The 72,089-nt window shown below is 36.0% G+C and overlaps 1 pseudogene; it reads left to right on the top strand.

The window, feature by feature from the left end:
* Positions 1-41,259: 41,259 nt before the first annotated feature.
* On the top strand, positions 41,260-46,187 carry LOC114683252 (annotated as a pseudogene).
* Positions 46,188-72,089: the final 25,902 nt, after the last annotated feature.

Below are 72,089 nucleotides of genomic sequence, written 5' to 3'. Positions count from 1 at the left end.
TTGACATGATGTTCTTTATGAAATTCTAAGGCCTCCAGCACATTTCCTATCAATGATTGATCAATCTCATCATTGCCATTTGCTAGAGAGCCTGGAAAACCCATATGGGGGACAGATGTGTGTTATATATAAGGGATGATTCCTATTCCTGATTATTTATTGTAACTGAATAAATAACAAAGTTAGTTCTGACTCATCAGGTAAAAATTCAGCAGTTTCAGTGTGTAAGACCACTCTTTCTGCATACTGAGATTCAGTAGCTATGTTGAGAGTTTCCAAAAAACCCATGAATAACATTAGAATGGCATATAATTCTAATTTGGGGGCAGAATTATAAAGATTTTGAACCACTTTACTTAAATTTTCTGATTTGTAACCTGCCTTTCCTTTTTGCTTTGCATCAGCATAAAATGTTGAGGCCCCAGATATGGGTGTTTCCCATATAATTTGAGGCAACATCTGCTGTGGAATAATGCTTTTGTACAGTGGTTTAATTAAACACTGATTGGCCAGTAGCCAGGCAGGAAGTATATGTGGAATAAGCAGGCAAGGAGAATTCTGGGAAGAGGAAGGTTGAATCAGGAGATGCCAGCCTGCCATCCAGAGAGCAGCATGGTAAAGCCTGGCTTTACACAGGTAAAGCCAGGAAAACCATGTGACATATCAATTAACATAAATGGGCTGAGTTTAAGTGTAAGAGCTAGTCAGTAGTTAGCTTGAGCTAATGACTAAGCAGTTTTAATTAATATAAGCCTCTGCATGTTGACTTGGGTCTGAGTGGCTGTGGACTGGGTGGGACATAGGAAAACTTTCAGCTACAAGTATCCAGTTAGTTCTCTTTATAAGTTCAATTCTATTGCTTTTGGGATTTTTATTGTTAATCTTTCCCAAAAAAATATAGCAAGACCTTTTCCAAGGTTCACTTTCTGCCCAAAATTTTTCAATTTCATAATTAGTTAAAGGTACTACAATTTCTGCTGGGTCTATTCCTATCAATTGACAAAAGTCTCAATTTTCCTTTTAAAATCAAGTCAGAGATGTTTTCCACATAAGTTTTTAATTTTTTACTCTATTATTATTATATCCATTCCAATACAACTTCTTTCCTCTGCATTAAAATTCCTGTAGGAGAATGCTTAGAGAGTAAAATAACCAAAACCCAATCAAGCTTGGATTCAAACAATTCACATATGCATCCTGTATTTTCTTTTCTACAAAAGCCAATTCTCTCTTAGCTTCAGCTGATAATTCTCTTGGACCATTTAAGTCCTTGTAACCCTCTAAGGTTTTGAACAAATTACTCAATTCATCATTTTTTACCCTGATAGTGGTCCATAGATTGGAAATGTTTCTTAATAATCTTTGAAAGTCATTAAGAGTCCATAATTATTCTCTTCTAATTTGTACCTTTTGAGGTCTAATTTTTTTCTAGACCTATTTTATATCCTAAATAATTAATAGAATCTCCTCTTTGTATCTTTTCAGGAGCAATTTGTAATCCCCAACACAGCAAATTTTTTTTTTTTTTTACTTTTTGAAGCATTCTTTCTGAAGTATCTACCTTTGAATTAGCTGGTAAAATCTCATCCATGTAATGGTAAACTATAGATCCATTCCTCCAAGGGTGCTGATCTTGCCTTTAACAGCCTAATTATCCTTTTGAATTGTGCTTTAGCATTCTCAAAAGCCAGAGATTCAATTATTATCTGTCTAGCTTCTGAATTTGGTATCATTATTTACTGCTGAAGTCAATCTTTGTAAGAAATCAGTGAAGGTTTCATTTGGGCACTGTATAATTTTTTATAAATTACTGAATTATTTTCATACTTCTTAAATTCTGTCCCAAGCACTCAAGGTTGTCATGCAGCATAAAGCCAGGGTGTGATCATCATATAAATGTTTTCTTCATATATCAGCATAATCACCTTCTCCAAAAAGGTGATCTTGGCAAATTTCAATATCTCTAGCCCTACTCCATTGTTCAATAGTCTTAGCCTCATATTTCCACCAGGTCCTCCATTGTAATTGGGGACCCAGTCTCTAAGACTGCTGTAACCAATTCTCTCCAGTCTTGAGGGATAATTCTATTACAATTTGATCGTGAGTTTAACATCTGCTCCACAAAAGATGAGTGGATGCCATATGAGACTATTGCTTCTTTGAATCTCCATAAACCTATCATTTGCATAGGAGTCCAGCCAGCTCTTACACTACCCTAAGGATATCTATCACTGGGTAGTTCCTGTAAGGTTACTGGATAGATTAAGTTTGGCTGTTTGAAAACCTTAGACTGTTACTCTCTAACCTTAAAATGCAATGTTAAGATTGATTCTCCTTTAAATTCTGTCTGGTTCTGAATATCTCTATGATCTGTTTTAACAAGTTTTTCTAAAACTTTTATCTTAGCATTCATATTAACTAACTTTTTAAATGATAAAACAACAAATGATCAAGCAAACATTTATAATTGACATTGCATCTATCCCATCAACATTAATTATCCTCTCATTTAATTGTTCTATTTTCAGACCATTTAATAGTCAGAGACCAAATGCCTTCTGTTTTTCATTTTTTAATGTGGGAAAAAAACTTTCTTTTAACTAATTCCTCCCTTTAAGAAATCCCAGTTGATTCACCAGATCTGCTGACAGTGATGATTCAGATGATGGTGTGGCAGCAGCCTTAGGAATGAGTCCAAAGAAAGCCAAAGGTGCTGTAGGAAGGTCTGTATGTCAAATGTGTTGCTCTCATTGGTCAATAAATAAAACACTGATTGCCCAGTGGCCAGGCAGGAAGTATTGGAAGGACTACCAGAGAGGAGAATTGAGAGAACAGGAAGGTAGAGGGAGACACTGCCAGCTGCCACCATGACAAGTAGCATGTGGAGATGCCGGTAAGCCACGAGCTACATGGCAAGGTATAGATTTATAGAAATGGGTGAATTTAAGATGTAAGAACTAGATAGCTAGAAGCCTGAGCCATTATGCCAAATAGTTTAAATAATATTAGCGTCTGTGTGTTTATTTTATAAGTGGGCTAAGGGACTGTTGGGGCTTGGTGGGACCCGGAGAGAAAACTCCAGCTACACAAAGGGAATAAACTAAATAGCCAATTGTCTGCATGGGGGGGACATGCAATAGCAGCTAATTTTGGCATTTTTGGAGCCTGGACCTGGGGAGTTTGCTGCAGAGAGGCTGAAGCAGAAATTTAGCCAGTGGAGTAGGGATTCCTGCCCAGGTGGGGTGGAGATTCCAGCTGCGTGCAGCTTGGGCCTGAGCCAGGGACTACAAAACCACAGGGAAGTGGCTTTTTCATGATTCGTGCCCCACAAGTTAGATGACAGATGTAACACAAATGTTAGAATGTCTTTTAATAAAAAACATGGAGCCTGATATTGGAGTAAATGCTGAGAGGTAAGAGAGACAAAGGAACAAGCCATAGTCACCACCTCTTTCCTCACCAACTCCTCTGCCTGAAAAGGCATTCTAGCCAAAAGGGGTTCCTCATCCCAAAGGGCTTTTAGTTCCTGTCTCCTCATGTCTTATATTCATTTCTCTGCCTACCATCATTTCCTGCTTTAAAGACATGTGTGCTTCAGTACTGGGATTAAAGGTATGTGCCATCATTGTCTGGCTCTGTTTTCTCTCCTAGACTGAGTCAATCTCATGTAGTCCAGGGTGGCTTTGAACTCACAGAGATCCAGGTGGATCTCTGCATCCTGAGTACTAGGATTAAAGGTGTGTGTCACCACTGCCTGACTTCTATATTTAATCTACTGGCTTGTTCTGTTCTCTGATCTTCAGGCAAATTTTATTTATTTTATTTTTTTTAAGTTTTTTTTATTATTTTATTTTATTTTACAATACTATTCAGTTCTACATAATAGCCACAGATTCCCTTGTTCTCCCCCTTCCTGCCCCCCCTTCCCCCAGCCCACCCCCCATTCCCACCTCCTCCAGGGCAAAGCCTTCCCCGAGGACTGAGATCGACCTGGTAGACTCAGTCCAGGCAAGTCCAGTCCCCTCCTCCCAGATTTGAGCCAAGTGTCCCTGCATAAGTCCCAGGTTTCAAACAGCTAACTCATGCAATGAGCACAGGACCTGGTACCACTGCCTAGATGCCTCCCAAACAGATCAAGCCAATCGACTGTCTCACCTATTCAGAGGGCCTGATCCAGTTGGGGGCCCCTCAGCCTTTGGTTCATAGTTCATGTGTTTCCATTTGTTTGGCTATTTGTCCTTGTGCTTTATCCAACCTTGGTTTCAACAATTCTTGCTCATATAAACCCTCCTCTTTCTCACTAATTAGACTCCCAGAGCTCCACCCAGGGCCTAGCCGTGGATGTCTGCATCCAGATTCCTCAGTCCTTGGATGGGGTTTCTGGCACAACTATTAGGGTATTTGGTCATCCCATTACCAGAGTAGGTCAGTCCCGGCTGTCTCTCGACCATTCAGGCAAATTTTATTAGGGTACACCATATAGCACCACACACAAGAGACATTTAGTAGTTACAGTATGTTAAGTTCACAATATATACTAACATTATATACTAAAATTGAATGTAACTATATTTTTTAATTTCATCATTAATCAAGTAAATGAAAGCACCACTTTGACTCTTTGTCATCTGTACTTTCACAATGTGGCCATTTATTCAAGTTGAAAAAAAACTGTTCCTATGCTAACAACATAAACTCCTATCAGTTCATTAAAGTATGGTAGACTTAAGGACTTGGCTTCTCATCAGGTCTTGGCTGGAGGCCTCCTTTATTTCTAGCCATGTGAGCATACTGATCATGTGTCTTAGGATTTTTATTGCTGTGAAGATACACCATGACAATGCCAATTCTTATAAAGAAAACATTTAATTAGGGGCATGCTCACTCACATTTTCAGAAGTTCATGCCCATTGTCATCATGACAGGAGCATGGCAGCATACAGGCCAATGTGGTGCTGGAGCCGAGAGTGCTATATCTTGCAGGAAAAAAAGGAAATCAATTAAGACACTGAGCAATATCCTGAGCATAGGAACCTTAAAGCTCACCCCCACAGCAGCATACTTCCTCCAACAAAGCCACACCTTCTGATAGTGCTACTCACTATGAGATTATGGGAGCCAATTACATTAAAATTACCACACTATGTGATAGCAGTATCCATTAGTGTAAGCAAGCAAGAGAGAAGTAGAGGAATAGACATTGCAAATCAGTTAAATTTTATACCTCAATCACAGATATAGTATATTATCGGTTATAATACCTGTTAGAAGTAAATTAATAGAACTGGCCAACACTTAATAAAAAGAATAGTGATTACACAAGAGTATGATGTCTAAGAACTGAGGTCAATATTAGAAATGTTCTACCATTTCCCTATTACTCAATATGATTTGGATCTATATTCTGGTTAGTCTAAGACCAGTCATAGAAATTCCTTATATTTGATATATAACCCTAAGTTAGTCAGTTACATACGAGGATTCCAACATAGAGGGCTCTGAAATATCTCTTTTTATGTTAGTTCACTATTATGTTAGGAAGTAGAAGCCGTTTATGAGCATGAAAAGGAGCTAGCATAAATTCAAAATCATGTGGAAAAGGAAAATTTATCAGAAGAGCTTTGTCTCATAATGATAGTGCTGAGGCATAGCCAACTTGTGATCTTTCTAATGTAGGACTTTGTCCATACTAAATATTTCTAGTTCCAATATGAAGCTGGCTCCTGGCCAATGTGGAAGATGAGGTGAAGGAGTTAAGCCAGAGGTAGACTGCAAGGCAGTTTTCCTTGAATGATGAGAATATCAATGTCCAATTTGGATATCACCTCAGGAAGTGCTGAAATGCACAGGTATTGGAACCATAACTCAAGAGTCATTTAACACTTTTCTCAGGACCAAAGACATTGGGGAATTGTTTACTATCTGCTAAAGCATCAAGGCAGAATGTTAGTGAAGTCATTGTAATACTGTGTATAGACTATTTTTCATTTCTGATGAGTGTGGATGACACATGAGTTCAAAGCAGATGAGATCAGTACAGCTGACAGTTTATTATATTTAAGCATCTCAGGCAACATCAAATAACTCATTAGAGGATTTTAGGATTCCTAGAACCTCATACAAATTGTGATCATCTTGTTATTGGCCTTCAGGTAACTCTTCTCTTACTCTCCTTTTGTCATCTCTACTCAGATGCTACTGCCTCCGTTCATCTCTTTGGTAGGTTTAAGTAGAAATGGAGGCAATGTTAACACCCAAATAAGTTTCAATCTCCATTAAGGAATTCTCAAAGCCCTTAAAAGGGAACTCTTCTTACTGCTCATGGGAGTGAAAAATAGTACATTATACCAGTGTGGCATGTTCTAAAAAATATATAACTTCCATAACACTCATTGTCTCCATGTCCCACAATAAAGATATTTATGCTTATTGCTATTTTATTCACAACACCAAAGAAATGGTACCAGCCTAGATACCCAATAACAAATAATTGGATATTGAAAATGTGATATATACACAATGGTATTTTACTCAGCTATAAAAAAATAAATTAATAATTTGCAGGAAAATGGATGGGATTGGAAAGTATGTTAAATGAAACTAAAGAAGACAAAATCCCATATATTCTCTCTCACTATGGATCATAGCTTATAATGTATGCAAGTGAAGGGAAGTAAATGTGAGTAAAGCAAATAAAAAGGATATTATAAAGGCTTAGTTTTCTTGCTTGTAATACCTTGAGTTTGAACCTCTCTGATAAAATATAAAAGTATTTATTTCTTAATTTTAAGCAATTTTCTAGTTGCCTCAAGGATGCTGATAGGAGAGGAAGACACAAGAGTAAGATAGAGAAGTAAAGATTCCAGTGGTATTTCTCCTCTTACATAATCCATGTACCTTGGTGATTCTCAACCTTCCTAATTCTACACTTCTTTAATACAGTTTCTCATGTTGTAGTGACTCCTGATCAAGAAATTATTTTCATTGTTTCTTCATAACTGTAATTTTGTTACTGGTATGAATCCCAATGTAAATATCTGACATGCAACCCCTGTGAAAGGAACATTTGATCCCCAAAGTTGTTGCAGCCCATAGGTTGAGAAACATTCGGAGCCAATGATACGCCACTTCTCTTTAAGTCAACTTATCTACATAATTTAGAACTACATTGATGGAGTCCACAGACCATTTTATTGGGCAACAAGATAACAGTGGGAATGGAACTTGGCCAAGCCATCAAGTGGCAAACCTAACACCTCAACTAGAATTCTGCCATATAAGTGGATCTCTATCACAAAAGATGGTTACTTCTATTGTTGTTAACTTAGGCCAAATCTTATGTCAAGTGTTGGCCACAGAAAGATGTTAGGTCTGACACCTATGTTTAAGGACCTGTGTTAGTCTAGGAGCAGACATAGTAGCATGTTTGTCATGGGGCCCTTAAAGAGGGTGGTCAATAAGGCTTTCTAATGATTCTAAAGATAATTTAGTATCTAGTTACTTAACAAACATTTAAATAAGTTGGGTAGGTAAGTGAAGGATAAAAGACATCCCAGGAAAAGAGAAGAGACAACCTCACATGTTTCCACTACCCAGAGGCAAGGCCCTGTTTGAGGTGCTGTCAAATAATCCTTCTCTATACTATGTGAATATTTGTCACTATGATTGGTTTAATAAACAATCTGATTGGCCAATAGCTGAACAGGATAGTGTTATGTGGGAAAGCCAAACTGAGAATGATGGGATGAGGAAGGGCAGAGTCAGTGGAGTCACAAGGAGAGAAGCAAGATGGGCATACCCTACTGAGAAAAGATATTGATCCATGTGGCAAAGCATAGGTAAGAAATATGGGCTAATTTAAATGCAAGTGTTAGTAACAAGCCTGAGCTATTGGCCAAGTATTTGTAATTAATATAAGCCTCAGAGTGATTATTTGAGAATGGCTGCCAGACAGGAAAACTCTGACTAGAGTGGGGCATGGTGAAGAGTAAAATAACAACCAAAGGTGTTTCAAGGAGTAAGATTTCTAAAAGTGCTTCATGTAGGTTGGACCTCCCACTCCTTTATATGTACCTGTGGTCATACCCTTTGATGTACATTAGTAATTCAGAAACATATGAAATGTGGAATGTTGTTCTGTATGCTGTGAATGTGTGTTGCTCTGATTGGTTGATAAATAAAATGCTGATTGGTCAGTAGCCAGGCAGGAAGTATAGGAGGGATAGGCATGCAAGCAGAATTCTGGGGAGAGGAAGGCTGAGTCAGAAGTCACCAGCCAGACACAGAAGAAACAAGATGACAAGGCAGAACTGAGAAAAGATATCAAGTCATGTGGCTAAACATAGATGAGAATTATGAGTTAAATTAAGTGTAAGAGCTAGTCAGTAATAAGCTTGAGGTAATGGCCAAGCAGTTGTAATTAATGTAAGCCTCTGTGTGCTTACTTGGTGGATGTGAATGAGAGAGATTTGTCCTGACCACCAGCCAGTGAGGACACAGGAAAGCTTCCAACTACAGAAGTTACCTTGCATTTGGTATAGAAAACAAAATTACATACAACCGTTATGAATGTGCTCAGTGCTCACAAGTAAAGAAGTCAAACCCTTGCAGGCTCAAACTTATTTTGGGCTTTCTGGAAAACGTCAGTCTTGGCTATGTCATTATCTGCCCTATCAACTGTATGCATGATCCCATATTTCATCACTGTATGGCTGTTATGTTAGTAATCTCAGCTTGCTTGGGCTGGTAATCTAGACATTCTTTGGCCAAACTCAGAGAGAACATTATTAGAAAAAGAAAAATAGGGACTAGGAACCACATTTTGACTCAGGGAAACTATAGACTGAAGTCAAATGTGCTAGAAATTTTCTTTACTCCCAGCTGGACACTAGATCATTCATAAGGAGAATGTCACCTGGATTCAATGAGCCAGGACTAATGTCTATCCTTTTAACAACTCTTCAAACACAAATGTGTAAGAAGAAGCATCAAGTCACATTGCTTTTTATCAGAATGCAAGATCGGAGATTTTGGTGAACTGTCACTTGCTGAGGAATGGATGTAAGAAGGGATGAGTGGGCAGTAATTGTCAAAACTGACCCTTGACATTGTAGAGGTCACTGTCTAGATAGGGAGAAGAAGGAGGACGAGGAGGAGAAGAAGGCCAGAGATACAATTTTATGGTAGAGGGCTTGCTCTTCAAGTAAGGTATAGTTTAAGAAAAAGGGAACTTGCTAAGCTTACATGAGGACCCAATTCAATTCCTAGTATTAGAAGAAAAAAAAAATGAAAGCATAGGCTTATGTTGTCATAAATAACAGAAGAGGAATGGTTGAATTTTATTAACTGATTTTCTCTTTATTGTGAGGTATATCATATATTGTAAATTTTTGTACATAAGAAATTTAAAGAATAATAAAATTATTTCTATTTACTAAAATGCTATCATAATGCATTTGGATCTGTTGCCTTTTCCCCAGTTGCAACCACTATCCTGGAATTTTTTATGTGTCCTTTGCTAGTTAGAGTTTTTATCATATATAGACTGGTCAATAAACAATATTATGAATGGTTTTGTGTAGTTTTACTGCATTTATTATGACTGTGGTTTATTTCATAGGATTAAGAAAATTGAGACCATTTTTGGCTGGTGGAGGAGGGGAAAAGGGACGAGAGATGGAAGGAGGGAGAGAAGGAGGGGAATGAGGGAGAGATTGTTTTTTCCTATTGTTCAGCCATTCTTAAGGGTATTTCCTTATTTGCATCTGAATACACCTTGATGAAACAGTTTGTTTGTTAGATTGATTGGTTTGTTGGGACAAGATCTCTCTAGCTGAGTAGCCCCATGGCAGGCATAGAATAAGCTATACATACCAGCCTGGCCTTGAACTTCTAGTAATCAACCTACCTCTCCCTCTACTGAAATTAAAGATGTGTGCCATCATGCTTGGTCTGACACAGTATCTTTAAGCAGAAAACTATCTTGATTGTGTGAAGAGCTGGGCAAAACATTGAGTTTTTTTTTTCCTTCTAACTAGAAAAAATAGCTACAATTATCAGTTTCAAAAACACCAAGAACATAGGTAAAATAACAGGAAAGAGTATATGCAAAGTGAAACATCTTCACCAGCTCCTGTTTACCCAGGTTTTAGTCTGCACTGGCTTGAGCAAAACCAGTAAAATTTGTTATTGCTTTGGAAAACTTTAGAGTTTCTCAAATTGGAGTTCTGTCTCTGTGTTTAATGTTTAAGACACTTTTAGGGTGAATTTCTGGTTCTGGTAGTCAGAGTTGAGACCCAAGCATCTGAATTTTCCAGCAAGCTCTACAGTAATCTCTGTGATGCTTTGTTGAAGATCATATATTGTTAAGAAGACATGTAGACATTTTGTCTATTAGAAGTAGTTTTATTTGTTGTTGTTGTTGTTTGTTTGTTTTTGGGTTTTTTTTTTTGTTTGTTTTTTTGAGACAGGGTTTCTCTGTGTAGCTTTGCACCTTTCCTGGATCCCGCTCTGTATAACAGGCTGGCCTCGAACTCACAAAGATCCGCCTGGCTCTGCCTCCCAAATGCTGGGATTAAAGGCGTGAGCCACCGCCGCCTGGCTTAGAAGTAGTTTCTTAAAAGAGATGAAGTAAGCTTTTAGTTTTTCCCAGAAAATGACTTCAAGAATATACTAGATTTTCTCCCCTTTTCTTTTACTTTTGATTCACTGGAGATAATGATGAACTTAAATATTACTTTAAAAAACATTGATAACAAAACCTTACTAGAAAAGTAATATTTTATTTCTCACTTATAAGTTTTAATTCTGTTTAATTATTCAAAATCAATGCCTTTTGGTGTTGGTTGTCTTGATACTGATTGATAAATAAATTTATCTTAAAGTAATAAGGCAAAGGATCACTTAATTTGGAAGATGCATGGCAGAACATTTTTTTTTTAAAGAAGAAAGATTCCCTTTGATGAGCTGATAGTCCCATTATGTTCTTCCTCAGCTCTCTTGTGATTACTGATTTACATCAAAGCTTTGCTGACAATTCAGTATTTTCAGTCTGTTCTTTGGACTAAGTGGAAATGTCAGGTAGTTTGGTTTTGATTATTCTCTACAAGGTGTAGGAGATGACTTTTATTTAGCCTGAAAAGAGTTACAAATTAGTACAACCTTAGAACTTTCAAGGAATGCCAGTTTCATTTGAAATCCACAAATTAAACCATGTGGTACAACATTCAAAACCTTTAATGAAAAACCTAACACTTCATTTTATTTGTTGTATAAGGATATTTAGCTGAAGTGTTAATTAGTTTAAAATTGCAAAACTGTCTTCGAATAGATTTATGTTCTGAAATTAAATATTGTGTTACCTTCAAGAGACCTTATTTTTTGAATTAGTCAGAGTACTAAAAGTCTCTTTTAAACCTGAGTCCTCTGATGATAGAAGGCTTCCATTCTTATGCAGTAAAGTATATACACAACAAAAAATCCATTTTAGATATTAATATTGTGTTACTCTAAAGTACAATAAAATATAAGTATGGAAAGACTTTAACATATATAATATGTATATATATATATATTATATATGTGAATTTTCTGCTAAGAGCAAATAGTCTCTGTGGTGAGGATGTAACTCAATGGTGGAGTACTTGCCTAATATCTTGACATGTCAGTGGTTTGCTACTCAGCATTGCAAACAAAACAAAACAAAACTGAATAAAAGTAATAGAAGCCTTCTATATTTCAAAAACATTCTCATTGTAGATGAATAATGCATTCCTGAAAATTATAATCATGTCATTCTCTTATCAGCACAATGTGGTAGCCCACAGTGACTCCAGCTCATGGCTTGATTCCATCTTGACTTAAGGTCAGAGAGTTCAAGATTGTTTTTGCTCCCCAAGGCCAAATAACAGGATGATTGGCCAAAGCCATGGTTACTAGAAGTTTTGAGAATTAAGGAGGTGTTTATGCTTGTTTGTTCCTTGAACCATGGTAAGGAAGTCTTTTTGTCACCTTTCTTTGGGTCTAAAAGGGCTATGAGTAATAAATTCAGGGCTGTTGCAGTATTCACTGAGATGCCTCCCCGATTCTATCTTCTGTTTCTAGTCTCTTTCTTAATCCTCACTCCCCTATTCAGGTGCTGCTTGACAGGTTGGCTAGTTCTGACAGTGCAATGCATTTTTATATGACGAAAATTGGTTTTAATTAATTGTTAGCCAAAATATTTATAAATTTTGAGTTTATGGGGGGTCTTACTAATAGTTAGATTTTAAATATTTAGAATAAATTATCAGAATGCACATTTTAGGGAGGAAGTAGTAAGAAATATGTAAAATACAGAGAACAAAACATAAATTATTCTATATTACTATCTAGAAATGATTTGTGTTTGCATTTTATCATATTAACTTCTAGTACATTAATGGTAATATAGAATATATTCACAAATTTGTATAATGCTTCAAATAATCAAAAAACATTATATCATTGAATATATTCATATGCCCAAATAAAAATGTATTTTTCATATTGTCTTATTTATTGTCATAATGCTATAAAAAGACACCATGACCAAGGGCAACTTATAAAAGGAGGCATCTAATTGGAGGCTTACTTACAGTTTCAGATGGTTAGTCCATGATCATCAAGGTGGAAAGCATGGCAGCAGGCAGGCAGGTATGGTGCTGCTGCACTAAGTAGCTGAGAACTCATCTCTGATAGGCAAGTTACAGTCAGAGAGAAAGCTGTGGCACAGTTGGCAAGGATTTTGAAACCTCAAACCTACCCCCAGTGACATACCTTCTCCAATAAGATTATACTTCCTAATCCTTCCTATATAGTCTACCCAACTGAGAACCAAATATCAAATATTTGAGCCTATGGGAGACTATTCTCTTTCAAACCACCACACCCATTTATATAAGGTTATTATGGCCACCGTGTCAAATTTCCAAAAGAATATATGGCATTAACAATAAAAATTTAATTTTCTTCTTTGCTAAGGGTGGGACTTTGTGCCTATTTCTATTTCTTTTTATTAGGACTTTGGCATTAGCTATATCAATCACACTATAGAGAAAGCTTTATGCTCAGGAGTACTTGGTCAAAACAAGGTGGACACCGTAGTGTGTGTGTGTGTGCTTATTTTGTGTTTGTTTGTTTGTTTGGTTGGTTTGGTTTTTAAGAGAAAGAAAAATGAGAATGTGTATGGGTGAGAGATATAAGAGAAGCTGCAGAAGAAGAATGAATAGTATCAAAGTGTGGAAAATTTTCAAACATTAAGAATTAATTTCCTAAAATTCTATGGCATTAACCATAAAAGTTAGTTTTCTGTAATTTTAAAGCTATGAGTCCAAGAACAAATGTTGACTGGGGTGACTTATTCTGAGTCTTTTCTCCTTGCCTTCTTCACATGGTTTTATCTCAATTTATATATGTTGAAATTTTTTATATGAAGATAATATGTATATTGATAAGGCCCATGCTGATGATTTCAGCTCAATCTAATTATTTTTTATCCATTTTGTCTGTGAATATAGTCACATTCTGTATTACAGGAGATTATATCCTCTATATATGAATTTTGGAGAAAAAATACAATCACTCACATAACATTATCTAGAAGTAGTATCATTATTATATTTCTATACCACTGAAGAATGTATTGTCATATAATACAAGTATACAGAAACCTGTAGTGTATTACTTATGCCAAATTGTATATTTGTGTTTTCTTCAATTTTTATAATTATAAATGATGACTATTTTCTTGGATAAATCTGTCTGTATAAAATAAAAAATGAAAGGGTAGATATTGTAGGAATTCGCCAAATATATTTCCTCATTACTCTCCAAAAGAAGCATCAGTGCATGGATCAGACAGAATTAGATAAACAGACCTAGTCATAACTTTGGAATCACTCAAATGTTGTTTTGTTTTGTTTTTACTAGCTTTGTCATTAGAAACTTAGGTTTGTAAAACTGACATGCCATCTAGGTTTCCTGCATTTTAAGTAATTAGTTAATTGATTGATTGATTGATTTTTTTATGGTTTGTTAAATCCACACACAGTCTTCCATTATAACCCTTTTCTTTTCCTTTCCATAGTTTCCTCCTTCTAATAAACCTTTTCTTTATTCATGGCACATGTATTCCATTGTGCACATTTCTTTACCTGACCCTCCTCCTTTAAGACTTCTATCCCTCTCAGGGACCCCTTTCTGTTTTCACTGATTAGACATGTATTTGCTATACTTTAAAATAAATGCAGGTACATGAGAATATAAGTCTCATGTAGACATAGAAAAGAAGAGTGAGAGGTCAGTATAACTTATAGCATCATGATCTTTTAGAAAATTAATCAAGTCTGTGAGGCTTAACTCAATCTTAAAATACATTAATTTATTCATGAGAACAAGTATAAGTCAATTATCTCACACAAAGCTCCATATTTTAAAGGTTTAAAGGTCTCACCACCTTTCAATATCATTGAAATGGAAACAAAAGTTCTAATACGTGAACTTAGGCAGATAACTCATATTTAAACCATAGTTACATCTCATTAACATAAAAGCTGTGAATAGCAATGAATTCTGATTATTTAATACTTCTTGTTTTAGAATTACAGTTGTTAAATACATACACGCCCATAAACTCATTAATAACTTAATTATAGCACTTCTAAATGCCTCAAAAGCAATATCATTATATGTCCACGTTTTAGGGAATGAAACATCCTTTTTTAAACTGATGTTCTCAACACAGAACAGCTCCTATGTAATGTAAAGCAAAGTATGACTCCTCAGTTTTCCTAAATGAAGAAGTATATGAGTATAATGATACTTGCTAACTCAAAACCACAGATTCAAAATGAAACCAACTCATTGATATGCTTCCCATTGAGAGGTTGAATCTCTAAAATAGTTGAACATGGACTAGATGTCAACTACCGTGAGGAATGGATTATATTGGAAGTGATGCTGTGCTATTTTCAGTCTTTATGGATTTGAATTTTTATGGATTTGAGCTTCATCTTGGAGCTCCAAAAGCAGTAATGTGAAAGTTTAAAACTTGGCTAAGTAATACACAATATCTGTTAAATTTATTGATTCTGAAATCTGCACTGTGAAAATCAAGTCACCAATATGTAACAATCTTTATCAAGGCTGTATACCACAGCATCATTAGTTTGGAGTAAAAGAAAATTAAGTGATTTGAGTAGTGTAATCACTTCTACTATATGCACACTGGAGAACATAAGGGTCTATTAAAAATAAAAGATTAAATCACTGTGTGTTGATCTGAAGGGATGCCAAAAAATAATAACAATTTGTGGGGGCCATCTGTCTCTACCCTAGAGTATTTAAAGGAATGCCAAGAGTGGCGCAAAAGACCTCCCCTCAGCACAGCCAAGTACAGACTATCCCAGACACCTCTACTCAGGCCAATGGTCCAATCATCATCTTTATGCAGACCTGGTTGGTAAAGCCACTAGGAAACCTAAAAATGGGCTCCAAGAGGTCCCCCCTTCTTAATATATAAAAAACAACTCCCCATTAAGAGCTCAAAGTAATCTCCATAGCTTTCACACCTCCCAGTATAGGAGTAGAGGATGATAAAAATGGCATTTCTTTTTTGGAATGGGTCTAAGATGACTACAGCAGTCTTAGCTACATAAAACCCTTTAAATCAAACTTAAAACCTTTCTTAGCTTCATTATTAACATTAACAGGTTAACATAATTCTAACATAAATATTGCTATGCATAGTTACAGTTCTCTCAATCTTATAACTTATAGCAAACTCTTAATAGAACAATTTGAATTTCTTGCTAACAAAACATAGAATAAACTTCTGATGTGTTCACTTCAAACTTAAATACTTCCTTAACTTCAACAAACCAAGGTGCATCAATATCAATAGGTTAACATAATAATTCTAACATAAACGTTACTATACACAATTATAATTCCTTCAAACCTACTCTCAATATAACCATTAACACTAGAAACCTACATTCAAAAGCAATTGTTAATAGAACTATACAAAACATAACATTAATTCACTAAAGTAACACTAAAATATTTTTTAAATTAAATAGACTGAGGAATATTAACACTCCTCCTTTTCCTTATAAGGTTTTTAGAAAAAAAACCCAAACTTCTCTGTTTAAACAGTTCCATTTCTACATAAACAGTTCCATAAATCATCAACATTGATAGAGTCTATATACATAATTTCCATTGCAATGTTTAAGTTCTAAAGTTCAAAAAGAGTTCTGGTACCATTCTTAAAAGTTCCTCTGAGTGCCTGAAATCAGGGCTTGTCTTGTCAGCTGCCCATAAGTCTGTGTATAGTAAACTGCGCCAATTGTGAGGAGTCCAATAACCAAAACTTTTGCAGTTAACAGTTTTAGTTAAAACAAGCATTTCTTCAACTTTTGTACTTCGCAGTCTGTAGCCTTTCATAACCAGGCTGTTCCTAGACTTCTGTGTCCTGAGGCTAGAGAGCTTTACTTCACAGCCACATAGGCTCAGGGCTCTTTCAGCTGCCAGGAGCTGAACCCTGACCCTCTCACAGCAACCCTTGCCTTCAGAGGATCCCACTGCCTGCCTCACTGACAGTCTCCGAGTACTCAGCACCTTGGGTCTAGGAATCCTCTGTAGCATTCAGCAGTTTCTGCAGAATCCCAGTCTGCTGTTCAGCCTGGAGCACTCAACAGTTTCTGCATGTCTAAGCTGCTCATCTGGTACTGACACTGCTTCTCTGCTCCTGGAAGCAGTCTGGTTTCTGCAGCCTCCACTGCTCACTGCTGCTCACTGTTCACCTTTCCCATGATGCAAGCTATTGGGCTCTCCAAGCTGCTCTGCCATTGACCTTTCTCATAACTTAACATGTTCACTTCTCACTGTGGATTCTTCATAGCAGAAAGTCTGCAGACCCTTGCCACTAGTACTGGCTCTGCTTTTGCTGGCTCTTGGCATCTGCTGCTTGGGAAGCTATAATGCTCCATGGGTCTCAGCAGTGAATACCTGGCTGCTACTGTCTGAAGCTAGCAGTCTCTGAAGCTGTTTTTGTTTTTATTGGTGGCTTTTGGAATTGCCAATTTGCAATATGCTATGGACACTCTTTTCTGCATCCCAGGTTCCTACTCTACTCTAAATTATGTTTTTATTAAAACTCCACAATGTAATCCCTCTATTAAACCTTCACCATATCATTAGACCTAAAGCCTAAACATTCTAAACCTACATTTCTCTGACTTACTCTATTTACACTTCTTATTTACAACTAGCATGGCCATTTACTACATGTATTTACATTAAGCATTTAGACTCACATTCCACATATACTTATTTATACTTCTTACAAGCTTATATTCTTAAAGCAATTCTATAGAACTACATTAGCAAATATACTTCTTATATTCATAGAAGGTTCTATTCTTACTATATATCTTAAAGAAATTCTATAGATCTATTTTACAAACTTATATTAATAAGGAAACTCTATAGGATTACCTTAACAAAGCTACTACTTACTCTTAACTAACTTATACTAGGAAGATTCTCTCATCAAACTCTCTATAGGGCTACCCTTAGCAAATAACTAACTTAGCAAACACCTAAAGATTTCTTAACACCTCGAAGAGATTTAAAAGAGATTTCTTTCTTTCTTTTTTTGTTTTTTCTTTGTGTGTTTGTTTTTTTTTTTTTCCAGACAGGGTTTCTCTCTTTTTTTTTTTTTGTTTTTGTTTGTTTTTGGTTTTTCGAGACAGGGTTTCTCTGTGTAGCTTTGCGCCTTTCTTGGAACTCACTTGGTAGCCCAGGCTGGCCTCGAACTCACAAAGATCCTCCTGCCTCTGCCTCCCAAGTGCTGGGATTAAAGGCATGTGCCACCACCGCCCAGTTTAAAAAAGATTTCTTAACATTTAGAAGAAATGTTAAATTATCTTCCAACAAGACAGAGAGTAATTTTCTTTAGACTTCATTTCAATCCAAAAAGAGAATGAGAAGAAAAACCTTGTAAGAAACATTCTCTTTATGAATTGCTCAGTTAGTCATTCTATAACAGTCAACTTCCCATCAGGAGAAGATAATTGTCTAAATTGGGGTGGGGTTCCAGATATGCAACATTCAGCAGGGTTCCCTGCTAGACTGTTTGCCTTGAAGGCTTAATGTATTTCTAAGTGGCTTCATTGCTCTTATAGGTAGCTCTTTGTCATCCAGCAACCATAAAAAACCTGAGCTGGCTGTTTGGGGCCTGGGGCCTATGCAGGGACACTTTGCTCAGCCAGGGAGGAGGGGACTGGACCTGCCTAGACTGAATCTATCAGGTTGAGGTGAATCCCCAGGGGAGTCCTTGCCCTGGAGGAGATGGGAATGGGGGATGGGCTGGGGGAGGGTGGGGTGGGGGTGGGAGGAGGGAGGACAGGGGAATCCGTGGCTGATATATAAAATTAAATCAAATTATAAAATAAAAAATAAGTAAAAAACACTGTGCACAGCTATTAGGCAATATAAGGCATTTTCTCAAAGAAGCCTGTAAAAGCCTAAAGGGGCACAGCTGCAAGCTCCGTTTCCTTACAGTTTTGCATAGGAGCTGACATTCAACAAACTCTCAGACAATTTTCCTCCTTAATTTTTTAAAAGCTGTATTTTAAGTTTACCATGACCATCAATTCGAGCTGAAAAAAATTTTTTTCTAGGCAATACTTCCATCCTTAGTGGAAAAACCACCTTTCCCAGAATGCATTTCTCTTATCAGCCCACTGTTATGAGCAATCTTTCAGACTCCATTTCCCATAATTCTTTTCGGATCCAGAAGTCAACTTCCAGTTCCCTTTTACTGGACTTGCTTTCATATTGAAAATCAAGAGCTTTTCCCTTAACTACAGGAGGTATTTGTTATCCCTAAGCTCTCATTAGGACAGGTGTATTTCCTTAATCAGGCCTTTCACCTGACCTAGTTTCTGAGCTGGTTGCATTCATTTGTCCTCATGCACTCAGACAGCGCTTATCACCTCTCCTTCTCACCAGGAGTCAGTGGGGGTGTGATACCTCAGTGAAACCCCCCACTCTATCCCCTACAGACAAAGAGAAGCTTAAACCAGGATTCTAAGTGTAGATAAGAACTTAGACCCCTTTTTCCCAGGTGGCTGTATCTGCTACAGGGACTTTGGAAAACACAGAGTCAGGATATTCGACCAAAAGTGTTAAAAAAGGGAGGCGGGTTAAAATAAATTATATGGTCTGTGCCTTTAGGAACTAGCCTCACAAAGAAAGGGGAGCACTCCTTCCAACCTCCCTGCTGTGAGTGAGAGATTTGGAAGAGCCTCCCTGGAGGCTTGTAAACTTAGAAAACACCTTACTTTTGCATTCTGTACCTAAAGTCTCCAGTGGTGGCTTTTGGGGATGTGATCTAGGCACAACAAGACCCTCACTCTATTGTTTCAAAAAGGGGGCCTTAGACAAAGATATCTCAATATAGACAGACCCAGGCCAGTTTCAAGTCCCCAGAAATCATGGCGCCAGCCCCAGGAACTCAAAAGAACAGAATCAGGATGTCTGATGGTAACCAATTAACCACGAGATGCCCCTCTCCGGAGATAACATGACCAGACCCCAGAGATGAGTTGTAAAACACCTGACAGGGCAAACAGATAAGCTAAAATAAGACAAAGTCCAGGCCCGGGAAAAACTGGACCAATCAAGGATGGACCCGTACTAACCCCCTCCCCTCTAAGAAATTTTATGGGTTTTGCCTATAAAAACTAACTTCCCCAAGAAAGAGTAACTCTTCCCTGCCTCACTTGAGATGGCTTGAGATGAGTTCCCTGTCATGACTTGCAGCAGAAGTAAACCTTGCTTTTGCATTCTGGTATGCTCGTCCTTGGTGGTCTCTCTGGGGGTTACAATCTGGGCACAACAGGGGAAACGGAAAGTGCTTGAAACAAAGCTTTTCAGAAAGGTCTTTGTGTGATGGAAAAGAGAGCTTTTCTCCTGGATAGTCCTCCATTCTGTCCTGGCTTGGCTCCTCCCCCAGATAGTGTTCCTGACTGGGCAGCCACTGCCAAGGCGCAGCTTTACTGCTTTCCCCAGCAGCCCCACCCATAAGGGAGGAATCTACCGGATTCAGTTCCACACTCGAGTAAGCTGTTGACAACTGCAGGAACCCTAGTATCCCTAAAATACACTCAAACTCAGAGGTGCTGGCTAATTGCTTTTCAGCTGTTGGTTAGAAGATACCTGTGCAAGTCTGTAATGTTATGTTGATCACCACATGACTTTCACAGGAAAGACATTTCCACCACAGCTGTCTGTCTCCTTGATGCTCAAATAAAATTAGTTATAATATTAAATTAATAAAATAGCATCTTTTCAGTTTGTAAACATATTTTCCTTGAAAGATAATGCAAAGTAGGAGAAATTGAATGATAAATCCTATTTCCAAGTGAAAATGATATATTGCTATCTCTTTTGTTTTTCCTTTTATTGCATGTGAAATTATTTAGTTTACTCTGAGGACCAAACATTTTTTCATAGCAGTTTCTCAGATCAACAAATGAATGTGAGAGAATAGCTTGAATGTCAGTTATCAGTCATGGATATTAAATGAATTCATGATATTCATGTGTCAGTCTCCTGAGTACAAGTCAAAGGGTAGATGATTTACTGTTAAGAATTATTTTCTCAAAATATTTTAACAATATTAATGTTAAAATACTTAATAGAGAGTATAAAACATTAAATACTTATGTGTGTATCCAAAGAAACATTTTCATCTATCTGGAAGAGAATTAATAATTCAAGTTAATCAGTAATCAACTGAATATTTTATAATAAAACTTGATGTACTATGTATATGTATATATTATTTGAAGTTACATGCATCTTCATGTCCTCACCAGTTATCCATTTGGCATAATATCTTGCAGTATTGCCTTTTAAGTGTATTATAGAGGTACCAGATAATGTAATAACAGTGACATTTACTTTAAAAATCTGGTGTGTGTGTGTGTGTGTGTGTGTGTGTGTGTGTGTGTGTGTGTGTGTGTGATATGTGACTATGAATTTTTAGGCCACGACAGAAGTGTGAAGAATAGAAGATAACTTTGTGGGGTCTACTTTTGTCCATATTCATATGGTGAACCAGATGAGGTCACAGCCTTGTACAACACAGACATTTCTAACAGAGCTGTCTCATTGATGCTGAAATAAGATTATCTGAAATATTAAAACAATAAAATATTGTTTTTTTCTGATTGAAAACATATTTTCTTTTAAAGATAATGGAAAATAGGAGACATTGACTAATAAATACTATTTGTGAATAAAAAACTATATACTGATTTAAAAAAAAAAAGAAGTGAAGATACAATGCTAACAGAGAGGATTTGCATTGCTTCAGGGGATCTTTGAGCTAGGGTGATTATGAGCAACCTTTTCATTCTGATAGATGCCCACCCAGAAACAAAGCCCTTGACACCTCAGCTCAGCTGCAGCCTAAAGGCTCAACTTTACTGCTTCCTCCAAGCCAGCAGTTTCCTGTCCCATTCAGCTCCCTGTGGCTCTTTGCCTGCACACTTCCAAGCATTTATGGTTAAGTTCTATTTAACTTCAGCGGATTCTGACTGCTGTTTTTTACTGGCTAGAAGAGACAGAGCTTAGAAGAGAGATTTTTGGGAACTCAAGCCCTGATTTCCCCATTGCAGGGAGGATTTTTAAAGCTTCTATTGCTTCCTTCTCACCAGCAACCCTTCCCCCAGTCTCTTCACCTTTCAAGGAAGCTGTCCCTGCTTCAGTTTCTGCCTTCACTTTTTTACTAGGTTATAACCATAGGGAACTTCTGGCTGCTGATTTTCCTGACTTGACAGAAAAACAGAACTAAGCAGAGATGTTTTGGCCTGTTTCAAGAGGTCTTTCTACTTTTTTCTTAGAGTGAACCATGGGTAAGTTCTTGCACTCTTCCAGGTGAATATAATTTTGCCCTTACAGAAAGAGAACCTGAGAAATCTGAGATGCAAAGATCTAAAAGGCTTTTTAGATTTTAGAGAGAGATTACTAAGAGAAAGCTTTTAGTTTTTGAGAAAGATCACCACATTTCCCCCAAACTTCTATTCTCTAAACTTTTTGGCTTCAATGGCCAAAAGGAAATTAGTTCTCTTGGTAATGTGTTGTAAAGTTTTCTCAGGCATTGCTAACAGAGCAGAGGATTTTTGTTTCATCTGCCTGCATCTGCTGCAGGGAAAATCTCTTTACAGTGCTGCTTGGATTTAGAATTTTAGCTCTCCCCAGGCCAAAAGCTTCCATAGGAATCTTTTTTCTACCTGATAGGCTCAAAGAGGAGCTTTTTCTGCCTGTTAACCTCAAAGAGGATAGATTTTTCCCTGCTTGTGTTCCTAGCCCCAAAGTTAGAAAACTAAAGAAATAGTTTCTGAAAATTAAAGACATAGTTTCTCTGCCTTGTAGTTTATTCTAAGTTTTTCTTTCTATATTCCTAATCCAATATTTCTATGTACTACCTTATTCTAAATTCCTTCCTGTATTATATTGCTACACGATACCTTCCTTGTTTTTCATAGATAGAAATTAAGAGAGAGACAGAAAGAGAGAAATCTTAATAGAGAAGATTATACACTGAAGCCTTATATTTGGTCATCTTTCCAGTCTTTTTTTTTTTTTTTCAAAACCATACCTGCCTAACTATTTTAACTGACAGGACCTAAACTTCTACTTTTGCCAAATACTCTGAATATATATATTCTTTTTGTCTTAGTACATGTTCAGTGGTGCGATCTCTGGGGAGGGGACATCCCTCACTCTCACAGCAGGAAATATTAGTTGGAAGGATAGAGGGGAGAGAAAAAGCTAGAAAGTTCAGGAGAGACTCTGGAGGGCCTGGATCCCAATCAATCAGGCCCTGACTTTCTCTGCCCTAGAGTATATAAAGGAATGCCAAGGCATGGAGCAAAAGACTTTCCCCCAGCACAGCCAAGTGCAGACCATCTCAGACACCTGTACTCAGGCCCGTGGTCCAATCATCTTCCTTATGCAGCCCTGTTGGGCAAAGCCACTAGGAAACTTAAAAATGGGCTCCAACAACCATTTTCCCTAATATCAAACAATCAGCATCAAAAACGTACATACAAGTAACATTGTACAGACAAATTATATATTTAGTGTGTGTGTGTGTGTGTGTGTGTGTGTGTGTGTATAAAACAACAATTACTTTTTTAAAGAGGCCATGAATTTGAAAGAGATCAGGGAGGAGTATATGGGAGGGTTTGGAGTGAGGAAAGAGAAAGGAGAAATAATGTGATCACATTATAATTTCAAATAAAACATGAAGTGAAATTTCATATGAGTCCTGTGATTTTCATCTTAGATAACTATCCCATGAAAATAAACTTATATAATAATCTTAAACCAAAGAGCCCAGGAATTATTCAGAAACTGAATCATCCACTAAACTAATTCTACTATAAAATTTTAAAAAATGCAACAATTTGGATAAAGGTTCAGAAAGTTGTGCCAGGTAGAAAAAAGACCCATTCTCACAGTTATCTATGGGACATTGTTTATATAACTGTTTTAAAATTAAAAGATTAAAATAATGGAAAACAGATTAGTCATTGTTGAAGATCACAAAATGTACCATAGAGAAATGAAGGCAAGGTGGGTGGGAATGATAAAAGAATCTTAGGTCAAGAGAATTGCTATCTACCTAGGCTAAGTTAATGGTTACACAAATTTATACATGTGGTGAAACTGTGTAGAGTGTAAATATACATACCTATTTTGTACTCTCAAAAATGAGGACAATCTGAAAAGCATTAATGATTGTATCAAAGGCAATACCTTGTTTGTAATTATGCACTACATTTTTACAAGATATAAGCAAGTGGAAAATAAATGAGAATGAAATTGTGTAAAGAAAAGAAATGTCAGCATTATTTCCTACAGCCACAAGGATTGCTACAATTTATATTATCTTAATTTTCAATTAAATACATTGTGAACACTATAATAAAAGCTACAATAAAAGCTATAATGAAAATATTCTTTTATCTATGACACCAGTACTTTTTCTGTGACAAAGCCAGATGGAAACAAGATATTAAAACTCAATACATAAATCACTTCATATGCCTCATGATTTTCAATGAATGACTTCACAAAAGTCTGATGTTATCTCTATTAGATAAACTTTTTCCTATTTTAATTTATGTTTAAGTAGTAGTAGTGTATGGGAAGCTTTTTCAAATGCTAGGAACAAGTTGATATTTTAAAAAGTTAATTTACGTCTTCAGGTTAATTTGTCCACAATACTAACTGAACAAACTGAATAGTGAATTTAAAAAATAATTTTAGCTAATATATGTGTGTGTGACATGTATATGTAAGACACACACACACACACACACACACACACACACACACACACATGTCTTAAACCTGTTATATGTGAGGTAAATAAAATGGTTTATCTCATTAACTGCCAAATTCATGTAGGGATATCTGATTCACATAGATGTGTTCATAAGTTTTCTATGAGAAGCACTTAAACTCCATATACAATTATAAGTTACAATTGATTTTAAGATAGTTGAGAAACTGAAAACCATTTTAAAATAAATGTCACCATCTTCAAATAACAGATATTACACAATTATAGAAAACTTCAACTGGATAATGAAAAATTACTTAAAAAATCAATATAGTAATAGTAAGTTCACCCCAGGGGTCTTTGAGCTCCCTAATCATGGGTTATTGGACAGATTTAAAATACTAGGCATATATTTCTTTCTATGCAATTTGCCTTAAATCCAGTCAGAAGGATTTGACTATGCACATAACATTCATGCCACTATTATACCCATGGACATATCCTTCCTTGTTAGTCACTGCTATGGTTCACAGGGCAGTTAGACTGTTGATGCCTTTCTTTCTCCAACAGTCTACATATAACCTTCTGGTAGTGAGAAACCTGGCTATCAGGGAGGAAGCTTACTTGTCAGCAGAAATTTTATTTTTTCATGTCATATGCCCAATGTATGTGGTGTCCCCAGCAATAGGATCTTATCATTGAGTTTTGGTGGGTAATTAAGACCAGAAGCAATAATTTGTATTGTTTAGGGAGTTTCCTTGACACCTCTGACTCAGGGGAGGAATCACACCCTTGGCACTAGGCTTTTGTTTAACAACCTATGTCTTCTGTGAGGAGAATTAATCCCTGTGTAGGTTAACTCCAAATTATACCCTTCTACTTAAACAATACATACATGCATACACACACATAAATCCTTCTGTCTCTGTATTTCTGTCTATGTCTCTCTCTGTCTCTCTATCTCTGCTTGCTCCATCTATCTATCTATCTATCTATCTATCTATCTATCTATCTATCTATCTATCTATCCATCCATCCATCTATCAATCTATTTATCTAACTACCTACCTACCTCTCTCTCTCAGGTTTCCATATAGATTTTTTTTTCAAATACTCTTAGTATTATTTCCCTTCCTAACCCTTCTTCTGGCCTATCCTCATATTCCTCTCCACACTTAAACCTCCAACACCATTATTCCTCTGTTTTTGGTTGTTTTTTCTCTTTTGGGGAGCCCGTCACCCAGCTCCCAAGTAAATCACACACTGAGGTTTATTATAACTTATAAATGCCCAGCCTTAGCTTGGCTTGTTTCTTGTCAGCTTTTCTTAACTTTAAATTATCCCATCTACCTTTTGCCTCTGGGATTTTACCTTTTTCTGTTTTTGTATTTCTTTCTTTCTTTCTTTCTTTCTTTCTTTCTTTCTTTCTTTCTTTCTTTCTTTCTTTCTCTTCTCTCTCTCTCTCTCTCTCTCTCTTTCTTTCTCTCTCTCTCTTTCTCTCTCTCTTTCTTTCTTTCTTTCTTTCTTTCTTTCTTTCTTTCTTTCTTTCTTTCTTTCTTTCTTTCATCATTGCTGGTTGTGTAGCACGGTGGCTGGCCCCTTGCATCCTCTTCCTTCTCTTGCTCTTTCTTCTTTTCCATTTCAATTTGCAGCTGATAAAATTTCATTGTGTGCATAGTACCACATTTTCACTATTAATTCATCATCTTATGGACATCTAAGCAGTTTCCATGTCTGTTGCAGGTTGTGTTTCTGTTGCTGTGATAAATATTCTGACCCAAAGCAACCTGAGGAGTAAAGGTTTTATTTCAGTTTATAACTTCAGGTCAAAATCCATCATTGATAGAATTCAGGGAAGGTGCTCAAGCCCAAACAAGAGCAGAAATTATGGAGGAATGTTGCATATTATGATTGCTTACTGGCTTGTGGTCAGCTAGTTTTTCAATACAGTCCAAGCCCATATCTCTAGGGATGGTGCCACCCACATCAATCATCAACTAGGACAATCTATCAACATGGCCACAAACCAATCTGATCAAGGTATTTTTTCAGCTGAAGTTCCCTCTTTCTAAGTGACTCTAGGTTATATCAAGTTGATAGTAAATCCTAAACATGAAAGTGCCTAGTTTTTGTGAACACAGTAGCTGTGAATATAAATGAACATGTGTCTCTATAGTCAAAAAGAGTCTTGTGGGTACATGCCCAAGAGGTAGTATATCTAAGTCATATGCAATCTCTGATACTTTTTGAGGAACTACCACACTGATTTCCATTGTGACTGCAACAATTTTTACTTCCACAAACAGTGCATGAGTAGTCACAATCCCCTCATCCTCAACAGCATTCGTTGTCTTTTATTATTAATCTTAACCATTTTGACCAGTATTATTCTGCTAAGCAGACATAGTATCAATCAATCTACCCTTTATGCCCATAGATTCATTCTCAAACTGTGTGATAGAAATTTCATTGTATAGTGGATGATGGTTATGTAGTAATTCACAGATTATCAAAGTGCAAGGAATAAGTTTATTTGGTGTGCTCATCTACAAATGGGGCAATTCTATTGCCCTCCTCTACCAAGGCTCAGGGACCATCATGGAAGTGGGAATAAGAAGACAGTTCGAGCCACAGGTTAGAGAGAATCAGAGCAAGAGTGTCTCTTGGATATTATAGGTCCTTTGCAATCATGAACTGACAATTTCTGTGTTTGCCGGCATAAGACATGCACAAGATCCAGCCTGTCAACATTCTAGCACAGAGGAAGAAGAGACTCATGAATATTGATGGCTGTTTGAGGAATTATGGTTACTTTATGGGGGAGGGAGGGTTTGATTTCTTTAAGGGTATGGTCCTGGTAAGTTGTCCATATACTAGTGCATAGCCCTGCACCCATAAATGTATTGCACCACAAATTGAACTTAGTGAAGGGTATTTTAAAAAAGGACAGGAATTTGAAAGGGGTAGGAAGGTAGGAGGTGGATCAGGGAGGAGTTGGGGCAGAATAGGGGGCAAATATGTTCAAAATCTATTATATGAAATTCTCATAAATTAATAAACATATTATATTAAAAATACTCAAAGGAAAGGATGAACTAGGTATAAATCTGATGAGAAGTTCTTATGTGAATGTATTTTTTTTGTTATTTAGCTCTATCAAGTTTTCATAAGATGAGCAAATGATTTAAACTTTACCTAAGTACTAAATGTTCTTAGGTATATTCAGGACTTCAAATGACTCTGAGTCATTTACTGTGACTCAGTGTTTTCCCTAGTGAAATACAATAACTACTTAATAAAACTCCACCTTTATTTATATTTTGCTCAAAACAGAGCCTTAAACAAGAGTTGATATAACAAATATTTGGGTCAGGTTGTGGTGGCACATTCCTTTAATCCCAGCACTTGGGAGGCAGAAACAGGCAGATCTCAGAATCAGGCAGATCTCTGTGAGTTCCAGTCCACCCTGGTCTACAAAGTGAGTTCCAACACAGTCTGGACTGTAAGATGAAGAAACCCTGTCTCAAAAAACAAACACAAAATACAAGCCCCCCCAATAACAAAATAAATAAATACATAAATAAATAAATAAATAAATAAATAAATAAGTAAACATTTGGACTTGATTCCAAGAAATAAGGAAATAAAGCAAAAATGGAGAGAGAAATATTCAGTATTTGAATATTAGTGGCCACTATCGTGAGCAATCTGGAATTAATATTATAGACTCTCCTAGAATGTACACAATATTTTTCCTTAGAAGATGAAAGCAAAGGTCATTTTCATGCTTGCTTTAGCTCATAGGTGATAAAATTTAGCCATTATGTTTTAATTCCTCTGAGCTAACATAGTCCAAGTTAAAGCATGGCTACCTGAAACAAAACAGTAAACCTATGGACAAGAGCAAAATCATTTGTATGTTGGGAACTCCTAAAAATGACCTATTTCCAAGGTGTTGCTAAAATCAATTTAAACATGTTGTTATTCAAGATACCAACAATTTTCTTTTTAAGCTAAGTTTCACTTTGTTTTGCTCAGTGTTTATAATTCTTAATGCATATTATATAATATAATCTGCAGGAGGAACATTGCAAAATTCTTTTTATGAAGCTACAGTCACCCTGATACCCAAACCAAAGATTCAACAAAGATAATTACAGATCATTTTCCCTCATGAACATTGATGCAAAAATACTCAATAAAATATTCAAAAAATGAATCTAAGAACACATCACAGAGATCATTCATCATGATCAAATATGCTTCATCCCAGAGACAAAGATGGTTCAACATATCTGTCAATATAATTCACCATATAAACAAACTGAAAGAAAAAAAAAAAAAAACAGAATCATCTCATTAGATGCCAAAAATGCCTTTGACAAAATCCAACACCTTTCCATGATAAATGTCTTAGAGAGATCAGGAATACACATCTAAACATAATAAAAGCCAAATACAGCAAGCTGACAGCCAACAACAAACTAAATGTAGAGAAACTCAAAGCAATTCCACTAAAATCAGGAATAAGACAAGACACTCTCTACATACCTATTCAATATAGTACTCTGAGTTCTAGATAGAGCAATAAGACAGCAAAAGGACATCAGGGAGATATAAATTGGAAAGGAAGAAATGTTACTATTTGCAGATGATATCATACTTTACATAAGCTGTCCCCAAAATTCCACCAGGGAACTCCTACAGCTGATAAATATCTTTAGTGATGTGACTAGATACAAGATTAACTCAAAAAATTAGTAGCCCTCCTACCTACAAACAATAAGGGGCTTGTAGCTAGAGTTTTCCTGCCTTGCCCACAGTCAGGACAAATCTTTGTCACCCGCCAGTCCCACAGCCGCTCAGACCCAACCAAGTAAACACAGAGACTTATATTGCATACAAACTGTATGGCCGTGGCAGGCTTCTTGCTAACTGTTCTTATATCTTAAATTAGTCCATTTCTATAAATCTATACCTTGCCACATGGCTCGTGGCTTACCAGTACTTTACATCTTCCTTGTCCTGGCAGCTGCTGCAGGCAGTGACTCCTGCCTTCCTGTTCTTTTATTTCTCCTCTCTGTTAGTCCCGCCTATACTTCCTGCCTAGCCACGGCCAATCAGGTTTTATTCATTGACCAATCAGAGCAACTTGACATACAAACCATCCCACAGCACAGCCAAGTGCAGACCATCTCACACACCTGCACTCAGGCCCGTGGTCCTAATCATCCTCTATGCAGACCTGCTGGGTAAAGCCACGAGGAACCTAAGAACGGGCTCACACAGGACATACAGAACATCCCACAGCAGGGGCTGAGAAAGAAATCAGGGAAACCATGACTTCACAATATCCACAAATAAAAATATCTTGGAGTAACTTTAAGCAAGCAAGTGAAAGACCTGTATGACAAGAACTTTAAGTCTTTTGAAGAAAAAAATTGGAGACGATATCAAAAGATGGAAAGATCTCCCATGCTCTTGAATTAGTAGGATTAACATAGTAAAAATGATCATCTCACCAAAAGCAATCTACTTATTTAATGTAATCCCCATCAAAATTCAATGCAATTCTCTACAGACCTGGAAAGAATAATCTCCAACTGTATATGAAAAAAAAAAAAAACCTAGGAGACATAAAACAATTCTGTACAATAAAAGAACTTTCAAAGGTACCACCATGCCTGATTTCAAGCTCTACTACAGAGCTATAGTAAGAAAAACTGCATGATATTGGCATAAAAACAGACAAGTGAATCAATAAAACCAAATGGAAGACCCTGACATAAATCCACACACCTATGAATACCTCCTTTTGGCAAAAGCCAAAACTATACAATAGAAAAAAGAGAGCATCTTCAACAAATGATGCTGACAAAACTGGATGTCAGCATGCAGAAGAATGCAAATAGATACATATGTGTCTCCTCCCTCCTACACAAAACTCAAGTCCAGGTGGATCAAAGACCTCAACATAAATTCAGTTACACAGAACCTGATAGAAGAGAAAGTGGGAAGTAGCCTTAAATGCCTTGGCACAGGAGATCACTTCTTATATAATATAATATGATATGATATGATATGATTTAATATAATACTTACTATAATACCAGTAGCACAGACTCTGAGATCAACAATTAATAAATGGGACCTGAAATAGAGAAGCTTCTGTAAGTCAAAGGATATAGTCAATAATACAAATTAGCAGCCTACAGAATGTGAAAAGATCTTCAACTCTACATCTGACAGAGGGCTGACCTTCAAAATATATTAAGAACTCAAGTAACTAGACATAAAAAAATAAATAATACAATTTAAAAGATGAGGTACGGCTCTAAAGAGAGAATTCTCAACTTAAGAATCTTAAATGACCAAAACACACTTAAAGAACTGTTCAACATCCTTAGTCATCAGGGAAATGCAAATCAAAATGACTCTGAGATACCATCTTACACCTTTCAAAATTGCTAAGATAAAAAACACTGATGATAACTTATGTTGGAGAGGATAATGAATAAGGAGAACACTCTTCCACTGCTGGTGGGAGTGCAAACTTGTACAGCCACTTTGAAAATCAATATGGCAGTTTCTCAGAAAATTGGGAATCAATATACCTAAAGACCCAGCTACAGTAATATTGACCATATACCTGAAGGATGCTCAATCATACTACATGGACACTTGTTCAACTATGTTCAATGTTATTCATAATAGCCAGGACCTGGAAACAACCTAGATGTCCCTCAACTGAGGAATGGATAATGAAAATGTAGTACATTTACACAATAGAGTATTACTCAGCTGTTAAAAACAGTGATATCAGAAAATTTTAAGGCAAATGGATGGAACTATAAAAAAAGCATCCTGAATGAGGTAATCCAGACCCAAAGAGACAAATATGATATGCACTCACTCATAAGTAGATATTAACTGTAAAGTGAAGGATAACCATGCTACAATCCACAGCCCCAGAGAGGCTAGATAACAAGGAGGACCCAAAGAGAGATGCATGGATTTCTCTGCAAAGGGGAAATAAAAGAGACCTTCTGGGTAAACTAGGAGTGGGTGGTAATGGGAACATAAAAGATCAGCTTGGGGTGGGCTAGAGGGTGAGAGTAATGAAAGAAATATCTTGATGGGGGTGGGCATTTCAGCATCAGGTAGAAATCTGGTGCAAAGGAAACTCCCACAAATCCACAAAAGTGTCCCCAGCCAAGATTCCTAGCAATAGTGGATAGGTAGTCTGAACTGGTCATCTCTTCTGATCCGATTTGTAACTACCCTAATTGTCATCAGAGAGGCTTAGTTCAGTAACTGATGGAAGCAGATGCAGATATCCAAAGCCAAGCACTGGGCTGAGCTCTGGGAATCCTGTTGAAGAGAGGGAAGAAGGATTGGATTGTAAGAGCCACAGGGATCAAGGTCATCACAAAGGAATCTACACAGACAACTAACCTGGGCTCATAGGAGCTCACAGACATTGGATTGACAGCTAAGGAGCCTGAAGAGGACCAATTTAGGCCTTCTACATATGAGAGAGAGAGAGTTGTATAGCTTGATTTACTTGTGAGACTCCTAGCAGTGAGAGCAGGGTCTGTCCCTGACTCTTTAGCAGGCTTTCAGGAACCTATTCATTGTACTGGGTTGCCTTGCCCAGCCTTAATATGAGGGGAGGAGCTTAGTCTTACCTCAACTTGAAATGCAATGTTTTGTTGACACCAATAGGAGGCTTGCCACTTTCTAAACAGAAACAGAGGAGGAGTGGATAGGTGTGGGGCAGAAAGGAGGTAGGGGGAGAGCATGGGAGGAGAGGAGGGAGGGGAAACTGCAGTTTGGTTGTAAAATAAATGAATAAATTTAATTAAAAAAAGAAAAAAAGGACGTTAGCAGCATTATATGCATGCTAGTTACTAAAAGCTGGTATGTCAAAGCAAAAAGCAGTTGTAGCCTAGGATTAGGGTGAAGCAAGGGACAGTGGAATGGATAAAGTACAGAGGAGTTTCAGAGTGGTTAAACTATTTTTTTGTGCTACTGGAATGCTGCATATGTGGAATTATCTATTTCTCACGAGTTTGTACAAAATAAAGACTACATCTTAATGTAAATCATTTAGTTTTCATTAGTAACCACTTTTAGTTAACAGCAATTTATTACTGCACCTGTTTTCATCAATTGGTTTATTCATAATAGCCAGAAACTGGAAACAACCTAGATGTCCCACAACAGAATAGATAAAAAAATGTGGTACATATACTCATAGACACATTGTAACCTATGTAATTTGTATTTCAATACATGAACTGTTTAAAAATATTCAAACAATTAAAATGCAGAAAATTCCAAATAATCTGTTGAGTGCATTGTGTTTAAGTACAGAATTATTGTTAGACACATGGCCAAGAAAATCCATGATGGTGAGCCATAAGCTTCAGTGTATGCATAGTGTGGTTTCTGTTTTCTAGGTCATTATTTAAGGTGATTAGTCAAGAAAGACATGAACCCAATTTTATGAGGCTATTCAATATCATCATGTAACACTATAAATTTAGGTGATATATTTTAAAGATAACTTTTCAAATGCTCTTTGTTGTTTTATAAACCATTGCTTACACAGTACTTGATTGCAAGGGAAGTCAGAAATATATAGCTTTTTGTTTCCAAATGTTTGATTCCAGGACAAGGTACAGTCAGTGTAAGCTTCATGAATACGAGCTCAATATGGTGCCTCTTTCATTGGGCTAAAGTTATCATTCCTTGCATAATCCTCCATATCTCCCTGTGTTTTAATTAAAAAGCAAACATAAAAGTTGTATTCAGTGACAGTATGTGTAGTATGCATGCACACCAAATTAAGTAAGTTTCAGTAGAACATGCAGAGAAATCTGTTTGGGGCACAGGAGCAGAACTCAGGACTATGTACAAACATCAGCAGTTCTGCAAAGTATTTTTCTAACTCCCATAGGAATTGGACTTTAGGAAATTCCAATAATCATGATGCTGAGAAAACAACTGGATGGATGTGAGTGCTTATTTGCTCATGCTTTTCATCTAGTCAGCCTGAATTATTTTGTTCTGACAAGGATTTATCTTACAAAGTTCCTACAAACTTTCAATACACAAATATCAAAGTATAAAAAAGTTTGAGCTACTTAGATACACAGAAAGGAGGATCTTATTAGAGTATTTAAATAAAATGTCAACATTTTGAGCTACAGTTAAGTTTATGCCAACATTTCTTTTATAGAGTTTTATTTTCAGGGATTCATAATCCAACATAATGAACATTCCCTACATAATACTTGGCTCAAAATTTTAGAGGATGCAAATGTTTAGTTTTTATCTTAAAGAAAATTTGAATATTTTACAGAAAGGTCTGTAATGTAGCTCTCTGTTAGCATGTTTCTTGGACTAAAAAGAAAAGTACTTCTGAAGGTTAGTATAGATACAGTGTGTTGTATTTTGTTTAGTGTATATGCTTAAGTGCTATGTGATTGGCTTTTTAAACTGTTAAAATACCCATGTATATTTTCATGATTTGTCAATGAAGTAACCCTACAATTTTGATCATTTAAATTAATGTATACATCAATTATGCCTGATATAAAGAGTTAGAGATGCTCAAATCAGCATCTTCTGTGAAAGAAAACAGTTAAAACAGAAAAAGGGAAATCAATTTGCAAGTAAACTTTTAAGTCCAAGGAATGATGCTTTGGTAAGCATTAGATTTTTTTTTTTATATATTTTATTCCCAGAATGCTCTAAATCATCTGTACTGGAAATGTGGAAGAAATTCTGATAATAAGTAAGATTCCAAGTTATTTTACTACTTTTTAAAATTTATTTCAATTTTTATTATGTGTAAGTGCACATGAATATGTGTGCCTGAGAAGGCCAGAGTGGATTAATCTCTCTGGAGCTAGAGTTAGAGGTAGTTATGGGCCTCCAAATGTGAGTGCTAGGAACTGAAAGCCAGTCCTCTGGAAAAATAGCAAGCATGCTTAATGGCTGAACCATTTATATAGCTCCTCCCTTTAAAAATAGCTTATTGTAGGCGCTGGGAATTGACTCTAGTACCTTACCCATTTTAAGCAAGAGTTTTGCCAGTGAACTATATTCCTAGGTTCAAAATTTCAACTTTTTATATCATAAAACATTTGATGGTATATATTAATGCACATAATGGTGAGTTTCATAAAGATATTTTCATAAATGTTTGTTATGAATTTTGACCAAATTCACCCTGCCACTCTTCCCTTTCTTTCCTCACCCAAATCCTGTTTTTTTCCTTTGTTCCCACAAACATTCTCACTTCTGCTTCCATGAATCTGTATAATCTAGGATCTGTAAATGCAAGAAAACATGTGATAATTATATCTCTGGGTCTGACATTTGTGATTTATAAAAATTTAAAACTTTACTTTCTATATGAATGGTATGCAAAAGAAATGATAATACTCACATTAATCATTTATTTTTGAATCAGATAAATGTGAGCAAGCTCTTTCTTTCAACTCTTTTCCAGTAGTGTGTGGAGTGTTGAAGGGTGAGGAGAGGAGCTGAGAAATATCTGAAGTAAAATGTTGCTAACATTTTTATGAGTCCTGGCTTAAGTTGAGACTACTGATAAAAAAATTGCATAGAATATTTCACTTTTGAAATGTTCTGATATATTGCACTTTAAGTTTCAAATTCATAAATGTTCCCACAGTGTGTAATAATATTTCTTTTTATAAGAGAGTATGCATATATAACAGCTCACTCCATGGCTAGGAAATACAATGGCACATTTAGAAATGAGTCTTGGTAACAAAAATATAAAGGAGAAGAAAAGGAAGCAGAATATAGTATCATGTCTTCTTCTATGAAATAATTAGTACCAGGCTTGACAATAGAATACTTCTCAATCATTTTGACTTCTGGGGAAATTAATATAAATATCTGGAAGCCAATACTGAATTGTTGCAGTATAATATTTATAGAAACAGAAAGGCCAAGCAAAGATGTAAAACATGAGCATATGTGCTGTGTAATAAATTTCTTCATTGGATTCTGAGGAATAAAATAAGAATGAACACTGAAAAAACTGTGTGAGCTAACTCAGTTCTCAAACTGAATATTAAGTTAAGAATTCAGGTGAATGAATTGTTTCTTTTACAATATCTCTTGAGTAAGTCTAAACTCTCACATAAATATCAAAATTAATAAGCCAACATTGGAATTTAATTTTAATTAATTATGTAGTGGAAGGACCCAAAGAAGGAAATCTCTACTAAACATTTATTTGTGTTAGAAATTAAACTTAGGTTATTTAATTTTATGTGGCATATCATTTGAATAGTGGAGCAATTAGGAATTACTCTTTGAGTAATTCTTTCCTGGAAACTCCCACTTGTCAGCTGGCATGTCTGTCATCTGAAGACTCCAATCTCCAAAATTGCTCATTAACTGGGTTAACCACTGGTAGCATTGTCTAGGGGATTATTTGTAGCTACAAACTGGAACATCTAAATTGGCCCTTTTAGTATGGTGGACCTGTTTCTTAATGGAAGCAGCATCCTGATATCCTTTGGATTCTGTTCCTCAAAGGAGTTACCATCTTGTATAAATGCACGAAAATGGGAAATGGACTCTGTATACAATGTGAGCCATTAGAAACTGTCACAACTTCACACATAAAAGAAATATTGTAATGACCAGTTAGAAAGTGATCTAGAACACATGGCTATCAGAATAACTCTACTCCTTGAATTACTACATGGGAAAACTTTTATCTGCTGAGTGAAAAGAAATTATTGGTGAAATTATTAAGGCCACTCCACATAGTTAAAAGGAAAATTTATTTAGTGGGTAACTTACAAATGAAGGGGTAGGTAGGTCGTGGGGTCTGGGGAAGATGTATCGCAGCCCTGCCTTGTAGGTGTGACAGTTGCGGAAGCCTCAATGGGGGTTGGAACTTCCAGATCAAAGCTGGAATGGCTACTCACTACAAGAAACATTAGATAAACAACAAAATCAATTAAATAAGATGCAGTTATTTTTGGTTTCTAAGATTTTTTTTCACTCTATAACTATCATTTGTATTTTTGTTTGACTCCATTCTGTATGGATTAGTAGGGGACTTTACAGAATGAGCCTTTAAATTCTTCAGAAAACAAGGCCAATTTCTCTCTCTCTCTCTCTCTCTCTCTCTCTCTCTCTCTCTCTCTCTCTCTCTCTCTCCTTCTCTCCCTCCCTCTCTCTTTCCCTCTCCTTCTCTTTTTCTTCCTCCTCCTCCTTCTTCCTTCTCTTCTTTTTCTTATCATTCTTATTTTGATGACAGCAAATCCTAAAAGTCATTTCCCAAATTCATATCATTTTGCTTTGCTTAACTGAGGATTTCTGTGTGACTACACAGATTTGGAACTATCCCTTTTGAGCCAAGGGACTCACCAACTGTTATGCAAATGAAGACAATGCCTGCTTCTCTTTCAGAATCTATCAATAGCCAATAGTTCATGGGGCAGTGGTAGGGTCTAATGAGCATGTCCCTTAGCCATGATTGATTGTTGACAAGCCCAGTCTAGTGCAGAAAAAGTATAGGTAATCACAACTTCTATGAATTCATGATTAAAATTACAATGTTGTACTCAGAAAATGGTATTTTGAAGCTTTCCTCTCTATCTTTGAGTTTGTTTTTTCTGTCCTCTCTTTCAAGACGTTTCCTGAGCCATAGAGGGTATAATATATATGCATTGTTAAGGCTAAGCCCTAACTGTTAAGTTATTATCAGCATCTTGAGAAGCTACTAGTCTCTGTAGTCACCACCATTTATTGCAAATAGAGCTTCTCTGATTAAGGCTGAGAGTAGCATTTGTTATAGTTAAGAGTATGGATGTTTAAAAAGCAGTTTGATGGTATCAATTTAGCTAACAACAATAGTAATGTCTGCCCTAGTGCCTATGACTTCATCAACTATATGTTTGTTTGTTTTTATCAGGTTTACAGTACTAGGCATGTACTATCACACTTCAAGTCTATGTTTTCTTGTTGACTGTTAGCCCTCCTAACTTTATACACAAGATCAGATATTTAATCATGAACTTTATAAATACTATCATGAAGCATATCATCAAAAAAGATTATTTTATATTATTCATTGTGGCTCTGCTTGCCCAAACAAGTTTAGATTGCACATTATTTATAAATACTGGCCTCTAAGATGGTTCCTAACATTCCCTACTTTCTTGTATTCTCTCCCCACTTTTCTGGATTTGCTTGTTTAGGGGAAAGATGATTGCTACATTCTGAAAAATCCTATAGAAGAGTTCACATTTGGAGAAATGGAAAGTTGTTGACAAGAGCCAGGTAGATGAATTTTATGTAGATTTTCTAGCCAGAGTCATGATATTGGTAACTGAAGCTCCAGCCAGCATCTGAGCCAGAACCACTTATAATTCACTAATTTCAGAAACCAAGATACAAGAAATGCTTGCTGTTTAGGCCACTAAATGCTAAATTTGGGGAGATTTGTGTCAAACAAAATACCAAATTTGGGAGATTTATTACAAAAATATAAATGACAAACTATCCAAGTGTAATTATGAGACTAAGGTCTAATAGCAAAATTAAAATATATCTGAAATCATAGAATTCTGTCATGATTTTTATTTTCTATCTTTCTCCACTTCATCTCTCTTCTTCAATATGAGGGCTTATAATATCCCAGGCTGCCTTCAAAGATGTTATGTAGCCAAAAGATGACCTTGAGTTCCTGATCACCCTTCCTGCACTTCCAAAATGCTTGGATTACAGGTAGGCACTACACAAAACCAGGCTTTTATGTTTTTAAGCATATTGTTTTTAGAAATAAGTGAAATTTATTTGATAAAGTTTGTTTTAAAATTATCATTTAAATAGTTCAGTGGTACATAAAACAAAGCAATATGAAACATTAAAAAAGCTGCAAAGTACATTACCTGAATTCAAAAAACTTACAAAACTGTGCAAAATATGAGCATTATTGCTTATGCTTTATTATAGCATCTTTAGTTACATGAAATTACTTATCACATAATAATGAGAATTCTACTCTTTGCAGCATAAATATTTCCTTTTAAACTCTCTTAAAGTTTATGAGAACACAACATCCAGTGCAATTGTTCTCATTCTTAAATGTATGCCTTTTTATTTAACCCAACTCTAATAAAAACCAAAAAGAAGAGAAGTTAAATTAACCTATTGCATCAAAGAATTAATCTAAATGAAATAAAAACACATTGTGTTATATTTTTTATCACATCATTAATTAACTTCTGCAGTAAAATTTTGGAAGACATATCTCAAGAAAACATAGCTTCAGATATTTAAAATAAAATAAAACCAGTCATGCTGTAGAAAGAATCTGTTTTTCTTTGGATAGCTACACTAACTGCAGTCACTTTCTAATCTTAAAACATTCTTTGTCTACTATCTGCCTAAATTGCAGAGTATGTCTAAAGAGTTAAGATGTTTTAAGTCCATATCAATAATAGAAAACTGCTACAACTGATAACCACATCCAGCAAAGTACTGAATATAAAACTACACTAGTCTGTTTTCTGTTGTGATGCTGACCTCAGTGGAGAAAATACCTCCATTACATTGACTTGTAGGCAAGTCTATGGGGGATTTCCTTGATTGGTGATTGGTGTGAGAGAGCTCAATGCTGGCAAGTGGTCCTGGACTGTACAAGAAAACAGGCTGAGTAAACCAAGGGAAGAGCCAGTAAGCAATGTTCCACAATGATCTCTGCTTTGGTTCCTGTCTCCAGGTTCCTGCGTTGTCTTCCCTCAGAGATAGATTGTAACTTTTATGATGAAATAAATCCTTTCCTTCCCAAGTTACTTTTGGTCATGGTCTTTATCACAGCAACAGAAAAATAAACTATGACATCGAACAGAAGGTTAGTATATAAATATACAAAACCCTAAAAAACGAATCTAATAAACAAATAGTATGAAAACAATCTAATTAAAATTGGAACATGTAATTAACCAGAGAGTTCTCAAAAGAAGAAATAAAAATGGTTGAGAAATATTTATTTTAATGTTCAATTTCTTAGCAATCAGTGAAATGCAAACTAAAGTGACCGTGATTCCAAGTTACCTGTTTCAAATGGCTGTTAAAAAATGACAAATGCTGGCATGGATATGGGGAAAGAAGAGCACTTAGTGAACACTGATGGGAGTGCAAACTGGTATGGTCACTATGGGTATCAACATGGAGATTCCTCAAAAAGTTAGAAATAGATCTACCATATTATCTGGTTATACTACTTCCAGGGTGATTCCCAAAGTACTCTGTATCCCACACAGGTCTGTGCATGATAGATTATTTTATCTCAGTTTGAGTAAATTTGAAGTTTCTGCCCTTGTAGTCAGAATTAGCTGCCATGGAGAGTTTTGGAAGAATGGGCACTATGTTAAGTTTGTGCAAGTTGTGGAATTTCCTAAAAATTGCTACATGCTATATTGGTATGTCACCTACTGCTTTGGTTATTGATTTCCACTGTAAGGTTATATAACAAGAGTTCAGAAAATTGGTTTTGAGAATAGCATGTTTACAGCATACAGGAAGCTAGTGACAGTTTGTGGCAGATGCCAACACCTAGCAGAATGAGTAACATTGTAATTCTCCGAAGCACAAATTCAAGGATGTCCTTGTTTGTTGACTCTTCAATCTATCAATTTGTTGTTCTGTTTTACTCAAAAATGACACATTCAATAAGTATCAGGTAGCTCTTTTCAAATTGTCTACTCTTGCTTAAAAATTTATTCCCAGTGCCCTCAAACAACATTTATTATCTCACAATTCCTGTGGAATGGGAACCCAGGTAAATCTTAGCTAAGTGTCATGAACTTAAGGACTCTTACAAATCTGCAGTCAGCTAGAACTATGAACAACTCAAGGCTTGAATAAGGAAAGATGCTTTCAATCTCATTCACACTGATGTTTTCAGGGATCAGTTTCTCACTGCCTGTTGGCTATCAGTCTCCCTCAGTTAATTCCCTGCTATTTGGGCTTCCTTACTAGGTAGTTCACAAAATGACATATGGTTACAGACAAAAGGAAACAGCAAAAGAGATCACAAATAAGACAGAAGGAAGAGTCCTTTGTAAACTAATTGTAGATGTAATAGCCTATTACATTTGCCGTGTTCAAATCAAGTTATGAGACACAGATTACACACACACACACACACACACACACACACACACACACACACACACAAACACACACACACAGGATTAGATTTATAGTGGCTAAGGAAGCAGAAATCATTAGTAGCCATCTGAGTTATCTGAGTTATGGAACATTGAAGAAATCCATCTTCAGATCTTCTGGATTTTCTCTCTCAAGTAAGAAACCATTTTATTTTTTTCTTAATTTTATGAATTTCACAGTGAACAAAATATTGAAAATAAATAAAAGCATTAGATACCTTAATTAACCAGATTCATATAGTCTAGACCCTGAATATGAGAGAGAACATATATCTTTTTTTCTGAGATGGTTTAACTTTGCTTAGTATTACACATTTTAATTCCACCTTTTTCTTGAAAAAAACTTAAACTTCATTCTTCTTTAAAAGTAAGTTATATTCATAGATACAGAGAAGAGATAGAGATGATATAATATAGGTATAGATATAGATACATACAGTTAGATATATATGCTGTAGGATGTCTTTCTGTATGCTGTGAATATGTGTTGCTCTGATTGGTTGATAAATAAAGCTGTATTGACCTATGGCAAGGCAGCTTAGAGGCAGGCAAGAAATACAAGCAGATAGGAAGGAAGAAGAAAGGCAGAAGGGAATAGATGCAAGCCAGCCACCCAGGGAGGGATGTAATGGGATGTCGGTAAACCTACAGAACATGTGGTGATACATAGATGAACATTTTTGGGTTAATTTAAGATGTAAGAACTAGATAACAAGAGGCCTGCCATAGACTATACAGTTTGAAAATAATATAAGCCTCTGTGTGTTTATTTGTAACCAAGTGGCTGAGGGACATGGGTTGGAGAGATTTGTCCTGACTGCAGGGCCCAGGCAGAAACAGGAAAACTTCCAGTTACATATATACCAAATTATTGTTATCCATTCACCTATAGATGAACAACTAGGTTGATTATAATTTTTTGCTATAGTGAATAAAGCAACAATAAGCATGTGGTATGCAAATATCTCTATGGTAGGGTATGGAGTTTTCTGTGTTTATGACCAGGCTTGAAATTGCTGGGTCATATGGTGGTTATATTATATTTTTTTTGATAAAACTTCAAACTCATTTCCACAATGGCTGTATTATTTGCACCCACACCAACATAAGAGATACACTTCTTCACATTCTATAACTAGGTGGTGTTTCAATACAGTTTTAATTTGCATTTTCCTGATAGATAGGGATACTGATCACATTTTAAACCATATTTCACCCATTTGTATTTCTTTTTGGTCATTTGTTAATTGGCATTTGTTTTATTCCCTCGAGATTTAATTTCTGTAATTCTTTCTAAATTTGGGGCATTAGGCCTTTGTCTGGTGTGGCTGGTAAAAATTTTCTTCCATTCTGTGGGTTATCTATTTACTCAGCTGATTGTTTCTTTTGCTATACAGAGACCTGTGTTTTCATGTAGACTCATCTGTTGATACTGGAGGTTAATTCCTCTTCTGTTGATGTATTTTAAAAGCCCTTGCCTGCTTCAGTATCTTGAAGGGTATCCTTTAAGGTACCTAAAAGCTTTAGAGTTCCAGGATTGAAGTTGAGGTCTTTGATCCATTTTGACTGCATTTTTATATGTGAAATATATAAATTTAATTTTGTTATTCAGCAGGTAGCAATCCAGTTTTTGTCAGAACGATTTATTGAATAGGCTATAGTTGTCCAAAATATGTTTTTTTTTAAAAAACCTTTGTTAAAAATTGCTGTTTTATTACCAGGTCCTCTCTTATATTCTGTTTGTCTACCTGTCTATTTTTGTACCATTACCAGGCTGTCTTCACCACTATAACATAATTTGAGGGTGGATATTGTGTTACCTCCAACACTGTTCTTAATCCTTAAGATTGCTTTGGCTATGTTTGATTTTTTTGTGGTTTCATATGAATTCTTTTATTAGTTTTCTAAACCTGAAAAATACGGCAGGGATTTTGATAGGTGTTGCATTGATTCTATATATTGATTTTGGTAGGACAAACATTTCTACAATATTAATATTGTCTATCCAGAAACATGGAATAATTTTCCATTATCTAGTTACTTATGTGAATTCCTTTTTCAATATCTTGAAGTTTTCTTTGCAGAAAATTTACATTTCTTTAGTTAGAAATATTCCTAAATACTTTATTTGGAAGGGATTATTATGAATGGAATATTTTTCTTACTTTCTTTCACGGAGAATAGACCATTAGAATACATTAAGGCTATTTTTTGTATTGATTTTGTATAGTGTAGCTCAACTGTAAGTGTGTATTAGGTCCAAATGCTTTTAGTAGACTCACTAGGGTCTTTAAGTAAGAATAATGTCATATTCAAATAGGAGTAATTTGACTACTCCCCTTCCTATTGTTATTCCTTTTATGTCTTTCTTGTCTAATTACTTTAGGTAAGAGTTTGAGCACTATATCAAAGAAGAGAGGGGAAGTGGACATTCTTATTTCATTTCTAGTTTTAAAGGATAGGTTCTCATTTTTCTCCAATTAATAATAATATTTGCTATAGGATTGTTGTATGCAGACTTTATTAATTTGAAGTATATTACATATATTCCTAAAGTCTCTAGAACTTTTATGATGAGAACATGTTGGACTTTGTCACATGCTTTTTCAGCATAAATTGAAATATTTATGTAGTTCTTTTCCTTGAGTTTTGTATGCATGGTGTATTAGATTTATTGATTTTCATGTGTTGTACCAACCTTGCATTTCTAAAATGAAGAGGTCATTGGGTCATAATGTATAATCTTAATGTAATCCTGAATTCAGTTTGTAAGTATTTTGTTTAGATTTTTTGCACCTATATTCTTTAAAAAACAAACAAACAAAAACAAAAACTGTAGCTGACATTTTTGTAGTGTCTTTAACTGGGTTTGGTATCAAGATGATATTGCTTTCATAGAATGAATTTGGCAGTGTTCCTTCACATTCTATTTTATGGAGCAAGTTAAGAACTGGTATGAGACATCCCTTTAAAATTTTCATGGTAATTTCTAGTGATGTTCTGAATTTCACTGGACTCAATTGTAATGACACACTTTTGATCTCTAATTTTATTAATTTGTGTTCTTTTCTCTTTTTGTCATATTAAATAAGGGTTGGTCTATCTTATTAACTTTTAGAATGAGCCAACTCTGGTTATTTTTTATATTATTATTTTAATCTTGATTTCATTAATTTATTATGTAATCTTTATTATTTCTTGCCATCTATTGTTTGTGTTTAGCTGCTTATTGTTTTTCAAGAACTTTTAGATGTATCATTAGGTGATTTATTTACTCAGTTTTCTAAATATGAGTATTTATTTCCATAAACTTTCTTTTTAGTCATGACCTTTGCTGTATCCCAGAGGTTCTGATAGGATGTGCATGTTTTGATATTTATTTGTCTCTAGGATTTTTTAATTTCTGATCCAGTTTCTTAGATGACTCGCTGTTCATTCAAAACGTGCCATTTAGTCTCCAAGTATTTTGTGGTTTCTGTAGCTTATTTTGTTGTTGATTTCTAGTTTTGTTGTATTATGGTCTAATAGCAGACAAGGAGTCATCTCAATATTTTGTATTTGCTAAGCCTTGACCTGTCTCTTATGCTGTTTTCAGTTTTGGAGAAGGTTTCATGTTGTTGTAGGATTACTACTGCTATTATGAAACACCATGACAAAAAGCAACTTGGTAAGGAATGGGTTTATTTTACTCACAGTTCCACATAACAGTTTATCATCAAAGCAATGGGGGCAGGAACTCAAGCACAGCAGAACCCTGAAGGCAGGAATTGATAAAGAAACCATGGAGGAGTGCTGCTTACTGGCTTGCTTTCCTGCCTTACTCAGCTTACTTCTCAGAACCCAGGACCACCAGCCCAGGGATGTTCCCACCCACAATGGATTTAGCCCATCCCATCAATAACTAATTAAGAAAATACCCTACAGGTTTGCCTACAGCCAGATCTTACGTTGACCTTTTCTCATTTGAGGCTCCCTCCTCCCTGACAACTCTAGCTTGAGTCAAGTTGACATAAAACTAGCCCGCACACATATGCTACTGCAAAAAATGTTGATTCCCTCTCTGTTGTGTGAAATATTATATATATGTATATATATGTATATATATACATATATATATACACACATATATATATATGTACCATCTGTATCTATGTCTATGCCTGTGTCTTTTTCTGTGTCCCTGTCTATGTCTGTCTCTGTTTGTAATTCCAATTCATCTATAATATATTTTAGCTCTGATTTTTTTCTGAGATGGGGTTTCTCTGTGCAACAGTCCTGGCTGTCCTGGATCTCCCTTTGTAGACTAGCCTGGCCTGTAACCCACTGAGATTTGCCTGCCTCTGTCTCTCAAGTGTGAGCAAAGATTATTGAACAGAGATGGGGAAGTCTCAGAGTTACTAAAAATGGGGTCACTGTTGCAAAATCAATTGATTTACAAGATAAATATAAAAATAATCTTAACTAAAATTGCTAAAGATGTTGTCAATAACAGAAATGAAAAGGCTGTTGATGGCACCATCACTGCTACTATTCTGGCAAGTTCTATTGCTAAGGAATGCTTTGAGAAGATCACCAAGTTGATAACCCAGCAGAAATCAGGAGAGGTGTGATGTTGGCTGTTGATGCTGTAATCGCCAAATTTAAAACAAACAATCAAACAAAAAACAGTCTAAACTTGTGACAACCCCTGAAGAAATTGCTCTCGCTGATATTATTTCTGGGAATGGAGACAAAGACATTGGAAATATCATTTCTGCTGCAATGAAAATGGTTGGAAGCAAAGGTGTCATCTCAGTGAAGTGGGGAAAAACCCTGAATGATGAATTACAAATAATTGAAGGAATGAAGTTTGATGGATGCTGTATTTACCCATATTTTTCTAAAGCATCAAAAGGTTAAGTTGTGAATTCCAAGATGCCTATGTTCTGTTGAATGAAAAGAAAATTTCTGTGTTCAGTACATTGTACCTGCTTTTGAAATTGCTAGTGCTCATGGGAAGCCCCTGGCCATAAACACTGAAGCTGTTGGTGCAGAAGCTCCAAAGCACACTGGTATTAAAGAGGCTAAACATTGGTCTTCAGTTGTAGCAGCCAAAGCTCCAGGTTTGCAGAACAGTAAAAAAAACCAGCTTAAAAATAATGGCTATAGTTACTGGTGGTGCAGTATTTAAAGAAGAGAGGTTGAATCTAAATCTTAAAGATGTTCAAGCTCATGACTTAAGAAAAGTAGGAGAGGTCATTGTCATCAAAGATGATGCTATGCTTTTTAAAGGAAAGGATGACAAAGCTCAAATTAAAAATTGTATTCAAGAAATAACTGGGCAGATACACATCACAACTACTGAATGTGAAAAGGAAAAGCTGAATGATCGACTGGCTAAATCTTCCCATGGAGCAGCCGTGTTAAGGTTGGAGGGACAAGTGATGTTGAAGTGAAAGAAAAGACAGAGTTACAAATGCCCTAATTCTACAAGAGCAGCTCTGGAAGAAGGCATTGTTCTAGGAGGGGATTGTTTCAGTGAATCCAAGCCTTGGATTCTAGTGCACATGAAGGAAAAGTGAATCATTGATCCCACAATGTTTGGAAGAACTGCAACACTGGATGCTGCTGGGGCAGCCTAATTGAGAAGTATAGTGGAAGTTATAGTGACAGAAAATTCTACAGAAGAGAATGTCCCTGGAATGGAAGCAATGTGTGGGATGGGAGGGGGTAGGGAAGGTGGTATGTTCTAACTCCAAGAAGATTGTTTTGCCCTTATCAATTAATTGTGATGGGAAGCTGAAGGCGGATTCTTCACCAATAACTTCAGAGAAGTTACCTGAAGAAATGACTGAAGAAGGGGCTGGCTGGCTGATCACATCAATTACTGGTTTCCTTTGACAATGCATAATGTTTTACTGCTGTAGACAATTGATTTTGTACTTTTGAATAAAGAGTACTTTATTCTTATACTTATACTATGATTCTGTTATAGTCAAAATTTTGTTTAAAGTTAAAAAAAAGAAAAAGTTCCTACTGTTATTGTGTTGGGATGTATGTAGTGTTTATTGCCTTTTAGTGTTTGTTTTTTCAATGATGGACTCCAATATTTGGTGCATAAAGGTTTATAGTTGTTACATATTTGTTATGAATTGTTATTTTCATTAATATGTAGTGTACCTTCTTAATTTTCATTTAAATTTGGGGATTTTAAAATATTTACAAACTTTTTCCTTTCTCTTGCCTCCTTCCACACTCTCCCTCATCCTCCCTTGCTCTCTTTCAAAACCATGGCCTCTTTTTCACTAAATTTTATTGCATACACATATAATATATAATATAATAATATATAATATATAATGTGTAATTATAGTGGGTAGCTGATTGAGCCATGCTCTAAAGCACCGCCCCTAGCAAGGCGGCTGAAGCTGATGCTCCTGTCTATGACCTTGAGGTACCGGCCTCTGGGTGTGGCCACTGGGGACCCTGAAGACCTGGGATGTACATTTGCTCTTCTTCTTGGCTACCTCGTGGTTCTGGATGCTGAGATCTTGGACTAAGCCATTCAGTGTGCGATATAGTTCAGCTTTCCCATGACCCTATGATAAATCTTCCATGTTTGTGAGTTTACCCCCCCAAAAAAATCCCTTTTATCATGAAATACACTCCATGGATTAATCCCAATATGTAATTATATAATATAAAATAATATGTAATATAACATTATATATATATATATATTCCTAAATATAACCTATTCAGTTTGTATAATGCAGTTGTATGTACATTTTCAGGGCTGACCATTTGGTATTGGAAAGCCAATGGCTGTACTTTTTTCTTAGAAGACTATTTCTCCTACTCTCAGCATTCCTTAAAGCTTATAGGTCTTTATGTAGGATTGAGGTTTCATAGGCTTTCCCCTGTACACTTTGGTGTCTCTATGGGAATCATCCTTGTTAAACTCACTTTCAGGCAGCCATGCTAGTTAGATTTTATGTGTGTAGCTGGTGACATTATTGGGAGACATGATCTCACAACAAACTCCCTGATCTTCTGGTTCTTAGAATATTTTTACCCCATCTTCTGCAATGTTCCCTGAGCCTTAGGTGGGGATTGTTTTGTAAATGTATCCATTGAGACTAGGCTCCACAAAACTGCATTTTGATTGGTTGTGGCTTTCCGTGGTTATTTCCTGTAGTGTCCCATTTTAGCTCTTCAAATTAGTTTGGGTTTGAAGTTTACTTTGGCTAATATAAGGCTGGCTGCATCAGCTTGTTTGCCTTTTCCATTAGCTTGATAGTTTGTTTTCCATCATTTAATACTAAGTTTTGGGATATTGTGGTTGCTTGAATTAGAATAGCCCTTTTAGGCTCATATATTTGCATGCTTAGTAACCCCTAGGCCCCTTGATGAACTATTTGGGAAGAAGTAAGAGGTATGGCCTTGTTAGAGGAGGTATATCACTGAGGTTGAGATTTGAGGTTTCAAAAGCCCATGTTAGGCATATGTCTCTCTTGCCCTGCTTACTCCCTGTGGATATGGATATAAAGCTCTCAGCTACTATTTCAGTGACCTGCTGTCTGTTTCCCACTATTATAAGAGACTCACCCTCTGAAACTGTAAGGAAACCTCAAATTAAATGCCCTCTTTTATGAGTTGCCTTGGTCATGATGTCTCTTCACAGCAATAGAACAGTAACTAAGACATGTACCTTTACTGGTTAGCTATGTTTCTTGAACATAGCATATAGTCAAGCTCTTGAGTTTGTTTGTGGTTTTTTTTTTTTTTTTTTTAGTTTTTGCTTGTTTTTTTTTTTTGGTTATGTTTTGTTTTTTAATCCAGTCCATAAGTTTGTACCATTGTAGTGATAAATTGAGTCAATTTACAAATAAGGTCACTATATAAAGGGGCATGTTATTTCCTATGAATTTGTTAGGTGATGTGCTATTTTGCTGGATTATTGTTATCTCTTTTTCTGCTTGTATATCAATTTTGAGAGTTTTGCTAAGTTGATTTGTTAAATTTGGTTGTTCTCTTTTCAAGTCTAATTTGTTTAGCTGTAGTTAAGCTATTTTAACATTTTTCTCCCTATAAAGTATTCTACTAATGCCTATCCCAATTGTCATCAAAGAGGCTTCACCCAGTAATTGATGGAAACAGACACAGAGACACACAGGGAGACAATAGGCCTAGCACAGAGAATCCTGTGGAGGGAGGAAGGATTGTAGGAGCCAGAGGGGTCAAGGACACCACAAGTAAACCCTCAGAATCAACTAACCTTGGCTCCTAGGGGCTCCTAGGTATTCTGCATATATGTTATGGTTATGTAGCTTGGTGTTCCTATGAAAGACTCCTAGTAGTTGGAGCCAGGACTGTCTCTTACTCTTCTGCTGGCTTTTGGGACCCTATTCTTCCTACTGGATCACCTTGTCCAGCCTTAATACTAGGTGAGGTGCTAGTCTTACTGCAACTTGATATGCTATGATTGGTTGATATCCATGGGAAGCCTGCCCTTTTCTGAAGAGAAACTAGGGATGAGGGGACAGAGGGATGTTGGGGGGGTACTGGGAGGAGAGGAAGAAGGGAGTTTACATCCTGTGTTCAGGATGATGATGATGATGATGATGATGATGATAATAATAATAATAATAATAATAATAATAAAGAATATCCTTAAAGTTGTCTTGGTATTTGTGAATTGCTTTAATTTTGTTTGTCTTGAAATACCTTTATTTCTTCATCAATTTTGAAAGATAGTTTTGCAGGGTGTGACATTCTTAGATCATCACTGCTTACTTTCAGAGCTTAAAATAATTTATTTTGTGCTGCAAACTCTGGAGTTATTCTGATATTTATACTTTTGTATGTAAGTTGTTTTTTCTTGTTATTTTTTTAGAGTTATTTGTTTACTTTGCATTTTTGATATCCTGATTCTAATGTGTCTTGGAAAGTTTCTTCCCTGATCATGTTTATTTAGAGTTCTTTGTGCCTCTTGTGTTTAGATACCTATTTCTTTCTATGAAACTACCCCTTTATTACTCTCTCCTAAATACTAAGATACCTTATTGTATTCTCAGCTTCTTGTCTAATTTGAAGGAGTCTTGGAAGATGTGCCTGGATCTTCTCACATGCACTGTGCCTTGGAAATTGAAATAAAAGCAGAAACTCCAAATTTGTTACTCACCTCTCAAGGATCATTGTACTTTTTGCTGCATGTCCAGTATCTTCAAAAATCAGTGTTTCTCTTTGTTTTGCTTTTTTTCTTATATCTTTTAGTTTTGGTTAAAAAAATACATATAGTCCTTAATATTCTGTTTATATCTAATTTTAAAGAATACCAAACCAATTTCCCATCTTCTGATTAGAACTAATCCCTGATGATTATTTTTGGTACCTTCTGTATGAATGCATTATTAAAACACAGTTGATACTTACCTATCATCATATAACTCATAGGTACTCAAAACATTTATTTTATTATTTTATATGTATATGTATGGGCCTGAGTGCACTTCTTACCTGAAGGTGCCAACAGAGGCCAGAGGAGGATGTTGGGTCTCTCCAAACTAAGAATATAGGCAGTTGTGATCTGACTAATATGAGTACTAGAAACCGGACCTGGGTCTTCTTGGAAGAGAAACAAGTGTTTTTGTATGCTGAACCATATCTCCAGAGCCATTAATTTTTTGAATGAGACTACCTTTTAAGCATCAGTTAAGCTGAGTATGGTGGCACACACCTATAATGGCAGCAATTTGGAGGTTGTGACAGGCTGACTTGGTCTGTATAACAAGTTCCAAATTGATTTGAACTATATGGTGAAGCCTTCTCTATCAAATCCCAAAGAAAGCAAAGCAAAGCAACTAAATGAAAAGATTAAAAGTGAAAATATGGGCAGTACTCTTGGGAAAAGTTTTAAATCTAAAATCATATATCACAGAAGTCACATATATCAGGATGATACAGAATAATGTATTCCACGGAGAGAGTTCTGTGGCATTCAGGACTACAGCACAGAACTGTTCTTCTGATTGCTCACCTACTCTCTGGTCAGCCTTAAGTGAAACTGTTATTATGCTGAAGCAATTGCATGTATACTTGATCTCTTCTTGATATGAGTTGACAGCAATACTTCTAATTAGAAGTAAAGCTTCTAATGTGAAAGGAAGAAAATGAAACATAGGTACAAAAAGATATTGCAGAGGAAATCTTCATGAATGCAATAGAAAATTCTGGTAAATTGTAATAATGCACTCAGGAAATTAAACAAAATGTTGCTGTGATAGTATTCATGGAAATATGACATAAATTGAACTGAAAAATAAATTCTAATTCAAATAATAGTTTGAAAATTATTTTCATTGGAATTAAAACCACCCACACCAAAATGCAGATTCAATAAAGTCAATAAGCAGGAAAATCAGTAAGATCTGGAAAACAGGAGAATAAAGGAAAAGCTCAAGCCAGAAAGTTTATATTTAATTCATGAAACTTATAGAGAAGGAATGTAGAGGAAAAAATCACTAGAAGTAAATTTTTCCAATAAGCATAAAAATCAAAACAAAACAAAATACTTTTCCAGAAATTAAAGGCACAAACATAAAGATTAATAGGCACAATGGGCCAGATTAGAGAATACTGAACATATCAACTACAAAATTCAGAAGTACTAGTATGTGAGCATTAACGGGAACACCATAAATTCTCTAACAAAGAATGTTAAAATAAGCAAAAACAGTTGAATATAGATACTGAAAAGATGTGGTGCTTATAATGGCATACTAATTCTCAATACTCACATCTGTAAACTAGAAGACAATTAAAGACTATCTTTGAAATTATGATAAGATTATATTTGAGCTAGAATGTTATAATTATTCAAATTGGCAATTAACTGGGGTGATCAAATGATATTTCCTCTTCTTGGAAACAATTTATTCTCAAAACAATTTACCATTCTTAATTGCTGTAATAGCAGAACAACACATGAGTTAGAAAACTGAGATATCAAAATGTTTATATTGCTTAGAAATGTGGAAGTAAATAGATGTCAATACTAAGAGTTGGAAATAACTACCTCTAGAGGGATGAAGTTTAGGGGTCAAAATATGTGGAATAAAAAAAGTTATTCATTTTTGTAAATCTTGTAGATTATATACTTATTATAAAATGTGTGCAAATATTCTATTCATAAAAAATAATTATTAAAGAATAAAATAGATGGAACAGATGTTGTTGGAATCCTATGCTATATTCCCCAGGTCCACATGGACTCCACTGGCAGCTGTGGTAGATGATTCCCACATAGTTTGACAGCTCCTTGCCTCAAGGGCTTGGAAAGTCTCTCTTCTCTATTTGAAGGTTTCCTTGCCAGTGGGAGCAAATGCTTGCTGCAAACTAGCTTGGTGTCAGTCCGCAAATGATAAAAATTGTATTTGGTTAAATATTCTAGCTTCTTAGTCCTCTGTAGAGAGATGGGCCCCAGCAGATTGTTCCCAACTGCCCATAATGATAATCTGCCAATTAACATATTGTCAGGTTTTATAATTTCCTTTACTTTCTTATCTATGCTTCCTGGAATAGTGGCTGAAATGGCATGTAACTATAGAGAAACTTAAAGTAAGACAAATGTTTGAGGGATGACTTAGGTTTCACAGCTTAGCTCCCAGAGTTCAAAGAGCAAAGTTACACCATGTCTGCTCTGGTATCTAAATTTCTAATTCACACAATCTGGGCACAAAATAAAATTGTCAACTTATTTTAAAAGTTATGCAGAGGTTTGGTACACAGCAATAGTAACCAGGACACATTAACTTTCATTAAATAATTATTAAAATCACCTATTATCTATTTGCCATTTAACAAGAGAAAACTGAAAAAAAATTGAATATCATTACTTATTTAACTATGAAATTATGGTTCAACTTATATGCATTGCAGTTTTTTTCATATTTTTTGTACCAAATGAGGGAACAGAAAAACTACAGATTTATACAAGCATTAGTATAGTACACAGCTATTAAAACTACACAAGATCAGTAATAAAGAAAACTGGAGCCGGGTGGTGGTGGCACACACCTTTAATCCCACTTGAGAGGCAGAACCAAGTGGATCTCTGTGAGTTCAAGGCCAACCTGGTCTACAGAGCAAGAACCAGGCAGGCACCAAAACTACAGAAAAGAAAGAAAAGAAAAAAAGAAAATTGGGTCACACAATGCAAAAAATGAAAAATTTCCATTTTGTAGTGTGCCATATGTTTATTAAAGTTTCCTGCAAATGCGGAAAAAAATTGTTCCTTTTTTCATCATGGAATCAAATATGATGTTCTAAACGGATTCATTTGATAGGAGTACATGATCTTTAAAATTATGTATGTATGTATGTATGACTTGTACTAAAATAGGAGTTGAGGGCATCTGCTGTAATAAATTTAAATAGTAAATATTAACTTTAATTTAATAACATGCACTATATTCAAGACTTTATATTTCTCCTTTTTATGTGGAAAATTCTATGAAAATAGTTCTTTTTGGTGATTTCTTAAAATTATTTTTATAAGGCCTCAAATATCTAAGCAAAAAGTAATACCATGAACTGTTATTCGTGAAATAAGGGCATAGTTTTGCTAAAGATATTTCTGAGGTCCTTGTAGTCAATTCCTAGATTTGGGTCCTTATGTCATAGTTCTAATGTCATGAATATTGTAAGATGAAGTCTCATTTGGCAATTAAGTATTTGGATTATATTCTGTCTGCCTATCTGGTGATCAAGACAAAGCAGAGTGAGTTCAGTGCCTCGTGTTTCATTCCATGTTAAATACATCTTTTTATGCCAGGTATTAATGTGTACTTCTGTAGTACATAATGTACTTGCCTTGCAGAATTGTACTCATTAAATTTGTAAGTAAATAAATTGAAACAATGTATATCATGATATATAAAGAATGGTATGGTTTCAAACTAATTTTTTTCAGGAGAGGTCCAGTTTAACTGAGGGAGGTTTACAATTTTGTCTAATCCAGCTTCTAGAAATCTCTTCATAAGCTGTGATGTTTGAGAAATGCCAGTACCTGTGACCTTTCAAACCACATATGGAACTCAATTTTCCCTGAAAAAAATCCTCCAAATATTTTTTTCCTTCATCCTCTTGAAACAAAGTGTATATAATCTGGTATTAAAAGGAAATTCCTACTACACTTATTAACTGTGTTATTTGGGTCAGGGTGGTTGGCCCATCTGAGCTTTAGGAACTTCTACTGAATATTTAAAATAGTATCTCAGATTACTGATGGAAATATTAAATGAAATAAACATCTACTGTTGACACATTTGTTTCTGCCTGCTGCCATCATCAAACCCAGTGCCACACAACCATGCTCATTTCTGAAAAACTGAAGGCTAGAATCATCTAATATTTTATCAGATAAAGCACCAATTTTGTAACTGAATGAATGACAGAATGAGGGATGAAAATGAAAGTGACAGTTATACCCATGTCAGGATTTGGGATTATAAATATGTACTGTGTTTAAGTATTGTTCTTCATGTCTCATGTTCAATACGTATTGAATATATATGGTGACTATTTACTGTAGAATATGAATAATTACCTTACTTTATATTCATGAAAACCATAAGAGGTAGGTAAAATTATTTCCCTTATCATAAACTGTAACATGTAGTCGACATTAATACAGAGATGTTTAGGAGCATGCTCTCAAGAGTTACTAGCAGAGCCAGAATTTGACATCAGCAACCCTATTCCAGGATTCCTGTTTGTATTCACAACCAAAGCTAATTAGCTTATCAGAAAGTATTAGGTATTATTATTTTATAATGAGAGAACAGAAGAAAACTAGAAGTGCTATACCATGAAACAATCATATAACCTGGAGTATTTTTATTACCAAAGCAAATTTTAAAGTGTCAGCTGTCAAAAGTACATCAACGTGGAAGAGAAAGAGAAGGACAGTTCTACCATGGTGACATCTAGAGAAATTCCTTTCTTGGGGTGAGTGGAAACAGGGTTTGTCTTTGTGTAGCTCTGGCTGTACTGAACTTACTCTGTAGATGAGGCTGGCCTTGAACTCAGAGATCATCTGCCTCTGCCTCCTGACTAAGAAGTTGCATTTTTAAAGGTGCAGACAAATAATTGCTTTGAGTGTGCTTCTAACAGACATGATGTGAAGAAGGAAGAATAAATATTTAATTCTCACATTCTGTCTCTCTGTCTCTGTCTTTCTCTGTCTCTCTCTCCCTCCCTCCCTTCATTTCTCTCTTTCATAGTGCTTATGATTCAGTTCTGTTTTTAAGTAAAGGAAATTAATTAGATGGTATCTAGACAGACAGATTTCATTAAAATTACTTCTCTTAAAACATTTGTGTAGCCGGGACTTTAATTCCAGTACTCGGGAGGCAGAGCCAGGCGGATCTCTATGAGGCACAAAGATACACAGAGAAACCCTGTCAAAAAAAATTGTGAAGTAAATATTTCCCCAGCACTATTCTGAACCCCTAAGCTCAACAGACACAAAGAAAACCCCAAAGCATTTTGAGGAAAGCATAAGTGAAGCACAAAAGTTAGATAGATTCTAATATTGACAAACAGGTCCATTGTGGTATGAAAGTATCAGCAAGTATAAATTCATGTACCAATAATTAAACATGAATAGCATAAATGCAAATAATTTTATTAATATTGGTTACAACAAAATGTATAATAATATTGGAAGAAGCTTCCAAGTTCTTATTTGATATAACCATGACAAATACATCAAAATGTGATTTAAAAAATATATGTATACTCGTGTCTTGTCCATATGTGCAAATATGCACCACTGGAATGTACCTGTGGAGATCACAAGACGGCATTAGAGTCCTTGAGCTAGAGTTACAGATGGTTGTCAACTGCCTAAGGTGGGTGTTGGGAAACGAGCCCTGTTCCTCTGAATAAACAGCTAGTGATGTTAACTGCTGAGCCATCTCCCCTAACCATGCCCAGGTGTATTTTTTTTTTTGGTTTTTCGAGACAGGGTTTCTCTGTGTAGCTTTGCGCCTTTCCTGGGACTCACTTGGTAGCCCAGGCTGGCCTCGAACTCACAGAGATCCGCCTGGCTCTGCCTCCCGAGTGCTGGGATTAAAGGCGTGCGCCACCACCGCCCGGCTCGCCCAGGTGTATTTTTAAAGCCCTTTGAGGATATATAAATATATATGTGATAGTTTGTGAAGCTTGATTGGATTTGGAATCACCTAGGACCCAGATCTCTGACATATCTATGAGGGTAATTCCTGAGGGTCTTAATGCAAGACAGAGAACACAACCTGAATGTGGAGTGTGTTATCCTATGGGTTGGGTCACAGAATGAATAAAAAGGAAAAACAACAAAAAAGATAAAGTGTGCTGAGTGCTAAGATTCACTGATCTCCACTTCACAAGCTCTATGAGTATGCAGTCCTAAAATCAGCCCCTACCACCATGAATTTTCTCATATCTTCCATGATGGATTATATCTTCTTAAATTGTGAACTAAAACAACCCCATCATTCATTAAACTGACTTTGTCAGGTATTTTTGTCACAGCAAAAGGAAAAGTAGCTAATACATTGCTCAAATCTTCACTTTAAATAGAAGAGCAAAATTCCCTAGAGTCATAGTAACTATTGCATCCTTAAAAGTTAAGACCAATTTCATGTATTCATACAGGTTTCGGCAACAAATCTGAACATATACATATACATACATATATACTTATTTATATACATATATCCTGTAATGTACTTTTAATTTCAACATTAACAATAATAAAAGTATGGGCTTGGAATGGTGGTGCATGCCTTTAATTTAATCCTAGTACTCATGAAGCAGAGACAGGCATATGTCTATGAGTCTGAGGTCAGCCTGATCTACATAGCAAGCTCCAGGCCAGTCAAGTGAGACTTGTCTTAAAGAAGCAATAACAATAACAATAATAAGCCACTTATCTCTTAGTGTTTGCACATAACTTCCATGCAGACAACTCCTTAGGTGACATGCAGTTCCAAATGAAGAAGGAGAAGAGGTACTATTGATAATAGACAATAGTTTAAAATAATTAGCAGCCTTCCTTCTTGCTGTTTGGGGGACAAACACACACAGCATTCTCACATTTCTTCACTTTCATAGGTGCTAGCTGTCATTTTCTCTAGCTTAGTTACCAGCTTTCTTCTCAAGAAAATAGAAAAAAAAAATACTTTTGTGCTGCAGCAATACCATTCATTTTTTTCCTTTTTCTGTAAATAACAACAAACGTTGAACAGAAAAAAATAAAATTATGTTACTTTGAATACTGTGACTGTGATTGCTCAAATATAAACAGTAGGGAACCCTCAAATCCACATGGAACCCATTTTATCTTAGGGTATGCATTGATAATTTGAAGTTCACCGTGTGTTGCTCCTCTAAATTGAAACATTTTCTCTGGGAGGGAAGGAAGAAGCTCATGAGTCTCAGGAGGTAAACCAAAGGTCCTCCTAAGTCCAAGATAAAAAATTTGTTAAGACTTCTCTCCAGCAATGTAAAAGGAGTAAACAATTGCTGAGGGTTGGGGAACTGTGATCAGCCTAACTGCAGAGAGAAAAGATATTCTGATTGACTATTGAGCTGTTCACAAGCTGTGCAGAGAGCTCCGTGGTGGCAGATTGGTGAATCATCATCTGTGTTAATGTGGGCTTTCTGGTGATGCAGCTGATTTTGAGTCATTCCTGCTCATTTTAAACAGCCCCTCATTCATATTCCTGTTAGCAACCCCGATATGGGTTCATTGGTTCACAAAGCTGGATTTTCTTGCAATCATCACTTTGGTCTGTCATAAGTTCCCTTTCTGGGGTGAATAGATAAGTGTGTTGTGACTACCACGTATGAACTAAGAGTCTGACTCTAAATTAATCTTCTCATGCTGAAATAAAAAAAAATCTGAAGATTTAAATTCCCTGCTCAACCCTTTGTTCTTACTTTTCCTGCTCTCACATCCCTAAAAGACATGTAGAGCCATCCTAAATAGAAACCAGGCACTGAAAATGAAGCATCTAGTGTGACACATCTCATGTTATTTGTTCTTATTCTTCTTTGGGAATCTGATTATCTTTTGCATCCTAACAAGGGCAGTACAGACTTGTGCTGAATAAAGAAGAAAAACAACAACAAAACCCCTTTCTTTTCTTTAACTTCCCTTGGAGGAAATTCAAACTGATTAGATGAAAGTTTCTGTAATTATTTCTAAGACTGCTTTATATGATTTTTCCAAGATAATGGGAAAAAATAAATTACAGAAATAAAATGACAAACTAAAAATAGTCAATGAAATTGATGGGTAGAAAAATAGGCACACATAAAAGGTACATTAATATTATATAAATGAATACAAATGCAAAAACATTAGCAACAACCAGAAAATTTTCTCAACTGTGCCACTATACATGATTTGTATTCTTATATTTTCTTTATATTCTGACTTTTAAAGCAATTAGCATATTTTACATATATCCAGAAAAAAGTAAATGCTTAAAATATGCATTGTTTATTTCATCTCAAAGCAAAGTAACATCAAATACACTGTAAGGAAATATTTCCTTTATAAGACGTTTCATTATTTCATACTTAGAATATGTAGAAAAGTATATTTTTGATAGTGTTTGTTGATAAGTGGCATGCAAGTTTATACCAAAATAGAGAGTCTCTGATATTCCAATGGCCATCTTCACTTTCATATTAGAACTATACAGAGGCAACTCTGACCATCAGTCCCCTGTCTGCAATGATTACTTTCATAGTGTTCCCAAAGGCATATCGTGTCATTTTATTTGACCTTCAGTTAACTAATTTATGCTGGTTTCTTTAGTAGTCCCATAAGACAGGTTTCCCTGACTTATACAGAGTCTAATAGAGGTACTCTTGTAGGTTTTCCTTTGTACTGTTTCTCAAAAATCCCATTAACAGAGTCTCCATTGTAATACCCATCTAATTATAATGTGCTCCTTGCTGAGCTCACAGGGCAAGCATTCTAATAAAACTGCAGTCCCATACCGAGAAGTAAAAAGAAATCCCTGTCATTCCCACTTCAGTAGTAAATTTTAATAAATTAGAGTCTGCAGAATTTTAAATCCTCTTGCTAAAGGTAAAGTGAAAGGGCGAGTCTACTACTGATTTGAGAATGAATTCTGAATATATAAACATACTGCTTTAATGTTAACAAGAATCATCATTTTTTAAAAGCCATTTTAGAACTGGGATTGATATCTCAAAAGCTGTACATATTTAATGTATATGTCTCTATTACTTAGAGAATAAAAATATGTGTATGAAACCATAACATATTCATAATCATTCAATATTCCTTCTTTTGTTCTCATTATTTTGATATATTATCTACCCTCCTAGGAAATTTTAAATATACACTGTATCATTGTTATGGAAGCTAAGCTATATGACCAACCTCTAGGTCTTATATATCTTGCACAACTCAAACTTGGGCTCTTCTGTCATCACCTTACCATTTATCTATCTTCCATGACTTTGCTACTGTAGGTCTCCCTCTCTCAGATTGCATATATAGGTAAGGCCAGCTTCCTGTGTATGGCTGGCTCATTTCACTTAGCATGTTTTCCTCTATGTCTACTTATGCTGTTACAAATGCAAAGACGTCTTTCTTTTTAAAAGCAAAATAATATGTCATTGTATAAAGATGCACATTTTATTTAATTGTTCCTTTATGGACACATGTTCTTCCCATGCCTTAGTTTTTCAGAATAAAGCTTCAGCAAACTGAATAGTGCAAATACCTCTAATCTCTAATATATAGAGAAGTAGGATTGCTATATCACATGGTAGTTCTGTTTGTATGTTTTTTTTTTTTGTGAAGGGACTTTATACTATTTTTCACAATAGCAGTACAAATTTGCATTCCTATCAATAGTGTGCCAGAGTTCCTTGTAGTTAATGTCTTCCTCAGCCCCCATCTTACATACTTTTTAAAGGTTTGTTTTGTTATTTCAAAGTGTGTGTGTGTGTGTGTGTGTGTGTGTGTGTGTGTGTGTGTTTCAATATGTACACGAGTGCAGGTACCATACCTGTGGAAGACAGAGGTGTCAGATCCTCATAGAATCTCTTGACACGGATGTTTGGAACAGAATCAGAACCTTCTCCAAGAGCAGCATGTGTTATTAACCCCTGAACTCTTTCTCTCTCTTTCTCATAAGTCCTGTCTTCTAGAAAGTAAATTAGCGACATTTTGGACTCACCAAAATAGGATAGATAATGGAATATTTTCTCTGAATTGTTCAATGCAAATGGAATAGACATATTGCTTATATATATTGTATATAGTTATTGTACTTATTGTGTATAGTTTTTCTTTTATTAATTATAAATTTTTAATTTTTTTTATTTTTATTAGACAAAAAAGGGGTAATGTGGTGATATTTTATTTGTGCTAAAATGTGGTGATATTTTATTTGTGCTAAAATGTGGTGATATTTTATTAGTGCTTTGATAAGTAAAGCTTGCCTAGAGATCAAGGGGAAAAGGCCAGCCATTTTAAATAAACAAAGTCAGGCAGCACATGCCTTTAATTTTATCACTTATCAGGCAGGGTCTCTGTGTGTTCAAGGCCATACTAGGGAACAGAGCCAAGCGTGGTTGAACACACGCCTTTAATCCCAGTGCCAACCATAGAGACCTGGAAGACTGTATAGACAGTGACAAGGAAGTGAGGTAGCTGGGCTAACAGCCAATGAGAGGGCAGAAAAGCAAGGCATATAAATGCATGGGTACACAGGAAATAGCTTGAATTTGGAAGCTGTAAAATTGATGAGGTAAAGTTGGCTGGTGGCTTTCCCTATTTCACTGATCTCTCTAAGGCTTTCACCCCTATATTTGGTTCCATGTTTTTTATTTCATTTTATTTATTTATTTCCATTTAGAAATTTGTCTACAGGGGTTACTTACAGGAGCATAGGTAAAGGATTACTTACAGGATTATGGGCAACTTAAAGGTTACTTCACAACCAAAAATACTGCCCTAGCATGGGTGACAACTCATGAAAATTCAATCTGTATAGCTTCCTACAAGTGTCAGGGAGCTTGATTGATTGGTAAGTCTACTTTTTCTAATACATCTTACTGCTCATATAACTATGGGGATGAGCCTTGTGAATCTTGTGACTTTCTGAACTTCCTGAGCCTTGTAAATTTTGTTAGCTTTCTTTCTCTATAACTATCCGGACAGGAATAAAGATATTCCAAAGAGACACATGTGCCTTTCTCTTCTGCTAACAGACTATTGACATGTGGCAACATTGAACAAATTTCTGCTTTTCACTACTACTTATCTTTTTAGTTGGGCAATTGAGGATGTGTGGCCTGATCTAAGTTGTCAGGACATAAAAATGGCATTAGAGCAAAGAGGATTGTAGTTTACCTTAATAAACATGCCTTAACTTTCTGAATCTTCAAAGACTGCATTTTTTAATAAGGTCACATTCACAGGAACCAAAACCTGTACAATGTCCTTTCATCATAGCTACGCTTTAGAATTGTTTTGTTTTCCTTCATCTGTAGTTCCTATGATGATGAAATGGGTATCTCAAGCAGTGATACACAGTAAATAGGTATTGAAGGAGGCAAAACACTAGGTTTTAGGCAGAGATCATAGATGCAAGGTAATTATAGCACCTGAAGACTCTTATATACATTTGAGGTCTAAAGCCATCCTATATGCTGGGCCATTAATAAATACCATTTTAACTATGAAATAGTAACTGAGATGTATTCCTAGGTTAGGAAAGCTCAGCTATTAATATTTATTAGCACATATAGATATTTTATAAATATTGTTTTCTACAGTTTTATGTGTACTATATGAAGACACCATAATGAAAGGTATTATTTTTGATGCTAGTCTGAAAGTAAAATTTTAATTTAGAAAATAAGGAAAGTGATGATGGGAGGAAGGAAGGAAATAAGGATGAAAGAAAAGTGGTAAGTGATCAATAAGTAAGAAAAATTGAATGTACACACTGATGCTTCAATTTTAAAACCACAAACATATAATTAAAGAAATCACTTAATATTAAAATAGAAGAAAAGGACTTTCATCTGCCATTCAGAGTTCTTACTTACACTGTGCTTATTTTGCCATTAAATAACCTTCCAGATTATCAGTTCCTGAGCAGAGAGGGCTGTAAGCAGGACAAAAACACATTAATATCTTCCTCCTCCCCAATGGGGTATAGAACCAGCCTGACCACTATCATGTTTATATGGGTCATATGTAAAAAATACCCTCATCTGCTACCCTGAGAAAGAGTGGCCTCTATCACATAGCTTAAGTTATACAGGTCTCACTTTCCTACCTCTGTCATGTAGCACAGGTCATATACTAAATAACTAACCTGCTTTCTTAAAGTACAAAACCTCAGCTTCTCTCATGAACCTTTAGAAGTATCTAAGTTAAATTGCCTTGCAAAGCTGAATCTTTCTTTCAGACCCCTACGCCATAATGCCAAGGATGATTTGACTCAACACCTCTCTCTAAAAACTCTTTTCCTCTATTTTCTTAAAAATAACAATAATCTCAATGATCTGAAAATGTAACAAATGAGAAAAGAATTATATTAAGAGTTGGATGTCTCCTAGTTATAGATTTTAGAACATATTTCAAGTGCTTTAAGGTGCCCTGTTACTGAGCTATTTAATGGGAAATCATGTATGGTGTGTATTAGCTCAAAAATAAGTTTACAGACCTGGGAATAGTACAGCATAATGTAGCTCTGGGGAAATGTCTTTGTTTTTGAAACAAATCGTGGTAATAAAGAAAGAACATTAGTGATGAGACAAGTTATTTCAAAAACCCTAAAAATAGGATCAGGTATTTGTTGCACCAAATAGACATTTAAAAATGATGGTTCGTTTCTAGAAGGTTGGAAATAATCTATTTGTCTTTGTCACGAGTCTTAAATCCCATGCAATTCCTTCAGTTTTTATATACCTTGAATTTTCATGAAATATTTCTTTTCAGAAAAGTTCTATTAATATTCCAATATATGTATATACACATATATATTATGAATTGGATTCACTATTAGCAAGTCATGTGATAAGCAAACTATTTTTTGGTTCTACTGTAACAACCTAACTTTAGCAATACAAAAATGCTATCACAGAGCTGTTATGACACAGCTGTCAGTCCCTTTGATGTTGAATCAAGCCAAGTTCTTTTTTTTTTTTTTTTTTTTTTTTTTTTTTTGGTTTTTCGAGACAGGGTTTCTCTTGTGTAGCTTTGCGCCTCTCCTGGAACTCACTTGGTAGACCAGGCTGGCCTTGAACTCACAGAGATCCGCCTGCCTCTGCCTCCAGAGTGCTGGGATTAAAGGCGTGTGCCACCACCGCCCGGCTAAGCCAAGTTCTTTATCCAAGGAAACAATGCATACCACAAATTAATCTAATGCCAACACTTCGAGTCAGAAAGACATGAATATGGCTTCTCCTTTGATACTTACTGTTGCTAGAGTTTTCCGCCCTGCCCACAGTCAGGACAAATCTTTGTCACCTGCCAGTCCCACAGCCACTCAGACCCAACCAAGTAAACACAGAGACTTATATTGCTTCAAACTGTATGGCCGTGGCAGGCTTCTTGTTAACTGTTCTTACATCTTAAAGTAACCCATTTCTACAAATCTATACCTTGCCACATGGCTGGTGGCTTACCGGCGTCTTCACATGCTGCTGGTCATGGCTGCGGCTGCTGTGACTCCTGCCTTCCTGTTCTTTTATTTCTCCTCTCTGTTAGTCCCGCCTATACTTCCTGCCTAGCCACGGCCAATCAGGTTTTATTTATTGACCAATCAGAGCAACTTGACATACAGACCATCCCCAGTACAGCCAAGTGCAGACCATCTCAGACACCTGCACTCAGGCCCATGGTCCTAATCATCCTCTATGCAGACCAGCTGGGTAACGCCACAAGGAACCCAAGAAGGGCTCCCACAGGACATACATTAACATCCCACAGCAACTTACTATGTGTGAATTTTGATAATACTTATAAACTAAGCATCAATTTCATAATAAATAATTTGGAGATGACTTTAAACTTACAGCATTGTTGTAACAGTAAAATAACAAGTAGAAACTGTTATTCAAGAGCAACATAGTACATCTTCCATGTTTACTAGTATTATATTATTCTTACAGTTGATTTATATAATTGAAGATTAAATGTTCACACAAAGATGAGTTTGATGTTTTAAATTTTTAATACTTTTGTTGTTTTTTTTATTTTTGAGACAAAATTTCTCTGTGTAACAGCCCTAGCTGTCCTGGAACTAGCTCTGTAGACCAGGCTGGCCTTGAACTCACACTGATCTGCCTGCCTCTGCCTTCCAAGTGCTGGGATTAAAGGTAGGGGCCACCACTGTCTTGCTAAATTTTAATTCTTACAGAAGCCAATTTTTAAAGTTACTAATTATAAGTAACTTCTAATCCTTGTGTTATAGAAATAAATTCTAGATGGTAAACTCACAGCCTTCCTGAGCTATATCTCATGACTCTACATCAAGGTGCAAAAAATGGCTTTTTAAAACCAGTGTTTAATGGCAAAAGTTCCTGCTTTACCTGAAACTAGGAAAGTATGGTTATAAAAAATATGCTTAAGTAGCAGAATAATTATGGTACTAGTCAAGGATCCTGATTTTGTGATGAGAGGCAGAAAGGATAGACCAGATCCAGCCACTTGGCCAAGGAAACTAAAGAAAAATGGAATGGAGCACAGCAAGATGTATGTATAGTTAGGCAGCCTTGCCAAATTATCCTGGTTGACCATTATTGTAAGATAGACCAAAGGATTTTTATCAATTGCAAGAAAGTTGCTGCTTTTTGGGGATTAGTTTCATTCTTGACACAAGATATGTATTGATCAAACTTATTTTTTCTAGAATGCAATGTGCCTTTAAGAGACAAAGATTTAAAGAAGATTGATACAGAAAAAGTGGGATCTTTAAGAGCCACAGATGCAGAGGTACCCACTCAAGTTATGTAAAATGGAAAAAAAGGTAACAAGAAACCAAATCAGGAAAAAGAGCTCTCTTCTGGCCAAGACAGAACTAAGGGCATTTCCAGCTTCTGGTCAAGCACAAGAATTAGGAGTGTCCACTTTCAGCATCCTTGTTCTGATACTGACTGACCATTTTCTATCTCCAGTTCTCATTAAAAATAAGTTGTAAAGGCAAGATGGACCAGTTTCATTCAGACTCTGAAGACTTCCAGTTCTCACTGGAAAAGGACACTGGAAAATCTGGCTCATAATATGTTGATAGATGATGTAATTGCAAATACTGAACATACATTATCGATTTTTATCTTAGATGCTTCTTGAAAGTGGACAATCACTAGCTTTAGATGAACACACCTTACATGGTTCACATTTTTGAATGTAAATTTGAGCAAGGATCTGACCCAAAATTTAATGTAGCAAGAAGACCAATGCAAAATGGGGATGAGAGATGACAGCTTTTTATGCTTTTACTCCATGAAACCTCTCTATCATAATTTGTTTCTACCCTTTCCTCAGAATTGCATGAAGTATGCCTGCCCTCTATATTATTGTAAGAAAAACACAAAACAAAAACCTCACCAGGAGTAGGATTAGGTCAGGATATCTCTAAGGTTAAATTGGTCAATGATATGGGAAAATTTCCTTAACACCTGAGGGAAAAAAATCTAAAATAATACTGATTGAAGCAGGATAAAAAGGTGAAGAAAATTAAGGGGGCATGAAAAGAGAAATCAGGTCCCCACCTTTGGATCTATTTTACCTTTCTTGCTGACTGAGAACCAAGAAACCTCTAGACAGCTGATCATGCTAAAATTGTCTAAAGAGATGTGTGCTTTCCTAAAGATATCTCACTAAAGATGTGAAAAGAAGCAAATTTTCTATATTTACATAGGTCTAGAATGCTAGTAATCGAGTTTTATCATATTAGGACTCCTACCTCATCCCTTATAAATCCACGTTACAATTTAATTTACAAAAGAAAAATTCTTAAGAAAACTAGTAAGTCAGCTCACATTCTCTCTCTCTCTCTCTCTCTCTCTCTCTCTCTCTCTCTCTCTCTCTCTCTCTGTGTGTGTGTGTGTGTGTGTGTGTGTGTGTATGTGTGAGTGTGTATGTGTGTGTTTGTATGTGTGCACATGCACATGTGTATGCTTGTACATGTTTGTGCACATACACTTGGAGGCCAGAAGTCAATGTCTGATGCCTTTCACTCCCACTCTCTATTTTGTTTATTGAGTTACAGTCTCTTGCTGAACCAAGAGCTCATTGATTAGTTAGGCTAGCTGGCTCAAGACTGGTAGGTATCTGCCTGTCTCTATCCCTCAGTTCTGGGGTTATAGATATGCGTGCTTATCATGAATCTGTACCCTGAACTTCATGTTTTCATGGCAGGCACTTTTCTGAGAGAGCTACCTCCTTAGCCACCATCTCAAATATATTTTACTTAAAATTTAAACTTAATCTTCAAGTTTTGCTGTGAAAGATATATTTTGAGTAATGTAATATAGAAAGCTACAAGATCATCTAGATTGTAAAGACACCTAAGAATGACCCGAGAAGCCATATTCATATCTAGGTTGTATACCATTCTTTTTCTGTATTATTCTTTTTCTAAATATTTAATGAATTCTTTATCATAACTTCATTCCACTGTCTCAAGGATTCACAGAAAGAAACTCCTCAGGTTGCTGGCCACTACATTAAGGTCTATCTTATGGCCACTTTTGGCAATTCCATCCTCATGACTAACAAAAATTAGCCAACCTCCAACAACCTGATAAAGTACCTGTTCATTCCTGTCAGTGGACATTGTGGATCTCCCTCAATCAATGCTGTTTCTCATTTCTTCAATTCTGTTTTCCTTCCTATTAAGACATGACAGAATGTCCTTGTTTTGGTTGCAATTTTTATCTCTGTAATTGCTGGGGAAAAGTTATCCCAAAAGATACCATGATTATATCATGCTTGAAGTTATCCATTAGCATATAGAGACCCAAGTGAAGAGCCAGGATTCTAATTTGTTATTACAAGTTCTCTTTTTTATGTTTTTTAAATTATCAAAAGGAATTTAAAGTACTAAAATCATACTTTGCTCAGCCAGAAATTTCTTTTTTTCAAGTTATTCTTCTCTCATATATTATATCATGACCACAGTTTCCATTCCCTCCACTCCTTGCAGCTCCCCCCACCTCACCTCCCCCACAGACACACTTACCCTCTGTTTCCTTTATAGAAAAGGGCAGATTTCCCAGTGATATCAATTGAGCATGTCATAACAAGTTACAATAAGACTAGGCACAAGTACTCATATCAAGGCTTGATGAGGCAACCCAGTAGGAGGAAAAGGGTCCCAAGAGCAGTCAAAACTTTCAGATTCTCTCCCATTTTTACTTGAGTTGTTCCAGAAGTCTGAGAGCAGCTGCTGGTCATAGAAAAGATTTCACTGCTGTTAGATTAGCTGGCTGATTTTTTTGGAAGAAGCAACTGGACTTCAACTCAGAAGGCTAGATTGGAGTAAATCACACAGATGATGAGAACAAATTCTGAGAAATTCAGCAACAGTGTACAAGACCTCTTGAAACTCTTACTGTGGAAAGTGTAGTTTTCTCTTTTGGGTTCTCAGACTCATTGATAGAGTAATGTAGAAAGACACTCAAAAGGAAGTTCTAGACAATTTTATTGGAGTTTGAGAGAAAAACAGTAAAATAAAATAGAAAAACAATCTCTAGCTGATAGAATTTATATAATATTGAAACCAGGATGGTTACTTAATGATTTTTCCTTGGATTTTTTGTTTTTGTTTTTGTTTTTTGAGACAGGGTTTCTCTGTGTAGCTTTGTGCCTTTCCTGGAACTCACTTGGTAGCCCAGGCTAGCCTCGAACTCACAGAGATCCGCCTGCCTCTGCCTCTGGAGTGCTGGGATTAAAGGCGTGAGCCACCACCGCCTGGCAAGTCCTTGGAAATTTTAATATCTTTTCTTAGTTGTCAAATTGACTGCATCTGGAATTAATAAAAACCCCAACATGGGATGCATAATTGTGAGGGATATTTTGCTTAATTTGAAATAGGAAGAATATCTACTTCTAACCTGGATCTTGAGGAGGGAAGACACACGCCTTTAATCCAGATCATTAGAGCTGTGAAAATCCACATCTAATCCAAGTCACATCTTCTGCTTGAAGCCTATAAGGACATGGAAGTAGAAACTCTCATTGGTGTTAGAAACTACTTATTTAGGAGCCTAGTGTCTACTGAAGACTAGTTATGACATCCAGCCTTGTGTAATGAGCAATGGCTGAATTCTTGGAAGTTCTATTCATATGCAACCATTCTTTGATTAATTGGACCACAGCCTTTAAGTCATTCTAATAAATCCCCTTTCTACATCTAGAGAGGAAGTTCTGTTACTTTAGAGAACCCTGACTAATACAGAAATGAAACTGCTAAATAGCTTAGTTTCCTCTTTTTGGCTTTTTGTTTTTGTTTGGTCGTTTTTTTTTTTTTTTGTCCATTTTTGTTTTTATACCCTTTATTGAAAATATTTTTTACTCACATATTATATCCTGATATGGTTTTCCCTCCCTTTACCTCTCCCAGTTCCTACTCACCTCCCTCCCATCCAGATCCACCCCTTTTTTGTCACTCATTAGAACATAAACTGACTTCTAAGGAATAATATATAATAAGATAAAATGAAAACTAACACATGGAATAGTAAAAAAACAAACATGGAAAAGAGCTCAAGAAAAGGCACAAGAAACAGATACAGAGAGATCCACTCATTCACACACTCAGAAATCTCTTAAAGACATTAAACTGCAAGTCTTAAAAGGACTTGTAGGGTAAAAAGAGAGGATAAAAATAAATGGTAAGATAAAATGTAATTTACAAAAGCCCTGACATGGCATTATGAGACAAGGAACCTCCAAAGTTGCCATTGAGTTCATTTACTGTTGGCCATCTACTGCTAGGCCTGCAACCTAATTTTAAGATTAGTTTGTTTTCCAGTGAAGTTCCCATAGAGAAAACTAAATTTTCATTCAGAAGTGCTTATCAATTGGAGATAGCCTCTGGGTTAAGGATGGGGACATGTGTCCACTTCTTTCAGCTCTTGTACACCATCTAGTACAGACCCTTGCAGGCCCTATGTATGCTGCTAAAGTCTCTGTGAATTCATATGTGAATTGGTTATCTTGATTTAGAAAGACTTGTTTTCTTTGTGTCCTCCATACCCTGTTAGGGAATATTATTTTAAGGTATGATACTTTTGTTTATGTTGCATTTGTTTAGCTCTGTGAAGCTGTATTACTGTGCCTGTCTAAAACACCTAATGGTCTAATAAAGATCTGCACAGCAAATAGCAAAGCAGGAGAAAGGATAGGTGGTGCTGCAGGTGGAGAGAATATATAGACAGAGAAATCTGGGAGGGGAAGAAGGAACCAGAGAAGGAGGAGGAAATCAGGGGCATTCACCCAGCTACACAGCCAGCCATGGAGTAAGAGTGAAAGTAAGATTACAAAGTAAGAAAAGGAAAAAGTGTAGAGGCAAAAGGTAGATGGGATAATTTAAAGTTAAGAAATGCTGGCAAGAAATAAGCCAAGCTAGGCTGGGCATTTATAATTAAGAATAAACTTCCATGTGTGGTTTATTTGGGAGCTGAGTGGTGGATAAGAGCAAAAACAATCAACAACAACTACTCTTGCTCTTACACTCTCTCCACCTCCTGTTGCCCAGGTTCCCTGAGACCCAAGGGGAAGAATTCAATGGAGACATCCCATATAGGTCTGAGCATTCCAAGGTCTCTCACTCTCTGTATAATGTCCAGATGTGGGTCTCTGTGTTTGTTCTTATCTACTACATCTCTAATGATGGCTGAGCAAGGTACTGATCTATGAGTATAGCAGAAGTTCATTAAGGGTCACTGTATTGCCAAATCCTTTTAGTAGACCAGTATTATTTGATTTTCTCTTAATTTCCTGGACTAGCTAGTCTCAGGTTCTTGGTTACTCAAGCAGGGTCAGGTATGGGTTTCATCTGATGGGGTGGACCTGAAGTCAAATAATAAATTGATTGGTTACTTCCATAAGCTTTGTGCCACCACTGCACTGACATATCTTGTAGCAGTACACCACTGTAGATCAAAGGGTTTGTGGATGCGTTGGTGTTTTTGTTTTCCATTTCTATTTTAGTACTGTGCAGAGTACCTTCCAGTACAAAGATGTTAGAACATAGAGGTAAAGGCTCTGTGCATGCACCAGCTCAACTTTTCCATGTCAAATGATTTGTGCAGGTGTTGTCCTCAGTAATAGGACTTTGCTATCAGTTTGAGGACAAGCTATAGTCTTGGCATCAGTCTCAGGTTTTGGGGGACTCCCATGGCACCTCTTTGCTCATTAACTCAATGGTATATAACCCATACCCAGAACTGGAGGCTTTATTTTGTGTCAAGAGATGTCCAGTTGGTGCTCTGTCAGATGATGGAGGGAATACAGGGAGATATAGGTAAAATTAAGGGCATTTGAGTGGTAGCATGAAAAAAAAAAATATATATATATATATGCAATCCAAATGAAATTTCTTAGTTTCTTTTTAATGTTAATTTCTGTTTGAAAAATTGGAAAAGGAACAAATTTCTTAAGAAAGATCATGCAAAACAGAAAAATCTAAAAAGAAAATAGTATAGAGAGGAAAGTGCATGTACACCACACACACACACACACACACACACACACACACACACACACACACGTCAATAAAACCATAGTATCAGAAAGAAAAGAACAGTTTGTGTTGTTCAATTATTCCTCATCTCCATTCTGAGAACTTTTTTATTCCAAGTTATATTTCAAAGTTTCCTTTTCATTATTTCCCTATCTTTAATAGAAATATAATAAGCATGCTGTCTCTTATAAAGTGCTGCTTAAGGTAGAAACATCAAGATGGTAAAAAAATCTCTCTAAACTTTTAAAATTCTATTCTTACTACTGATTACGCCTTGAAGCTGGAGATATTTCTCAGTAGATAAGAACAATTGCTGCTCTTTCAGAGAACCCAAGTTTGGTTCCCAACACTCACATTGAGTGGCTTACAACAATTCAGAACTGTAGCTACAGGGGATCTGATGCACTCTTCAGGTTTCTGTGGATACCTGCACACACATTGCATATATACATACAGACACTCCTAAATACATAAAAATAAAAATAATCTTTAAAAAGCCATACCTTCATATTGTTATTTTAGTCTTTACCATTTTATTTTCATCATTGTATCAATTTTTAAACATGTGATCCAGCATCAGCACCAACAAGAACTTGTAACAGGTGCAAATTCTTAGGACACCAGCCAGATTTTCTGATTCAAACTGTTTAGCAGAGAGGACAACAATGTGCTTGAACAAATTCTCTCTTTTAAAAGAACATGCAGTTTTGGTCTAAAAACCTAACACGATCTGGCAATGAGAACAGATGGATTCTTGTATAGAGTGATAAAGTATAGCTTCTCAAACACCTCTCATCCCTGGCATAGAGAAAATGTTCTGTTTTATGTTTATTTCTAGAAGAATTATTTGATTACTATAATGCAAGATTTTGTAGAATTTGTAGAGCAAACAATAGATATGATGGTTTATAGGTTTTAAAAAGTGAAAAGAGAATAAAATGTTTCTGAGACTGAAAAAATAGGCAGTATGTTAGCACTATATTTATTGAAACTAGACATTTAATAGCAAATGTACTTTGTGGCTTGTACAGGGTAGCTTATTTTTGAAGTTATATCAGACAGAACTATATCTGCCTGTGTTCTCTAACCCTTGTATGTTTGTAGCTAGAGTTTTCCTGCCTTGCCCACAGTCAGGACAAATCTTTGTCACCCGCCAGTCCCACAGCCACTCAGACCCAAACAAGTAAACACAGAGATTTATATTGCTTACAAACTGTATGGCCGTGGCAGGCTTCTTGCTAACTGTTCTTATTGCTTAAATTAGTCCATTTCTATAAATCTATACCTTGCCACGTGGCTGGTGGCTTACCGGCGTCTTCACATGCTGCTGGTCATGGCGGCGGCTGCAGTGTCTCTGCCTCAGCCTTCTGCTTCCCAGAATTCTCCTCTCTCCTTGTCCCACCTACTTTCTGCCTGGCAACCTACTTCCTGCCTGGTCACTGGCTATCAGTGTTTTATTTATATAGAACAATATCCACAGCATATGTTTCCTTGGAATTCTAAATTATAAAGAGGGCCTACCTAGAGCTAAATGATCTGGAGCCCTTAAACATCTAATGACCTTTGTAATAATTCTTCGTCATTTTCAGTTCCATGCAACAGCTAACACAAGGATGAACTTGCAGAAAGGTAATGTATCTTTTGGAAAGTAAATAAAATAGCCACACGAGGTCAAGG

Source organism: Peromyscus leucopus, chromosome X (genome assembly GCF_004664715.2).
Source record: "Peromyscus leucopus breed LL Stock chromosome X, UCI_PerLeu_2.1, whole genome shotgun sequence".
Classification (NCBI taxonomy): Eukaryota; Metazoa; Chordata; class Mammalia; order Rodentia; family Cricetidae; genus Peromyscus; species Peromyscus leucopus.
Note: the sequence above shows the minus strand (reverse complement) of the source record. Positions and strands in the feature narration are given on the sequence as shown.